Below are 72,089 nucleotides of genomic sequence, written 5' to 3'. Positions count from 1 at the left end.
ATTTGACAGAGGGCGAGAGAGCACAAGCAGGAGGAAGGACAGAGGGAAAGGGAGAGGAAGAAGCAGACTCCCCGCTGAGCAGGGAGCTCCATACAGGACTGGATCCCAGGACCCTGGGATCACGACCTGAGCTGAAGGCAGACACTTAACCGACTGAGCCACCAGTGACCCCTGCCTTTTCTCCTCTTCTTCTATTCCACTGTTCTACCCATCTCTCGAGGACAGTTATGTGCCCCTCCCTCCTGGAAAACCTCCATGCCCATATCTGCCCTCTGATTTTGCCCTCTCTACCATCTATAATCCATGTTCTAACACTGAACCTGGAGCGTCTTATACTGTTTCTTACTGGTGTATGTGTGACAGTGTTCTTTCTCCAAACAGATTATAAATCCTATTAGAGCTGAGAACTCTGACTAACTTCATCTAAATCACTTATATCAGGAAGCATCCCTTGATCTACCTCCCCAGCAGACATGGTCTCCCTGGTACTGACCTCAACAGCACCCCACTTACCATATTATGATGCTATCATAATTTCTTATAATTTCTGATTTCATTGTTGCCTCTTTTTATGAGCAACAAGCTCCAGGAAGACAGGGTCATGCCTCTCTTGCTCACTCTTTTTCTCTTGCTAACTCTTTTTTTTTTTTTTTTTTTTTTTTAAAGATTTTATTTATTTATTTGAGAGAGAGAGAATGAGAGACAGAGAGCACGAGAGGGAAGAGGGCAGAGGGAGAAGCAGACCCCCTGCTGAGCAGGGAGCCCGATGTGGGACTCGATCCCGGGACTCCAGGATCATGACCTGAGCCGTCTTGCTAACTCTTATATCCCAATATTGTATCCCTAGATACAATACCTGCAAAGGAGTAGATAATTAATAAATATTTTTTAAAGAAATAGGTTTTCTAGTAGTACAACTGGTGGAGCAAGGAAGCCTGTTAATTTAGACACTGAACATATTGAGCATCTACTCTGGGTACTTGGGATGCACAGACAAACAGGATTTCAGTCACCTGATCTCTGGACTGGGCAAGTTTGAGTGAACTTCTTTATTATCATTATCTGGGGTGTCCAGATATGTACAAAATAGCCATGCAGATATAATCAAAACTGGATCCCATCAGTGAAGCCTGATGAGTTAATGGGATGAAAGGAGAAAACCAAAGGCATATATTTCTGAAGGAGTATGAGTGGTTTCCGGAAGACTTCCTGCTTCTGCTGGCCCTTCTTCCTCCCCAAATGGCCTTTATATAAGATTTACTATTGACCCCTATTCATGTGAAAATCTTATAGCAATCCTTACCTGAGCTTTAATTAGTAGCTAGTAGATCTCTCTCCTGCCCTTCATCTCCCTGTTCCTTGTGAGCAGTACTACATTTGGGTAGGCATATGCTGGGACACCTTTCTGGAAACTTATTTTTAGAATGACAGTCTGAACAGCATTCCAACTTGTTCATAACAGATTTCGGCCACCAGCACAACAAATTCAAAGCTACGTGCTAATTCATTATAATGTTCAAACCATATCATAGTATGGTATTTAATTTTATCCATCTTAATATCACCCTGTATAATAAAAGACATCATAGTGTCATTGCTTTTCTTAAGTCAGCGCACTTCTCATGGGTTTAACGCAAGGTCAGTCCGTTCCCCAATCTTCTGAAAAACAAGGGAGACAATGATTTCGGTGTTGATTAGTTGTATCTTATAAATGTTAAAGAGGAACTCTGGTAGACCGATCTTTGAATGCCTTCTGGGAAGAGGGCTTGGAATTATGGAATAGAGGCAGCTGTTCATATATGATATTTTCTCAAACTGGTGATTTTCTTTCTTCCTTCCCTCCCCTCCTCCCCTCCCTCCCTCCCTCCCTCCCTTCCTTCCTTCCTTCCATGCTCCCTTTCTTGGCCAAATGATTATGTAGTACAGCTCAAGATGAGAAAGGTTCTTCCACTCAGGCATTCACCTACTGATGATGCTACCTTCCTAGTGCCCAACCTAAACTTGTCTGCAATCTACACCAACATTACCAGCTGCCTTCATCCATACATCAAAAAGATTGATTATCTCAAAAACAACCTGCTGACTGCTTCTTTTTTGTCATTACATCTTCCCTCCCACTAATGCTCCTCTCTTTTTTTTTTTTAAGATTTTATTTATTTATTTGACAGAGAGAGCAAGAGAGCACAAGCTGGGGGAACAGTAGGAGCGTGAGGGAGAAGCAGGCTCCCCGCCAAGCAGGGAGCCCGATGTGGGGCTCGATCCCAGGACCCTGGGATCAGGACCTGAGCCAAAGGCAGACACTTAACCATCTGAGCCACCCAGGCGCCCCAATGCTCCTCTCTTTTTCTTCCCTCCTGGAAGGTCACTCTGTATCCTTTGGTACTCTCTTCAAAGACTTTCTCTGTGCTCTGTCCTCCTCTGTGGTCATGTGTTAGGAATGAATTCTCTGCTCTCCCACTAAATGGGAGCTCTTTGAAGGCAGGATCTGTGTCTCATTTGCCTTAGCATTCCCACTGCCTTTAAAAGGGTCTGGAACCTGGTGAGTGTTGAATAAATGTTTGGATTTAATGAATACATTGAATTAACATTGAATCAAAGAACAACTGGGAGATACAAAAAGAAGTGAGTTTAATGATCCATATTTTAGCACTTCATTCATCTGGGACAGAGGAATAAATGGCAAGAAATCTTCTAGGCAATAACATCTTACCCTGTGAAGCCAGGTTGACAGAGAGGCAGTAACAGTAAAGGACAATAGAAGTTTCGACTGTGCCTTATGTAGTCTCTGAGGACAGTTGGACAACACTGATTTAAAGAGAAACTTGAGGAAAAAAACAGACAAAAGAACCCATCCCTTTAACTGCTTTCAATTAAGCCAATGTAACCCCCTTCCGATTTATCAGAAGTCACCTTTTTTCCCCCTCTTTCTACACCATTTAGAACTCTGACCAATGATTTCAGAGGGTTCTGCTTTCCCAAATAGATTTTAGTACCATCTCCAACACAATAATTTGGATTGAAAAGGAAAACAAAAAGAACTGCAATTGCTTGAGTGGCCTCTTCTTCCCCTGCCCCCATCTACTTCTAGGAGGTCTGAGGCCCAGAAGCCCGCCTGCAGGGGCCTGACAGAGGTATCCTGGAGGAATGCAAACAACAGTCAGAAAACAGAACCTCAGAGTTTTGGTGAAAGAATGGAGTTTCAGGAGGTCCCTCTCCCTGATGTGCCCATGAATCAGAGTTAGCTGGACTTTGAAAAAGCCATTATTAGTTAAGGCCTACTTGAAGTAAAATCTGTCTTGTACTGTAAACTCAACCCTGCAATTCTTAACACCGACCAGCCTGGCCTGTTTCCAGACAGCACAGCTTAAACTACAGAGAGGGTGGAACAGACACAATTATCTTATTTTATTAGTGCCCCTTGGCGCATGGTCCCGGCCTCAGATATTCCCTTAGCTCATCCTCAGGATGCAAACATTTGCCTGATGGATAAGTAGTTGGCATCAGCACATGAAGCTCCTCAGAGGAAAGATGCCGTCCTATTATTTGACACAAGTTATGTCTTTTACACAGAAACGGGATTGGAAAATTTCAGCGAGTGCTGTTTGCCTTCTTTCGGATGTCCTCGATTTCTCCTCAGAAGCTTAAAGTGGATTTTCAGACTGTTTGGTATCAGGATTTCCAGATTCTCTTTCTCTTCTAGTAAGGCAGGTATTCTTATTCGAGGTGATAATAATGACAAGAGCTGCTCTTCATGAATCTCCCCCTTGTGTCAGATCCTGCGGCAAAGCCCTTCAAGTGAGTTACCTCTGTATTAGTCTGCTAGGGTTTCCGTAACAAAAGCCACGGCCTAGGTGGCTTAAGCAACAGAAATCAATTTTCTGATAGTTTTGGCAGCTAGAAGTCTAAGACCAAGGTGCCAGAAAATCTGGTATCCTGTGAGGCTTTTCTTCCGGGGCTTGCTGTGTCCTCACAAGGCTTTTCCTCCGTGCACAGAAGGAGAGAGAAAGAGACCTCTGGTGTCTCTTCCTCTTTTTGTAAAGACACCAGTCCTATTGGATTAAGGCCTCATCATACAACCTCGTTTTAACTTGATTATCTCCTTATAGGCCCTGACTTCAGATACAGTCATATTGGGGGTTAGAGCTTCAGGATATGAATTTTGGGTGGAGGGGGGTACAAAATTCAGTTCGTAACCACCTCACTGAGTCCTTACTCCAAGCTCAGGAAGTCAGGGGAATTCTCTACTTTTTATTACTGAGTAAACTGAGAGTTAAGTAATTTGTCCAAAGTCTCACTGCCAATAAATATGTTGGTGATGGTGGTGTTTCTTTTCTTATAGAAGGAGAAGTGGTGATACGGAGAGCTCATTGGTATGAATGCAGGGTCGCTCATACAAAAGTCAGAAAGGAACTCGCAGGCGAAAAGGAGAGCAGAGGACTGGATTCATGGCAGTTCTACTCAGGCGGGTCCCTTGTGCTAAGCTCTGGGGACACAGACAAGAAGATGTGGTCACTGTCTTCCCGGAGCTCACTGTCTGAGCAACAGTGAACGGAGTCTTCCTTCCCAGGCCCTGATCTGCATAAAACTAGGAAACAAGAAAATGTCCCCTTGGACCCCTTCCTTCTCTGAGAGACCCTTCTGGGTCCCCCTTTGGTGCCACTCTCCCTAGAGGCTCCCCTTTGTGTCCATCTGCCACATGGTAGCTAGCACCATAGATTACCTAGGGTCTTCACTGGTGGTGACTCATTTCTTAATGGTTCTTCCTTTACTTTCACCCCTGTCCAGAACTTTTTTTTTCCTTCCATTAAAACATCTTTGTTCTGAGTCCCATTCCCTAGAGGCAAGTCTCTCAGCTAGGAAAGGAAAGAACGGTCATAGCTCATTTTTTCATCCCCCTGGGTAGTGTACTGACATTTTACTGGTGGTCTCTGGAGAACTGGGGACGTACAACACACATCTCAGGCTCCACAGTGGGGATTTTTTGAGGGTAGGCAGGTCTGTCTGTAGACATTAAACCCACAGGGTGTGGGATGTCATCCATGCATCTTGGGCTTTTCACAAATGAGGCTGTTCCTGCTACTGCACAGAACTCTGCTGAAGGGTGTGTCATAGACCCTGTCAATGCTTCACTCATATGGATTAGACCTCACATTTTAGAATGAGGAAGGCCATGCTGCTTCTGGGTGCCGGCCAGGGACATCCCTGGGAGTAACCCTCAATCAATGACTCTCCAGAGAGGGAGTATAAATACCTCAGCTCCCTCACCCCTGGGGTGGGATCATTCTGAGGCATGGGTTTTATACTGTGACCTCATATTTCCCTGTGGAGTTTCGGTCATTCACTGTGGGAAATAGCACAAGGACATACCTATTACTGGCTGTCTTCCCTTCTCCGGATTACTTCTCCACTACCAAATGGCAGATGGTGTTTCCTGTGTTTCACAGATCAGCTACTTGCACTAAAATCCTTTTTTTATTGTCGGCTTCTGGAGAGACCCAAATGGAGACAGGAGTACAGCTGGACAGTGTGCAGGACTGGCTCTCTTGTCATCCCATGCGGTTGGCCACCCTCCTCTCTTCCCCCCTCTGCATGGCTACAGAAAGAGGGCGGAAAGCCCACACCAGAGCTGGTCTGCCTGTTGAGATGTCTGCAGAGGGCAGTCCCAGATTACGGTGTTTCCTTAACCATACACCCTAATTCTCTGAGTGGAACCTTAACTAGGGTTGGTTTTGCCAGGGCATGTACAGGGCTCTGGGAATTAATCTGTTTCAACACAATGCATGGGATCTGTAGTCAGAAATGCCTTATTTGGATTCCAGCTCTACCATATATGAGCTATGTGGCTAAACTCTATACCTTAGTTTCCTCATCCATAAAATGGGATAATAATTACTCTCTCAAAGGACTGTTCCAAGGATGACAGTCATAGCTAATAAGGTTCCAAGAGGCTTACATGAAGTTAAGGTAACTCAAAATAACCTTAGGAGGGTGTATCACAGATCCCTTATCCAAAACCCTTGCAGCCTGATGAGTTTTGGAATTCAGAATTCAGGTTTAATAAAGATAACAGGGTGCATGTAACATATGTGGCAGAACCCCCATCAGGGGCTGAGGGAGTTCCCTAGACTCAATATTTCTGCACCAAAAATAGGAAGATCTATAGTGTGTGGTAACACTCATGGAAAGTATCTTTTTGGAATTGCAGATAAAAGTTATGTCCCAGAGAAGTTAAGCAACTTCTTAACTTCTTCAAGATCACACACTAGGATTCGAACCCCAAGGACTAGTGCCAGAATCCCTGCTCTAACCATTACACAGCACTGCCTGCAGCAATGAAACCCTCTCACCAGAATGAATGAAGGTAATAAGGGACTTGTATCTGATTCATAAGAAAGGTGAGAGCTGCTTTTTATTAAGATCATAAATAAATTTATATAGATTATTTCTCCCAGAAACAAAATTAAAGATGTGGTCACATTTGACACATTAATACTATAAAATATCAGCCTACAAAAAATAATAGTTACCATTTCTTGAAAATGTACTGAATAATTTATATATATTCATTTCCTTTAACTCTCATAAGAACCGTAGAGACAGGTTTTTTTAGTATCACCCATTTTCTAGATGAGGTTGAGTAGCTTACCCAAGGTCACCCTGAAATAAGTGTGGGGCAGGAGATCCAATCTGGGTCTGCTGATGTCTTTCAAACTCATTTTCATCTTTTTGAAATATGAGGGTTCATATTTGGTCTGTGGGGTAGGACACTGCCCTGCCTCCAGTGGGCAGGTATATGCTGCTGACCATCACTGGGTAGTCTGCTGAAGGTCACAGGAGAGCTAGCATCCAAAGCATCGACTACCTTGGACTTGCTACCTTGAAGGTCTTGCAGTGATTGACTTCTGCTTTGGAAAGTGCCACAGCTCAATATAATTTCTTTCTGCTGCCCACTCTCGCCACTCTGACAAAAGAACAGTACCTAGTGTTCACTAGAAGATGCAAGGGAATTGATTGGAAAGAAAATTTTATCTTATTCCAGTCCTGTCCATAGTGTTGTACCATTCTATATTTAGATAAATGCTCTGCCAAAGAGACAATAAAAACAAGCTGAAAGGTACTAGGCTCATGCCGGGAAACAGTAAGAAGCTGAAAGTTCTCATTGTTTGCCCAGAGAATGACTATTTAAAAAACAACCGATAATAAAAACAAGCCATCTCTGAAAACACTGTGCTTTAAGGTCTGGGCCGTATCATACTCTTGAGTCAGCTGAAGAAGGAGGAGGATAGCAGGGTCGTCTTACGCCTTTATAAAAATGAGGCTCTAAGAGGGGAACCTATTCAAGTCTCAGCCCGGACTACTTGTAAAGTTAGGGAAGAAAGTCAGTAGAGAAAGTCACAGGCTGGCTGGAGGGACACCCTCTATGCTATTACCCCACAGACCAAATATGAACCCTCATATTTCAAAAAGATGAAAATGAGTTTGAAAGACAACTGAGGTTCATTCATTCATGGGTCTGAGGGCTTGATAGGTAACCAAGGTCCAAGCCCCCCTTTCCCCTTGAGAACCCTACTCTGGGTTCTCCTAGAAGGTTGTAATTCTTCCATTATTTAAAGGAATATGTTTCAATCATTAACTGTCTTCCACCACAGTTATTTGTACACATCTTCTACTTCTTCTTCTTCCTTTTTTTAAAGTAAGTTACAAACTCTCTGAGGGTAGAGAACAATCCCTAGTTATTTTATAACCTCTATGGAAGCTAACGTAGCATCTACTAAACAGATTTTTAAGTGGAACTCTGTTGCTCAAAGCCTTTTTCAGGCGTATCTTCTACTAGTTGGGGTCAATAAGTAGTTTTCTTTTCTGGTCCCATGAAGCATCACATTTCTGGACTCTACCTAGTCTCTTTCATTTCTATTCTCAAACAAACCAAATCTTGCCTGAGCAGGTCTCTGTCTTGTTATACTTTGCTAAACACAGTAAGTGACAACCAGCCTCTGGGGACAAAAAGCTTCTCTGGCACTTGGCCTACTTTTAAATTATCACCAGCAACAGATTTACCAAATGCTTTGCCATCATTTCCATGGGTCTCCACCTTCCCAGCCTTCCAGATCAGTGTCTGAGCCACGCCCCATCCAACTGCAGGCAATGCAACATATTTTAGGTTTCTCTTCCATTAACCCCTTACCTCAAAGTGCCAATTTCTAAATTTCTAAATTCACTAGATATAATAAACAAACCCTGGGATTTCAGGGACCTAACATAAAATAAGCTTGTTTCTTCCAACACAGGTGTTGCTGGTGACAGAGATGGTGGAGAAGGCACACCCTCTTCTAAAATTCTTACCCCAGGAGTGACACGCGGCAGTCACGTTCCATGGTTTCCATGTCACAAGTCCACACTTAGATGCAAGAACAGGCTGGTGGCTGTTATTGCCACCAGAGTCTAATAATCATCATGGCTAGAATATATTCTGCATCTTCATTTTGTAAATTGTATACTTTAATTATCTCATATAATATACACAACAACCCTAAAAAGTAGGAATTATCATCACTTTTTTAGAAATAAAAAAAGTACATAAATATATATATCAATCACTAAGCCTCAGTGACTATATATATATATATACATATATACTGGGGCTCAGAGAGGATGAATAACTTGCTCAAAGTCACATAGCAAATGGCAGGTCAAATGTGAATGCAGGCTTGTATGACTCTCAAGCTCCTTTCCCTTCTTTTGTATCATGTAGCAAGAAATACATAGATCTGCTCTGAGACTGGTCAGTGGAAAGGATTAGGGTCAATGACTCAAGTTGGACTTTGAAAGGTAAGCATTTGACCAGCCAGAGAGGAATTAAGACTGGAGAATGGCATTCCTGGTTGAAGCAATAATATGTGCAAAGGTACTGAGGCCTGAATGAACATGGTATGTCTATGGAAGACTTATCTTAGAAGTAATTACGATGTTTAGATGGCATTTACCCAAGGGTCCTAGAAATACCCAAATAATGTCCTAAACCTTAGTTACCCCTCTCCCAAATGCCACTGAGGGAGCTATCTACCTACAGAACAATGGTAAAGGAAAGCAAAGTAAGTGTCCTATTCTCAGCTGAAGTTGGGCTCCTATGCCATTTATCCATCCACCTATTGATGCAGAGCCTTTGTAAGCTGGGCTAGAGCACAAGGCTGAGAGCTCAGAGCAGGAACACTTTTTCTCCCCATAAGCCCAAACCCAGCTTCAAGATTTCACCACACCTCATCTGCCACAAATGGAGATAGAAATGTTTGATGATTTGAGGTGGGAGCCAAAACTTGGCTGGCTATATCCCAAGCAGGAAGGCCCTGCCTTTCTCCCCATTTATGCCACATAGAAGCAGAAAGGAGAGCTAGGTCTAGTAACTACTTCTGCAGCACAGGTGAAAAAGGTACAGGAGGGTAGCAGAGAGAACAATATCCTTTGTACATAACCCTTGTGTTTAAATGAACTATATTAAGGTATAATTTACATAAAATAATATACACTTGTTTTAAGTGTAAGTTTGGCGAATTTTGAAGCTATAACCGCACATGTAACCTCCACCACAATCAAGATAGAGATCACTTCTGTCACCCACCGCTGCCCCCAAATTCCTTCATGCTTTTTTTGTATTCCATGCGTACCATCCCAAGCTCTAAGCAATCGTGGATATATTTTGTCACCATAGATTAGATTTGCCTCTTCTAGGAGTTCACATAAATTGAATCATATAGTATGAACTCTTTGGGCTCTGACTTTTGTTCAACAGAATGTTTTGTGTGTCATTCATGTTCTTGTGTATATCATAATTTTTGTTCCTTCTTATTGCTGAGTACTATTCCATTGTATGGATACACTACTGTTCATTTATCTATTACCCTACTGATGAACATTCAAGTTGTTTCCAGGTTGTTATTAAGAATAAAACTTCTATGAATACTTGTGTATAAGTCTTTGTGCAGACAATGTGCACAATCTTTTAATGAACAGTCCATGATCTTTTAATGGACCTATGGGCAAAAATGGTCCAGTGTCCTAGAATCTTACCAATCTATAGCAACTCTGTCCATAGGTAGGAAAGAGGGAAGAGGAATAAGGAGGTGACGAGAGAGCATCGCTTCTCTTCTACAAACTTAAGGCACATAGCTCCATAATATCCATGGGTAATGCATTATAAATCCATTTATACCATGTATTTCTCTCCCATTTTCCCTCACTAGTTTTCTTCTTGTATTTTCTATTTTACTTCATTCTTCTTTCAATTTTTATAAAGAAATGTTTAGTTTTGAGCACTGGAAAAAGTAACATTTTTTCATCACAAGACCTAATACTCTCATAAATGACTTTAATGTTTCATTTTGTTATTAAATACAGATCTGCTTTAAATTATCTTCCAGTTTATTAGAAGAGTCATCACCAAAATATGGCCAATTGCATCTTTAACTACTCCTGTCTCATCCCAATTCTGAGGCCTGAATCTGCTGGGGGAATATGTCATTTTCCATATGGTCTGCCATTTTAGGTCCCAGAAGAATGAAGGTTCTCAATACCTCCCGTAGCTCTGTCCACCTTCCAAATATGAAATTAATCAACAAATAAGGTCTGACCCATTGTAGAAAGGGAATAAAAACAAACAAGCAAGCAAACAAACAGAAACAATCCACACAAACAATGGTGGTTACAGTAGGAAACATAAACAGAAAAATATAAGAAAGCATGACATATAATGATATAAAGCATTCAGACCAATGTCAAAAATTGGTGGACTGTGGGCTGGGAGCCCACAGACATATTTTGTTTGGTTTGCAGTGTTTAAATAAAATTTATCCAATATTTAAAAGTCAGAAAACGTCACAAAAAAATTAACATGCACAAAAAGATCAGAATATCTGGCAACTAGACTCTTGTTGCCACTTCACAAAAATCTCCTAGCGCTGAGTGGCAGCAACTCCCTTTGGCTGAGCCCACTGTGCACGCTCTGCATTCACTTCACTCCTCTAGATGATCTGCGTGGCCCCTGCAGGCATTTCAGTTTGCAACCCCTGCACTAAGGCATCATTTCTAGTAATGAAGAGGAAGTGGTTGGACACACTTCACTCACAGGATAGGTTCTATCAGAGGTGGAGACAACCACATTCCAGGACAGGAATTCTTAACTTCTAATGCCTACTCTGGATACTTTCTTTTTCTCGATTCCCCCTCAGGACACAACACAATGTTCAGGCAGAGGGGGCCCTTTCCCTCCTCTAAGATGACTCCTCGGTGTGGCTCCCATAGCATCTCCCCTGCTCCCAAGCAACCGGGTCATCAGGCTAGGAAAGCAGACCTCCCAGACTGGTGCCCACTGCTCAGAGGCCTATACCTGTGGTGCTTCTGCTCCTTCCTCCTCAGCTAATTCTGCCTCCACAATGAGCAACTGAGAGACTGGAACTCTCCAAAGTGCTCTGTAGTTTCATAGTGATGTTACACAGAAGGAAGAAGCTCAGTGATGATTCTACTTGAAGGTGGGATTTTTCTGCTAAGCTCCGTATTTACCCATCTAGTTCTCTATGAGAGATCACTCTCTCTCTCCTGCACAATTACCTCAATCCAAATGTTTCCAAATCTACATATGTAATCTTCCCTTGCCATCTTCCCAGGGCAAAATATGTTGTGTCCTGTATTTCCTTTTTATATCCTGTCAATCACCCAAGCCTTGGAATCATTCTAGGCTTCTCTCTCTTCTGACCATCTACTTCCCCACATCCAAGTGATCACTGAACCAAGTACAAACCCACCTCCTTGCTTTCTATCTTACTTACATCTTCTCTTCTCCATCTTCATTGTAACGAGCCTCGTTCAAACTCTCACACAGAATATTCCAACAGTCTCTTAGGCCAGGCATGCCTGCTCATTCCTCCAGGTCCTAAACACAGGCAGCCAGAGTGATTTCTAAAATAGAAGTCTGATCATATTACTCTTCAGCTTAAGTCCTTTTATTGGGCCCACTATTTGCACATTGGGTTGTGCCCAAGGTTCTTTCTCAGTGACCTGTTTCTGGCCCAGCTCTCTAGACTTAAACTGTCCAAAATGCTGACCACTAGCCACATGTTGCTACTGAGCACTTGAAACAGTGCTAATCCAAAGTAAAGGGTGCTATAAGTTTAAAATGCACATCAGATTCCAAAGGGTTAGTAGAGAGAAAAAAGAATATAAAATATCTCATTAACAACTTTTATATTGAGTATATGTAAAATGAGAATATTTTGCCTATATTGGGCTAACATATTAAAATTAATTGTACCTGTTTCTTTTTACATCATCCAATATGGCTACTTGAAAACTTAAGATTATATTGTGATTCACATTACCTTCTAGATATTTTGCTCACCACATCCTCCTACCCTTCATCTTCTCCACCCTGTACTCTGCTAAACATCAGGCATGCTAGATGACTAACAAAGTCATCTTTGTTAGTCATAGATAACTATGATAGAATAGTTATCTATTCTAGGTAGATAGATAACTATTAGATTCTATCTATTCTTATACAGTTCACTTCAAATGAAAATTAGAAAGCCCTTGAACTATCACACCCCATTCTACCTGTGGTGGTTTAAAAATATATCCACAGTCTCCTTTCAGAAGGTAGACTCTAATTTTCCTCCCTTGCAGTATGCTCTGTACTTAGTGACATGTTTCTATGAATGAATAGAAGAAAGCTGAAGTGTCATGTACATCATAAAAGGCATTCTCTCTCCTCCATTCTCTCTCTCCCTCTCCTTCTTTCTCTGTCTCTGTCTCTGTCTCTCTCAGATCATTCACTCAGGAAGCCAGCTGCCACACTGTAGAGAAAATCAAATGGGCATATGGAGAGTTCCACACGACAAGATACTGAGGCCTCCTGCCAATCATCTTGGATGCCCCGGCCAGCCCTGGTCAAGCCTTCAGATGACCAAAGTTCCAGCCAGCATCTTTAAGATAACTTCATGAGAGATGCTGGGCCAGAGCCACCCAGCTAAGCAGGTCCCAAATTTCTAAATCACAGAAACTGTAAGATAATAAATGTTACATGTTTTAAGCAGATGAGTTGTGGAATAATTTGTTACACAGCAATAAATAGTATACGACGCGTGCCCCGTATCCCCTCCCCACTCCCACATTAGAACAGGAAAATAAGAGAGAAGTTGCTAAAAGCCCAAACTTATGCTTCACTTACTTAGATTTGGTTCAAAATCATCTCCTCTATGAAGCCTTCCCTAAAAAACCCCGGCCAATTCTCTATGTCTATGCTTTTTTTTTTTTTAATTTAGAAAATTTTGTGTACATTTTGAACTCAGGGTCTTAAAGACATATTTCAGTTTGTAAATTAACTTTTTAAAAATAATTTTTTTTTCTGAATATAAAAGTGATATATACACATGGTAGAAATTTTGCAATATTCTGAAGAGAATTTAAATTAGCTAAAATGTGATCTCACTGAGGAAGACACTATTAATATTTTTAATATCCATCTTTGTGTACATATTTTATATAGATAAGGTTATTTTGCATATGCAGTTTTTATCCTTTTTTTCTCATGCAGTGACTTCATCTCTCAGTTCCATGACCACCTCATTTTAGCTACTGACTCCGTGATCAAGCTCTAGTTTGAATCCTTGCTACTGAAAGTGTGGTTCATGGAACCAGCTACACTGGCAACACCAGAGAGCTTATTAGAAATGCAGAATCTACGGCGCCTGGATGGCTCAGATGGTTAAGCATCTGCCTTCGGCTCAGGTCATGATCCCAGGGTCCTGGGATTGAGCCCCGTGTCGGGCTCCCTGCTCCTCGGGGAGCCTGCTTCTCCCTCTGCCTGCCACTCCCCTGCTTATGCTCTCTTTCTCAAAAATAAATAAAATCTTAAAAAAAAAAAAGAAAGAAACACAGAATCTAAGATGCCACTCATCATGCTCTCACTTCAGGACACTTGCATGTGCTGTTCCCTTTGCCTATAAGGGGCTAATCCTCCAGTTATTTGCATGTCTCACTCCTTCACTGGATTCTGGTCTCTGCTCCAATGTCGTCTGCAGAAAAAAGCCATTCCTGACCAGCCTACCTGGAGTTGCATTCTCGTTGCACCCTGTTCCCTTACCTTGTTTCACTTTCTTCAAGTATTATCATCACTTGACATTATTTTATATGTATTCATTTTTTTTTATTTCCTTCCACAAATGTTTTTGGAACCCCACTATGTGTCAGGCAATGTTCTAAGCTCTGGGAATACAGAAGAGAACAAAATAAAACCCCATACATCCTCCACTCTAATGTAAGCATGCTATACAGATACAAGTTGTTACTATTTCGTGTTTCTTTACTTATTCATTCCTTCAAGAAGAGGCCCAATACTCACCATCAACAGAAGGCTCCATGCCAGGTCCCATGACTTAAACCCACCCTGAACAGTACAGCTTCTATTTAGAGGGAATTTTTCAATGTGCTTTTGTGCTGTGTTGAGCTAAATTTAACTTGGTTGTTTTTACTCCCCATGAATTGTCCCAATACAGCTCCCCTGCAGTGGAAATTTCCCCTACTTGATGTAAGCTTCCAACTACATAGCTAATCTTATTCTTGTGCAATTTATCTGAATTCAAAGGGTTTCCCAAAATGGGACCAAAAAATTTTATTGTCATTGTCATCATCATCATCATCATCATCACCACCAGCAGCTACAGCAGCAGCAAGGTTAGGCCTGATAACATTTTCAAAGGGCAGAGTTTATCTTTGGTGTCCTCCCACTTAATCTGGCACCTTCTCTCTACCCTCCTGTACATCTGGGTTCCATTTCTTGGAGGCCTGGCTCTCAGCTGGTTATCATATATTCCCTCCTAAGGTGGCAGTGTGCCCCTCAATAGGAAGGGCTTGGAGACTGCAAAGGGAAGGGAACACCAGGCTCCATTATCCCCCCCAAGCACTTCAATGTGTGAGGAAAACATGACCTAGAGGGACATACTCTGTCCATCATTTTCTGGAGGAGAAACTGAGGCTCAAGGAAATTATATAACTCTCTCACATCACCCTGGATGGTCTAAAGTCAAAGCTCTGCCTTCCAATCCTCCTGAGCCTCAAAAATTCAAAGGAGCACATTTCTGATGATGCATTATCAAAGCCCAGGATGCAAGGAGTTTTTTTAAAACCACGGGTAGGTGGGAGAGAGTGATGAAGGAGTTCATGAAAAGGGAGGCCCACCAAAGTGCAGAGACAGACTCTATCTCAGGGAGTGCCTGCACTAACTCCTTCATTTTGCAGAAGTGGAATGGCAAGGTCCCATGGGGGTGAATTACACTCATTTAAACCTGAAGGATTAAGATGAGAACCTGCAGTCCAGGAAAAGCATACCTACATGATTATATTTACAGGAACCACATTTTCTAATAGGGGATGAGAGAAGAGATGACCAATTTTTGCCCATTTATAAAATCACAGTATCCCTATCTGTAGTCATTAACAGAAGTATAATCACCATAATTTTATAGTTGAGTTGGGAATTACCATTTCTAAGCAGAATTTCTAAATTTAGCAGTGTTCACATGTCTTCGTTTCCCTCCAAAATTGTTAGATAAATAAAAATGAACAGCTTTAGCATAGAACAGAATGTGTTATAAAATATTAAGTAAGCTTTTCAGGCAGATATACTTTTGTTTAGAAATCCCTGTGTTCATTTCTCAAAATTACTAAGGCAAAGGATCAAAATATAATAGATCTCATAGCATAAGCATGTTTACAAGAGCATGCAGCATGGGATGAGGTCTCTCTGGTGGCCCAAGGAACTTAGGGCTCCTCTTTCTACGTGGTGTTGACAGGGCAGAGAGGTAGCCAATCTGTGTCCTGTCTTGCTAATGGCAGGAATACGACAGGGTGAGGAGTAGTTTGTCTCTGAGCATGTGAATGCTATCAAATAAAACATTTATTGAGCCCCTACTCTGTGCCAAGTACTGCAGTACTGATAGGTAGGATGTAGTTTGATGGGTAAAATAAGATGTACACTCAGAAAATTAAATAGTTCTTGTGAGTATAAATATGCATGTTAATGTTAATTAACACCTTCTGTTTGTAACTGTCACAGGATAATATTTTGATACATTAAATGGTATGTTTTCCCTTCTTGGTTATTCTTGTTACCTGTGAACCGTTTCCCATACAGGATTTCTTGGCATGCTGCCTCAGGGATGGGATTATACTCCAGAACAAAAGAGGCAAATTCTTGCCTTTTGAATTTCAAAACCTGAAATCTTGGCAAAAACAATATGTTTGGAAGAAAAATAGATCTGGAAATGGTTACAGTTTTTCTACCCCTAAGATAAGATGAAACTAGGGGGAAATTGCAGGAAGAGGGGAGAGCAAAAGCAGAAGAGCTAGACAACTGAATGGGTCACTAAGCAGAGACCTGTGTTCTGTTCCCTGCACCCTGTCCCGTCGGGCTGAGTTCCTGGGGGCAGAGGAGACACAATAGATACTCCAGGAAATTGTGCCAATCCCCTCATCCCTGTGAGGGGAATCTGTGGCCAGCACCCAGCCTCTCACCTCTGGCTGCTGCCTCCAGGCTCAGGTAAAGCCTCACAGACCCTAGGCCCTTAGGGTCACTTACCCCGCATTCAGGGAAGACAGCAGAGAAGAAAGCCTGGCTGAGAAAGCGTGTCTAGATGAAGAGGACCCAAGAAAGCCTGAAAGTTACCCCACTTGCCCAAGGAGTTCAGGGACAGAACCAAATATATTCCAAGTACCCGAGAGGAATATCTGAGAGAAACTCAGAGCCAGAAGATCTTGTGGCCAGGGACTGGGAAGACACATTGGTGACTTATATGGAACACAGTCACTGTGGCATGATGCTCCATTCAGCAGATGCCAGCAAGGACTGGTGAGAAACCCTAAGGACTGGTATCTACCCCCCAACTTTCTCTCCCCATCCCATGCTCATGCACCCTGACAGCCCCCTACAACTATACAAATAGTTCAGGTTCATGATCCCACTAGATAATTCTCCATCCCGGAAAAGAAGCCCCCTGGGTTCTTTCTCACAAACCCAGCCCCATCCATGTACCCATGTTTAGCTAGCTTCCTTCAGAAATAGTCTCACAGGGTTCAACTACACCCCCTACACTGTAGGCACAAGTGCTCTTTTTTTGTTTTTCATTCTTAGGAACTAAAGAAAAGACCAGGCAACATATTCGGCGTAACAACCCATGGAAGAGGAGAAGAGTAGGTCTACAGTGATCCTAGATTCCTGATACATACAGTATTTCCCTTCTTAGCTCAGATACTAAATCCAGAACCTGAGCAGAACAGTGGGGAAAAGTTTGTCTTCCAAGTTCTCCCCTCCTTGCCAGCCTCCTAAGTTGGCCCTTTTCCCACTTTGGTTGTGCCTAGCGCCCTGTCCTTCTTGTAATGTCCTCTATCTTCCCACTGTATCCTGAAACTCATTCACATTAAAGTCAGACTCAGAACAGCTTGAGGTTTAATGCCCCCTCCTCCCCCACCCCCCTGCCCTGTTTCCACAGCTAATCAGCTGTTAAACCTACCTCCTTGCTATCTCTCCTCTCCTTCCCGTTATCTGGAAATGCTGTTCTCTATTTCTTCTCCTCAGTCCAGGAACATGGCAGAATTTGCACTTCCTCTCCTTCTTAAAGTTGATCATGGCCAGCCATATGACTTGCTTTGGCTGAGACAAGGTGGGCAGGGGTGATATATGTTGCTTTTGGTGGAAGTATTTAGTTGCAGTATGTGACACTACCACACTTTTTTCTTCCTGCCACTGGACCCGACCACATTCCAGATGGCAGAGGCTCTGTTGACTTAATTCCCAGAGTAAGGACTCCAAGTCTACGTACAATGGATTTGTAATGTGAGCAAGAAATAAACATTTGTTAAACTAATTCACTGGTTATTACAACATGTCATCAAGAGGACATGACCACTGGTTGACCCAAGAGCTGGATCAGGTAATCAGAGGCTCCTCACCCTCTCCCCTATCCTTGGCATGTACACTCTGCCCACCATTCCCACAGTGGGAGCCATTTTCAAGGAGGCGACCTTGAGAGAGCAATGTGTTGTTGAAACTATCTGAACGGTAGCTGTGACTGAATCAAGTTCAGGCCTCTATAGAAATGTCTATGATTCTGGCAGGGTGGGTGGGGAGACCTACTCATCTTGCGGCCACCCAAGATAAGCCCTATATTTAAGTTCCCTTGCTTATTAAAACTGCCATCTACCAATCTGGAGTGGTCTGTCTCTCTTTTGTTTTCTCCCTGCCCCCGGTGGATGGGGCCAGTTTCAGATTTCTCCCAGGGAAATTCTTGGGTTGTGAACCAACAGCATCATAATCTAGCGCATCCTGACTAACATACCTGGGCTACTGGTGGCGTTCAGGCTCTCATCACTTCTCACCTGAGCTCTAATACACGCTACTCAAAGTGTGGTCTGCACAGGCTATCAATCCACAAAATATTGCTGACCTGCAATGAAGTAAGTACAGAAACTGAGAATAAACATTTAGAAATTCTTTTAACAATTTATCAGATTAATTTTATCTGTTGAGTCTAATAATAAAATATTTGGGCTTATAGTCTCTTCAAATCTTAGTATTGTGCCTTACCCCATGGGGTGCTGTAAAACTGTTTGTCAAATTAAATTGGATCAAAGTTTCATGTTTAAGAAGTAGAATTATGGTAGGATTTCAAGCAACAGCAAGCAGGACTGGGGGATATTTAGGGTGTAAGACCCTTTCTCATCGAGTGTGAAACCATCACTTAAAAGTTCCTAGAGTCTACTCTTTGTGCCAGCACAAAATTTAGCTCCAACAAGCAGGGAACCTTCCTGAGCTCTTTCTCTCTCTCACTTAACATTAAATGTAATTTTAAGTTTGCCGACATAAAAGCATGGACATGAATGTATTTGGTCTCTGGAATAAAACTTTGTAAAGTTTTCTTCCTATGAAAAAGGAAAAAAGCTGTTTGTAGATAATTTGGAAAACCATATTCATAGGCAATTTGGAAAACCATATTCATAGGCAATATGAATTTCCTAAAATTCATATTGCCTATGAATATGGTTTTCCAAATTATCTACAAACAGCTTGACATTTTGACACATTTGTTCAAGAGTACAAGAAGTTAATCTAACTGATCCCTAAATCACTTCCCAACTCCCTCCAGGACTAACTGGAGCTACCTTTTTCTTCCCAAAGGCTCTTTGACGTTAATATATTTCCCTGCACCATACGTGGTATGGTATCCTGAAAAGAACAGTGAGCCAGGTGTTGGGAGACCTGGTTCTAGCCTTCATTATCCACTCACCTGCTACTACTCAAAGTCATTGCTTAACGACTTGGTGTGCTAATTTCTCTATCTATTAAATGAGGATAATAAGTTAATAATAACAAGTACATGATATCAGCTCCACATAATGATAACTCAGTATTCATATATAACACTGCCTTGAAATGCTCTCAAATTATCTCATACACACAGATTTTCTCCTTTCTAGCCAGACAGTAAGTCCTGAGAGATGCATTGTATAATATCTCTTTGTATGCTTCCAGTGTTCAGTCCTTTGGGACAAATATACATACCATGATTGTTTGAAAACAGTTTAATTTACCAAAAGTTGTTGAACCCCTTCACCACCAAGTAAAATGCATGAACTTCATAAACATACACTGCATGACAGGTGTTCCTCACTCACATTGACACCCGTTTAGAGTTCTGGTTAAGGAGAGTTGTATTGCTTATCTGAGTTCCTTGAGGGCACAGGTCATATCTCATTAACCTTCGTATCCCACATTTATCTTAGTCATGCAAGCACACAGAAGGAGCCCAGCAATGTCTGCACATAATTAATAAATGCATGAAGTGAACTTTACTTAAATACTTCCCAATATTACCTCCATTCAGTCACCCAGAAACCTAAAAAGCCAATCTTTGTTTGATTTTGGTTAAGTTGGTTTTTAATTTTGCAGAATCATCTAAGCATTTTATGAGTACACCTCCCCAGTAAGTCACATGATTTTTCTCTCCTCTTTCCTTTGTGAGCACAAGCAGTTCTTATTCAAAGGTCATTAAAAGGATTAGGCTGCAGGAGTGAGAGTGGTAAGGACCGGAACAGCTATTGGTCTGAAAGAAAGGAAAATGGTACTAATTGTTCAGATACAACGTCATTCTGCACATTAAACATAAATACAGCGGCTGAATAAAGAGCTTCTATAGAGAGCTCTAGGCTCTGGCAGGAACACTGGGCTGTACCAGTAAAAGGCCTCCTGCTAGGGCCGCAGTGGAAAATGTGACCTCAGAGGAATTCAGAACGGAAAAGGCTCAGAACAAGATGACACATCATGAAGTTTTGGTTAAGTCATTTGGTTCCAGGCATGTAAAAGTTTTCAGTTAAAAAATAATGCAGACTACGTGAACTTTGTCAGAGATTGCTATTCTCAGTAGAGCTTAGAATTCCAAAGTGCCTCTGCCCTCCTGTTCTTCACAAGAGATCAATACCATTTAGGAACACATTCATCTAGAGAGGCCCGGAGGCCTGGGCCTGGAAAGCAAAATAGGTTAGTCGGGACTCCTCGGACCTAGATCATCCATTGTTCCACTGAGCCCTTCCAGTGCAGAGGGGACACTGACTAGGGACTCCAAAAATCAAAGGCAAAGACAGCACTAGAGAGAAGTCAGCAATGTCCTTCCCCACTTCCTGCTACCACCCAGAGAGGGCTCCCTGTTATGGGAAAAGTCTGTGTTCATGATGGCAGCAATCTATGTCTTTCACCACCGGTATGTAGCCAGTTCAGTGTTTCAGAGCTGGGGACTCTTGCTATGGAATAGGATCCTGAAGTTTAGTAAGTTAGGCTTTTGCAAGGAAAAAAAAATGGAATACATCATTTCATATGGTTATGAACAAAACCACAGTCTAGAAAAAACACCCATCCCATTGACCCTTATCCCAAACAAGCTTTTATTTTTAAATATAGATCTGTATTTTGAGCAAAGCATGAATCAAGCCACATATTTAATGTCAGTAGAGTATAATTTTAGAGGCATGCCAGAAAGGAGAAGGGGGGGGAATGTTAGCACATAAAACTTATTTATATTTTTATTTATGCCTATTTCCCACAGATTGAAAATAAATTTTCAAGAGCACCACTTCTCAAGCTAACCTACTCCTCGAGTCTGAAAATTTGGTGCTTATTTAGCACTGCCCTCTGGTGTCCAAATGGATCACTTTAGTTTGCCTTGAGGCAAAGAGTAAAAGCTACCATGCAATTAAACAAGTCTACGATCTACATTCATTCATTCACTAAATATTTATTGAGAGTCTAGTGTGTGTGAATTTGTGGAAAGTGGTGGGATACACAGATGTAAAAAAAAGACTTGGTTCCTTGCTGTGTTCTTAAGCAGCCCATAGTCTAACATGAGACAAAATTAACTGTAATTCCACAGTTACTTGATCATACAAGAGAAATCATTTTACCTAGTAAAATGAGACAGTCACAGCTGGGTTGTCTCCCTTTCCAAACTGTTCCGGACCATTATTCATATTAACAGGTATCTGGCTGGCTTTGGGCCGAATAGCTTTGGTGAAGTACACAAGGAACATTCTGAAACAGAGGAGATATCCCAGGACATACAATGAGATTGAGGCCTAATTTTAAGGATTTCTGTGGGAACGTTCTTTTTGAGTCAACTCCAGAAGATACTTCTGGTCTTGTAGTAACCTAGGGGCTCACTGGTCACCAGATCGGACATACAAATCTAAAGTTCATTAAGCCTTACATTTCTTTCTGAAAACACAGACTGTTTTTCTCGCACTGTGATGAAAAGGCTCAAAAGGAATCAAATGGCAGAGACCCCAAGAATTGATCATAAATTGTTTTAGGATCCTTAGGTCTGCAAAGTGCCAACCAGAGTCACAGAAACACACATTGTTCTGAATGGGTACATCTTCAGACCTTCTGGGAAAGCAGAGGGAGTCCAAAGGAATTGCCAAGATGTTCCATCAAGAATAAAAGTGAAATTCAAATATGAGCAAAGGAAAGGAGTCAAAAACTACTACAGACCATTAATGATGCTTTACACCATTTTATAATGTTCTTACTTTTTGCCCTTTTTCCATTCTTGTTCCTGCTGTTTTCTAGAGTAGTTAGTCTTGACTTGCTTCTAACCAATAGAACATGGCAAAAGTGACAGGATGTACCTGACTACATTGCATAAGATTATGAGATCCATCTTGCTGAAACTGTCTCCCTTGCTGGCTTTGAGGAAGCAACCAGTTGTGCTGGTAAGGCCCATGTGGCAAAGAGTGGAGGGTGGCCTCTTGACAACAGCCCCCTAGAAACTGAGACCATCAGTCCAACAGCCCACAGGGAATTGAAAGCTTCGAACAACCACATGAGGGAGGAAGCTGAACCTTGCCCAGACAAGTCTCAGTGGAGGCTGGCTTGACTGGACCCAACTTTGAGATATTAAATGTGTGTTGTTATAAGTTGCTGAGTTTGTGGTAATATTATACAATAACAGAAACTAATATAGATCTCAAGATATTTTTTTAATTTTAAAACATTATTATAAAAATAATACAAATAAAGAAAAAATATACTAAATACTAAAGAAAGATAAAGTCATCCATTTATTGCTCTGCCACCCTATTATAAGAACAGTTAGTAATTTATTTTGTCACCCTTTTATTATATGCTTGGTGTGTTATTTATAGCCATGATCTTACCCATTCACACACTTTCATATCTTGCTTTTTTAATTAAATATTTTCTGTTTTTCATTTATTCATTACTACTTTTTAATGAGTACATAATGTACCATTCATTGGCTATCTATATCTGTTTATTAACTATTTCCTTATTCCAGGGATTGGCAAACTATGGCCCTGCATTTGTAAATAAAGTTTTATTAGAACACAGCCATGCCCATTTATTTACATATTGTCTATGGTTATTTTTGTACTACAAACGGCACATTTGAGAAGTTTTAAGAGAGACCGTATGGTTTGTGAAGGCTAAAATATTTCTTTTCTGCCCTTTACAGAAAAAGTTTGATGACCCCTTCCTAAAACTTTTAAGTGATTATTATTTTGGCTATAACAATTAATGTCACTTGGAATCTTTGTGCATATAATTTTTTGTACTTTAGGCAACATAACTGAGAGGTATTAACAAAAGTGGAATAACTGGGTCTACTTAATAAAGATGTCTTTAAAGCTGACACCGTTTCTCACTATCTCACATAATATTCTAACTATGATATAATAAGGATGGTGGTAATAAGAATGGAAAGGAAGGCCCAGTACTTCCTTTACTTAGGTAGGAAGTAACTAATGGGTAGCACTTCTCTGGTCCCTATTAATCTAGACATGTATGTAATTTTATACTCTGGATGAGCGTATCTTTACTTTTGACTTAAAGTCAACAGTAAATGCCACATAAAAACCAATAGAAAGAAAACTGTTACTTTCTATTGGGGATTTAAAAGGAGACTGAGCAAACTCTCCAAGTGTCCAGGTGTCCATGAAATGCCACAGCAGGCTAGCTGTAGTGGCCAAAAGGCACTGAGAGGGTTGAATTAGAGAAAGGGGAGTCTCAACAATGTGTTAGCAGGGGCAGCGATGAACAACGAGGCAGCTATGAGTGGTGGACGACAGAAGAAACACACGTGTGCCACCCCTCTGAACACATCCTAAGCATCAACTTGTATTTAACTGTAATTAAACTATTTCCAGGTAAGAAAGTTCTTGAGCAACTACCCTATACTTATCAACAAAAAAAATTCTTCTATCTGGGAAAGTTTTATTCTTCAAAAAGAAAAACTTATGGAATAGGACCAGCTAAGTCAACCCTAACTATCTCTGATATAAAAGATGAACCAGGCTGACGGATCTCAAATCCACTCTCACGCATCAGGAAGTATAGGTGTCATCTTCTAAGGGAAATATTCTGCAACATAAAAAAAAAAAAAGATCAGGATGGACTTTTTCCCCAATATTAAATAAGGTAATTTAAAAGCAAAATCAGAAAGATATTTAATGTAATTATCCCAAATACACCAACAAAGTATATAAGGAAATCATGCATAACACATTTATTTTATTAAAAGGTTCCTGTCAAACTGTCAACCAATTTAACATTTTCTAAAGAAGTGTTCTTTTGGCTAAAGCTATTATAAGCCTTCACATTCCACCTCAGTTAATTATCAAATAAAACATGAATTTATGAAGTACTCCGGGAGACTATGAAATTCTCCAAAGAGTAAAAAAAAAAAAGTCTAATTATTTTTGTGGAAACTAGGAACATATTACTTTAAACAAAACAGCCAAGTTTCTGAGGTGTGAAAATCAGGTCATAATTTTCTTGAATTTTCATATTGCAAAGGAAGCTAAATGGCTTGATTCGCACTTAAAATCATGTTATCATTTTCCTCTTTTTTTCACTGTTTACTGATAGTTGCCTCAAAACTGACCTGAGGGTCTGGCAGCATAAATCCATCAGTAAGTTTATAATAGACTATTGTGGAATCGGACTCCACTATGGCCAAAGTAAAAGACATTGGCAAATCTGGATCACCTTGCAATTTTCGAGATGCCTTCAAGATCTCCCTTATCCTGAAAATAAAGCCACAATACATTTAGGATTCACAGTCACTCAATTAATAATAAGATCAAACGCTGTAAAATCTTGGGGAAGAGGCAGGTAATAACATTATATCCATAATACTGACTAAGGAAACGTCTGAAGGCTCAAATATAAACATCTAAAGTTGTCTCATATAGAAAATCCTGCAAATAAGAGCCATCTACTGACTTTCAGCCCTCTTTTGGATTTACCCATCTCTCCTGATCATCACACATGAAAGAATCAGACTGTATTCAGGAACCTACAGAATGGCGTACTAACAGTGTTCAGTGCACCTATGGCCTATGGATCCTGGGCATTCATTTTCCAACTTGGTATCATAGGGTGGAACAATGTGGTATTCAGGTTTGCTTTCAAAAAAAAATAGATAATAAACATTTCCATGTTTTACATGGTGTTCGTCATTACTATCTTTAAATGGCTATATATTACCTATTGACTCAAAATTTACCCAATCATTCCCCTATTCCTATGGAGTTCTCTCAGGCCTTTTGTGGGGAGAAGGGCACTAATAAAGATGTGATGATGATCCTTCTGTAGGTAATTGTTTCTGTTCGGTCTTTCCAAGGTCAGAATTATTAAATATGGGTATAGATAGTTTTATGGTTTTCAATATGTATTCTGATACTTAGTAGAAGCTAAGAGAAAAATGTAGAGAGAAAACTTTTTTCTTGTAAAGTTATATATCAAGCATCAATGTTATAAAGGGTTTCAGTTTGCTTGTTATGGAAAATAATCTACCAAATCTAGTATCTCCTAGATACTTCAAAGTGCTATTAGCTTTTGTTTACCAGAAACTAAAAATCCTTATTACCTACACAATAAAGCTTGTGTTCAATAATTTGGTAAAATGTAACCTCCAGAGGAGCATTCTTGAAAAGGCAAATAAAAAATGATCAGTTGCTTTTTTCATTAAGCTAACCAATTCTCCAGAAATTGGAAAAAGATTTACTGGCTTATTAACATGCTATAACTGAATACCTAAATAACTCAATACTTTTCTTTAGCAAACACGTAATTTATCCCCTTACATTCTACTTTTCACCTCTAAGTAAAAATTCTTATGGTCACTCTTCACCCCTCCTATTAACTATGAAATTTATAAAGAATCTAAAAAGGAAAATCTCTGCTTTGAAGTATTCTTACTACAATAATTATAATGCTTTTTAAAAAAAATCTGTAGTAGAGACTGGAGATTTCAGTGACTTAAAAGCAGCAATAAACTTCTGGACAAGCTGAAATTAAATTATTCTTGCTAAATTATCACTTAATCACTTTATAATATGTCACACAGTGATAACCGGTTTGTTAAAACAGTTACAAAAGGCTCCTTACCTACTACCTCTCATTTAAGTTTACACAGGCACGTAACGATATAAGGAGAGAATGCGTTTCTAAGTTTTTTTCCTCATACTCAAACCATTTCTAAAATGACCTTGAGTGAGTCAAGTCAACAATATGGTGATACTTCAATTGTTAAGCATAACTGTCAGGCAACATTTATTGGGTGTATAAAATCTGTCCACCTGGAAAAAGTCTTAATTCCTTTTCAAGAGTTAGCAAAGCATCATCATCTCTGAATTCTTCTGGGTCACCTTTCCCCAACCTCCAGGCAAAGTTATGTATCTTACCCTATGGAGGAAGCCTGTGCAAACCTACATTACGGTATGCGCTACCTTGCATTCATACTTTTAAGTGTCTGTTTTCCACTGGATTGACCCATTTTGAATGTCAGAGCTAAAAAAAAAAAATTGCCCAATACGCCCAATATTGTAGTAGAATACCTGGGCAGAATGAATGAGTGAGGCTTCCTAAATGAAGATTTCATATGGTTAAATATATTTCTGACAAATACTTTTCTGAAGTTTATTATGCAATTCTATTATACCAAATAAAAGTTCAACTTGTCCTGACAGATCAGGATTATCATTTTTGGTACTTACTACTGTAGATATCATGGTAGATGGTATACCAAAGAACTCCCTAGAATTTAATTTCTTAAAAGTATCTGATATTTGCTTGCTTTTTGTTCATCGAAATATTTTAATTATTTTATCACTTGTCTCTATACCAGAACTTGGTAAACCACATCATCTGTTTTTTCATGGCCCGTGAGCTAAGAATAGTCTCTAGATCTATAAATGGTACATTTGAAATGGTATTGTAAGTACCTACATAATAGCCTCGATTTTGCCACTTTGTCCACAAAGCCTAAATATTTCCTACTTAGCCCTTTCAGTTTGCTGACCCCTACTCTATACTATGAAAAAGGTTCAAAATAAGAATTGTAAGAAATGATCATCAGGGCAGTGTACTTTTTTTCAATATTATTTATTCAAAAGTCAGAACAGGAGGAGGTTCTACTTCTAATTAGAATATAGAAGAAATCAAAGACCACTATTCCTACCACAACAAAGAAAAAAACACCTGATTTTCTTAAAAAAATATGACATTTTTCTTTAAAGACATAAAAGAAATGTAGACACAAAGAAGGTTAAAGGAAATAAATTCTAATGAGAAATGAGCCCTTCCCAGGTAAGCAGAGATAGGCCACTTCTATCTCTGAGGGCAACTGCTAAGTGTGGGCCCAGTGGCTAGAAGAGTGAGACAGTCATGGGCAAGCAACTTCACTGTGACAAAGGGAAACCATCAATACTAGTAATAGCTACATATGAACTTGCATGGTGGACTGAAATCTGGAGGGACAGCAGTCCCTCCAGTTTACCAATTCTCCCCTATGGGACTTATTCTGCATTTAAGTGACACGACAGCATGAGAAGCTGGGGAAGGGACTGGAAAATAGCAAGCAAGCTCTAATTACAAAGCCCTGATGAAGAGAGAGGTCTAATCCTATTCTCAAGACATCTGAAACTAGAAGAAAACTGGGATAACTAAAGTTGCAACTCAGCCGTGACTTGTCTCGACTTCTGATTAGACTGATTAAATCAGGCCCTGACCCTACTTGCCAGAAAGAGGAAAGGATGAGCTCCTGGGGGGCATGGAGTAGCATCAACATCAGTCTCTTATTTATACACACTATCTGGATACAGTGAACAATTCTAAGCTATATGAAGAAGCAAGAAAAAGTATCTAATAATCAAGAGCAAAAAGTCAATACAAGAAGACCTTCAGAAAAACTAAAGTTGTTGAAAAACCCAAATAAATAAAATCACAAATGAAAGAGGAGAAATAACAACCAACACCACAGAAATACAAACAATCATAAGAGAATATTATGAAAAACTATAAGCCAACAAGTTGGACAACCTAGAAGAAATGGATAAATTCTTAGAAACATATGAACTACCAAAACTGAAACAGGAAGAAATAGAAAATTTGAATAGATTGAAAACCAGCAAAGAAATCGAGTCAATAATCAAAAAACTGAAGGGGGGGAAATCGGAGAGGGAGATGAACCATGAGAGACTATGGACTCTGAGAAACAAACTGAGGGTTCTAGAGGGAAGGGGGGTAGGGGGATGGATCAGCCTGGTGATGGGTATTAAAGAGGGCCAGTATTGAATGGAGCAAACTGAATTCAACAATACATTAAACAAATCATTCACCACAATCAAGTGGGATTTATTCCTGGGTTGCAAGGTGGTTCAATATGCAAATCAATCAGTGTGATGCATCACATCAATAAGAGAAAGGATAAGAACCATATGGTTATTTCAATAGACACAGAAAAAGCAACTGACAAAGTACAACATCTATTCATGATAAGAACTCTCAACAAAGTAGGTTTAGAGGGAACATACCTCAACATAATAAAGACCATCTATGAAATACCCACAGCTAACATCATCCTTAATGAGGAAAAACTGAGAGCTTTTCCCCTAAGGTCAGGAAGAAGACAAGGATGTCCACTCTCACCACTTTTATTCAACATAGAACTGGAAGTCCTAGCCACATTAATCAGACAACAAAAAGAAATAAAAGGCATCCAAATGGGTAAAGAAGTAGTAAAACTTTCACTATTTGCAGATGACATGATACTACACACAAAAAAACTGCTAGAATTGATAAACAAGTTCAGTAAAGTCACGGGATACAAAATCGATGTACAGAAATCTGTTGCATTCCTATACACCAATAATGAAGCAGCAGAAAGAGAAATTAAGAAAACAACCCCATTTATGATTGTACCAAAAATAAGATACCTAGGAATAAACCTAACCAAAGAGATGAAAGACTTGTACTCTGAAAACTATAAAACACTGATGAAAGAAATTGAAGATGACACAAAGAAATGGAAAGACATTCCATGCTCATGGACTGAAAGAACAAATATTGTTAAAATGTCTATAATATCCAAAGCAATCTACACATTTAATGCAAACCCTATCAAAGTATCAACAGCATTTTTCACAGAACTAGAACAAATAATCCTAAAATCTGTATGGAACACAGAAAAAACCCAAATAGCCAAAGCAATCTTGAAAAAGAAAAGCAAAGCTGGAGGCATCATAATTCTGGACTTCAAGTTATGTTACAAAGCTGTACTAATCAAAACAGAATGGCACCGGCACAAAAATAGACACATAGTTCAATAGAACAGAATAGAAAGTCCAGAAATAAACCCACAATTATATGGTCAATTAATCTTCAACAAAGCAGGAAGGAATATCCAATGGAAAATTTGTCTCTTCATTTGTCTCTTCAACAAATGATGTTGGGAAAACTGCACAGCAACATTCTTTTGAATGAAACTGGACCACTTTCTTACACCACACACAAAAATAAATTCAAAATGGATTAAAGACCTAAATATGAGACCTGAAACCATAAAAATCCTGGAAAAGAACAGGCAGTGACTTCTTTGACATCAGCTATAGCAACTTCTTTCTAGATATGTCTCCTGAGGCAAGGGAAACAAAAGCAAAAGTAAAATATTGGGACTACATCAAAATAAAAAGCTTCTGCACAGCGAAGGAAACAATCAACGAAACTAAAAGTCAACCTAAAGAATGGGAGAAGACATTCACAATGACATATCTGATAGAGGGTTCGTATCCAAAATATATAAAGAACTTATACAACTCAACAGTCAAGAAACAAATAATCCAATTTAAAAAAATGAGCAGAAAACATGACCAGACATTTCTCCAAAGATGACATAAGATGGCCAACAGACACATGAAAAGATGTTCATCATCACTTACCATCAGGGAAATGCAAATCAAAACTACAATGAGATATTACGTCACACCTGTCAGAATGGCTAACAACACAAGAAACAACAGGTGTTGGCAAGGATGTGGAGAAAAAGGAACACTCATGCACTGTTGTTAGGAATGCAAACTGGTGCAGCCACTGTGGAAAATAGTGTGGAGGTTCCTCAAAAAGTTAAAAATAGAACTACCTTATGATCCAGCAATCGCACTACTGGGCATTTACCCAAAGAATACAGGGACACGAACTCTAAAGGATACATGCACCCATATGTTTATCGCAACATTATTTACAATAGTCAAGATATGGAAGCAACCAACACATCCACTGACTGATGAATAAAGATGTGGTGTATGTATATACATAGAATGTATCTATAGATAGATAGATAGATAGATAGATAGATAGATAGATATAGATATATAGAATGGAATATTATTCAGCCATAAAAAAGAATGAAATCTTGCCATCTGCAACAACATGGATGGAGCTAGAGCATATAATGCTAAGCGAAATAAGTCAGAGAAGGGTGCCTGGGTGGCTCAGAGGGTTGTGTCTGCTTTCGGCTCAGGTCATGATCTCCAGGTCCTGGGATTGAGCCCCAAGTTGGGCTCCCAGCTCAGCAGGGAGTCTGCTTCTCTCTCTGCCTCTCCTCCTGCTTGTGCTCTCTCTGTTTCTCTCTCTTTCTCAAATGAGTAAGTAAAATCTTTATTAAAAAAAATAAGTCAGTCAGAGAAAGACAAATACCATATGATTTCACTCATATGTGGAATTTAAGAAACAAAACAAACAAGCAAAGGAAAAAAGAGAGAGACAGAGAGACAAACCAAGAAACAGACTCTTAATTATAGAGAACTATGGTTACCAGAGGGGAGGGGTTGGGGGTGGGTTAGATAGGTGATAGGGATTAAGGCATGCATTTGCTGTGATGAGCACTGGGTGTTGTATGGAAGTGTTGAATCACTATATTATACACCTAGAAACTAATATAACACTGTATGTTAACTAAGTGAAATTAAAATAAAACACTAAAAAAATAATTTTCTTTAAATATCCCTAGCTGGCAGAGTATGACAAGGATGGGACACAGATGGAAGGAAAAAAAACCTATTAAGGCAACTTTTACACAGTTTCCATTTCTTAAGATATGATATTGTTTAAATCAGAAACATACATGTGTGTGCGTGCACACGTGTGTAGTTTTTTCTAAGGTAAACTGTCTGGGAATTCTAGCCCATATACTCAACTTTAGGATAGAAATTTCCATCTCATTCATATTTGTTTCCAGAGTTCTTTAATATAAACAGCAAAACACTTTCAAATTTACTTAAAACACCCATGTGGGAAACTAATATTTGAAAATTAGCTCAGAGTTGTAAAAGGGGTTTTGTCTTCAGAGTTGAGGGAAATCACTGTCAAAAATGAAATGGAACTTCCCATCTCAGAGCTCCTATTTGGTTGTGTGTGGGGGGAAACTACCAGTGAATTTTCTCAGTAATTACATAATAAAAGTTTATCTGCTTCTGTTACTGAAAGCACACTAAGGAAGGCTTACAAAGATTCTTGTTCAGGATCTCTTCTGGTCTATTTTTAACATATGTTTAAAGTAATGCCATCAAGACTTTCTTGTTTGTTTCCTTTATGGGACACTGATAAACTCCTAAAAATGTTTACTTTGCCTTTAAGTCAACAGATTGCACTTTCTCAATCTAACAGCAAGAATACAACAAAAGGTTCCAAAGCTCTACTTTAAAAATCACACACAATTGTAAAGATGCTGAGAACAATGAGGTACCACCAAAATACTATAATCTCACTTAACTTCTAACAAGCTTACAGCTTAAAGTTTTAATTCAGAAACCTCATGTAAAATTTTTTAAAGCTCAGTTCTTTGGAAATATTTTGTAGAGATGCTTCATCACATAAATCTAAAATAACTTAGATAATAAAATTATTTATAGTTCATATTTGATAGAAATCCATATATGAAAAACATAACCTATGTATTCATAATAAGTTCAGGTTCTCAAGTTTATTACATTTCAAAGGAAAAACCTAAAGAAAGAAATCAGTAATAATCATAATTGTTGATCAGCAGTAATAGAAGTTAATGTTTATAACAGGTTTTCCTTCTCATAACTGTTCAGAGAGAACCTCAACATACCGAACACGGAGTAATTCCGAAGTTTAATAAAGCTCACTTGAAAAAGCCTGCGGCAAACACATAGGTAACATTATCTGGCTACTACCCTCCCTCCAAGCTATATAATGCCTTCCATAAATCTTAGCATTCATTTTTTTGTGATGATCCTATAACAGAGACTAAGTAATCTCTGAAGATTTGTACAGAGGACAAGCAAGTTGAAAACATTATTTTTAACTTAAATGTTGTTAAAATAAAATGCATCATGGGTTAAAATTCAACCCACAGAAAGCAGTATGTCCTGTCCTCTTCAATGTGGCCAAACTGGTACATACTGTAGAGTTAGCAATGAATGAAACACTTCTTGATCTGCCTCATTATGATATACTGGAACAGCACACCACAATGCAACTCTGAACACAATGCAAAGTGAAATTGGTGCCCAAGGTACCAAAGAAGAGTTCAAGGCTCAGGGAGGCAAGGGAAACAAAAGCAAAAGTAAAATATTCATCCACAGGCTCAATCCTAAAGAAGAGTTTCAAGGATAATAGACCACTTCCTTGGGAATCATGCCAATGCCTTCCTAGTTTAAAAAAAAAAAAAAATCAAGGCAGCTAAAGTTCCAGGGTTGGATTAGTGAATAATTAAGTGCCTGTGTGGCCATTCACCCCAGTGGGAAGCCATTCTGCTAAAATAAACTGTAAGCTTTTTTTTTTTTTTTTTTTTTTTTTTTTTGAGGCTAAGAGAAAAAATGCTGTGTCAGTTGCAAGACACTGCTGGAATTGGGGGTTTCACCAGCCTCAGATTTCCAACGGAGGTAGTATGAGGACACACATTTTGATATGCAGGGAGACCAAATGACAGAAATTATTTTACCAGTTATTAGACTTCAGGCCTCAAATAAAATAATGGTCATTAAATGCATTTGTAATAAAGAATATGCCTCTGGAGAAAAGAAATATTTTTTGATTACAGGAAAATAATGGAGTATCTTTCAAAAAAATATGTAGCACTTCAGGATCAAATCTTATAACTAAGAACATCTTTAAAAATGTCCTAAAAAGGGAACTCAATTAGTTCTGATAATCCTTTACTCCACCATTAATGTAAGTCCTTTCTCCAAGACACTAAGGAAAAAGAAGGGTTGAAAGGTGGCTGGAGGGAGAGGTGGGGAGGATATACACGAAAAAGAATTTAACTAAAAGGTAAGGAGGCTATTCATAGCCTTGGCGGAGTGCCTCTTCAGACCTGTGAGTGTTCTCTATCTGCAGATGCATATATAGTTACAGTGTAAAGAGTGGGAAACAGTGATAAATCTTGCAAGTGGATAGATTCTGCAGACATCCTATTTTCTTTTGAAACTCTTGGAAGGTTGCTTGTAGCATATCCTTATGTTCTTTAAAATGTTATTTAGCAAGTTTCTGCTGTAGGAACTGAGTAGTCTAAGAGAGTTCATTCATTCATTCATTCATTCATTCAAAAAGTACTTATTTAAGACCAAGTGCTAGGTACCGAGCTAGACACTGGGACAACAGCAATAAAAAGAGCAAAGTTCCTGCTTTCATGGAGGTTATTTTCTAGTGGAGGAAGGAAGATAGGAAACAATCAAAGACAACCAAATATATAATATACTGAGTAGCAATAAATGTGGTAAGTGTTATAAAGGAGGACTACTTCATAGGCTGTAATTGTACAGGGAGTGAGATGATAGTAGCTTACACCAGAGTAAGACAGTATAGCAGAAGTGGTGAGAAATGATAGATTTTGGATATACTTTTAAGAAAGAACGGCCAGAATTTGTTGATGTATTAATTGGGGTATGAGAACTGGGTGGACTAAAACTAATAAAGAGATTATATAGCAAGGTTACAGGATACAAACTTAATATACAAAAGTCAAGTGCTTTCTTATATAACAGCAATGAACAATTATAATTTGAAATAAAAAAGACAACACCATTTACATTTGCATAAAAAATGAAATACTTAGGCATAAACCTAGCAAAAATACGTACAGGATCTGTATAAGGAAAACTAAAAAGCTCTGATGAAAAAAATCAAAGGAGATCTCAATAAATAGAGAGATAGTCCATGATCCTGGATAGGAAGGGTCAATATTGTTACGATGCCAATTCTTCCCAATGAGATCTACAGATTAAGCACAATCTCAAACAAAGCTCTAACAAGTTATTTTGTGGATATGGACAAACTGATTCTAAAGTTTATATGGAAAGGCAAAAGACCCAGAATAACACAATAGGGGAGAAGAACTAAGTGAGAGGACTGACATTACCCGACTTCCAGACTTATAAAGCTATAGTATTAAGACCATGTGGTACTGGTGAAGGAAAAGACAAACAGGTTAATGGACTAGAATAGAGAGCCCAGAACTGACTCACACAAAAACAGTCAACTGATCTTTGACAAAGGAGCAAAAGCCAGTTAATAGAGAAAGAATAGTCTTTTCAACAAATGGTGCTGGAACAACCAAATATCAACATAGAAAAAAAAATGAATCTAGACATACTCCTTACACTTTTCACCAAAATTAACTCAAAGATGATCACAGATCTAAATGTAAAACACTAAACCATAAAACTTTTAGAAGACAACATGGGAGAGAATCTAAGTGACCTTGGGTTTGGTGATGAGTTTTTAGATACAACACCAAAACTGTGATCCACAAAAGAAAAAATTATTTAGTTGGACTCTATTCAAATTAAAAACTTTTGTTTTGCAAAAGACACTATTAAGAGAATAAAAAGATAAGCCACAGTGGGGGAGAAAATATTTGCAAAACACATATTTGATAAAAGGACTTGTATCCAAAATACGTAAACCCTTAAAACTCAACAAAAAGAAAAAAAAAAAGCTCAAATAAAAAATGGGCAAAAGATCTGAACAGTCACCTCACCAAAGAAGATATACAGATGGCACATAAACATACGAAAAGATGCTCAACATCATATGTCATTAGGAAACTGCAAATTAAAAAAATTAGATACTGCTTATGCACCTATTAGCATAGCTAAAACTCAAAAAACTAACAATACATGGTGATGAGGATGCACATTGCTAAGTGGAAGAAGCCAAGGTTACATAGTGTATGATGTCAACTATGTAACATTCTGGAAACGGCAAAACTATACAGAAAGTTAAAAGTTCAGGGGCTGCTGGGGGTTCAGGGTAGGGGAAAAGGGATGAATACATGGAGCACAGGGGATTTTTAGGGTGGTGAAACTATTCTGTATGTCATGGTGGATACATGACATTATGAATTTGTCAAAATCAATAGAATTGTACAATAAAGAATGAACCCTAATGTAAACTATGGGCTTTAGTTAAGATAATGTATCAATATTGGTTCATTAATTATAACAAATGTACCACACTAATGCAAGATGTTAATAATAACACTAATAAACACTAAAAAACAGTGTTGGGCTGGGGCTCATACGGGAAATCTTTGTACTATCTGCTCAATTGTTCCATAAATCTAAAATTATTTTCAAAAATAAAGTCTATCTATACAGAAAATGACTCCAAGGGTTTTGGCCTGAGTTTCAGAATGAATAGAGTTGCCATTGATTGACATGGGGAAAACTGCAGAAGGACCAGTTTAGGGTGCAAATCGAGAGTTCTTTTTAGATATATTAGTTTAAGATACCTTTTAGATTCCAGTGGAGAGGTCAAATAGGCAGTCAAATATGAGTCTTAGGTTCAAGGAGAGGCTGCGGTAGAGACATAAATTTGGGGGTCCTCAATATATCGATGATATTTAAAACCACGGAACCAGATGAGGCTATCTAGGGAGTACGAAGAACAGAAAAAAGCTCAGAGATCTGTGCCCTAGCGAACTTTAACATTTAGAGGCTAGAAACCTGAAAATGTTCAGCAAAGGAAGCAGAGAAATGGCAAGTGCTGGAGAGTGGCTTAACCTCCTCAAATCCCCAAGTTATGCTCTTGCACTAATAGCTGATCATTTTCTACATTCTCAGACTTGTGTATTTTAATGGGAGTCTTTAGAGAAACTGGACACAAGCATTACAATTCCTACTATTCTCATTCACATATTTCCCCACCTTTGTTTCAGGATATATCTGTGTCCCTCAAAGATATCCAAGCGGCAAAGCTCTTCCTCTTTCTCTATCTTTGAATTCCTTAATCCATTATGCCTCTCCTGATCTATTACTGCCTACCAGACAGTGGTTACTTTTCTCATATTCTCTGTCTGTCTCTCCTTCCCTCTCTTCTTCCTCATTCTCCTGGTCCCATCTCTCTCTCTCTCTCTCTCTCACACACACACACACACACACACGCACACACACACCTTGTTCTAGGGCTTTCTCACCAGTTGCACGTAGGTACTCCCTCTGCCATTACTAATACCCAGTCATAATGAACCATTTGCAATTTTCAGGCTCTCTCAGCCCTCAATATCTTGCTCATATTACTTCTGTCAGGAACATCCATTCCCATCCCCATTCTATATGGAATGCCTACAGATATTTCAAACAACTTGTCCTGCAGGAAGATTTTTCAGTCTCCCCCACCTCCCACACTACCAGCCAAGGTTGGATCTCCCACCTCTGCAGTTTTCCTCAGTGCCCTGTACCTATCCCTTGTTCCATTTATCACACTAGACATAAATGCCTGTCCGTCTCAGCTCTAGACTGTGAGCATCATGGGGGCAAAGACTGTGATACTTCGTACCCCTTAAGTCTGGTACACAACAGGCACCCAATAAATGAATGGGAAACCTAGAATATATTGAAGTAATCTGCAATTTGCCTTTTTATCTACCTCTAAAACCAAAACATACTTCTACTTTGCCTCTAGATAGTCTATAATTATATTTATATTCATTATATTTAATGTTTAAATAAAAAGCATAATTACATACATTTTTAACATTTTTACTGAAAGGCATATTATTTTGGTGTAAGAATAAATAAAATTTTAATTTTTCCTACACATCTCAGTGTTTTAAATATGGGTTCTCTTTATTCTCCCTATAAGAACACTGATAGAACATATTTAAAGATAAACAATTAGTCCATTTTTATTATCTGGGTTACTGCTGTGATAACACATGAACAGCTAATATTTTAAAAGTAATCATGTTCTTTAAAAAGGGAAAATTACTATTAATAGTTTTTAAACAGAATATTTAAAAGCTACATTAGTTCTGACAAAGAAAAAAGAACTGCAGTTTTTTTGATTCAATGTAGGAAGAAGGGAGAGTGTATTCTTTTGAAAACAATGGTGTAGGAAACAGGTTGATATGGCTTAATAAGCTGAGCATCAGATTTTAAAAATTAGACTCATGTGGAATTCAAGAAAGAAAACAGATGAACATATGGGAAGGGGGAAAAGAAAAAAAGGAAAGAGGGAAACAAGCCATAAGTGACTCTTTTTTTTTTTTTTAAGATTTTATTTATTTGTCAGAGAGACAGAGAGCACAAGCAGGGGGAGGCAGGCAGAGGGAGAATCAGGCTCCCTGCTAAGCAGGGAGCCCCATGTGGGACTCAATCCTAGGACCTAAGCCAAAGGCAGACACTTAACCGACTGAGCCACCCAGGCAACCTGCCATAAGTGACTGTTAAGGACAGAGAACAAAAGGGTTGCTGGAGGGGGGTGGCTGGGGGATGGGCTAGATGGGTGATGGGTATTAAGGAGGGAACTTGTGATGAGCACTGAGTGTTGTATGTGATTGTAAGTGATTGAATTCTACTCCTGAAACCAATATTGTACTGTATGTTCACTGATCTGTACCTCTGAAACAAATAATACAGTATATGTTTAAAAAAAAAAAAAAGAAGAAGAAGAAGAAGAAGAAAACAGGAGGGGAAGAATGAAGGGGGGGAAATCGGAGGGGGAGACAAACCATGAGAGACGATGGACTCTGAAAAACAAACTGAGGGTTCTGGAGGGGAGGGGGGTGGGAGGATGGGTTAGCCTGGTGATGGGTATTAAAGAGGGCACGTTCTGCATGGAGCACTGGGTGTTATACACAAACAATGAATCATGGAACACTACATCAAAAACTAATGATGTAATGTATGGTGATTAACATAACAATAAAAAATTTTTTAAAAAATTTAAATTAAAAAAAATCACAGACTAGGAATCCTAACATTGGTTCTGACACTCATTTATATGTGTAATGAACTGTTTTCACTTCTCTTACCACATAAATTAGCCTTAACTGTAGGATCATGAAACCAAATGACTGAAGTTCTTAGACTGTTGCCTTATGGCTGCTGAACTAGCAGATGACCAATTTGGTATACAGAATGTTGAAGCCTTTTTCTAAGTTTCTAAAGTAATATTCAGATTGGAAGGTGCAAAGAAAGAGAATATTCAGAAAAAATTTCTCTCAGATAAAATGGCTGAGGGCACCCGTTTTCAAGAGGTTCTCAATCACCATAAATCAAAATAAATGCTACTAATTTGTGGGAGTGGGAGGTAAAACAGCCACTGGAGAAGCTCCATCCTCACACAAGCCATCCACTATCCTCTAGCACCAAGAGAGTACTGTTTATAATTTAATCAGGTCTCAAAAGGATGAACGATTCATTCGTACTACTAAGCAAGGAATTATGATCCTTTGTAACATAGGAAATTTATAGATCGTTTCAAAAAACAGTATCTTAACTGTCCATGGATTTCATAATTGCACAAAACACTTCACTCAGCTTTTTTTCAAACTTGTAACATCTATAAACACAGACAAGCTTAAAATGTGGTAACTGTGGTTTTAGTTTTCAGCACATCTTTCATATATTGCTGAAGAAACTAAACTGACAATGAAACTGAGAGATGACATAGGCTCTATCAGAAAAAAACCTTCATAGTTAAAAAACAGAAAAACAGAGGTGCCTGGCTGGCTCAGTGAGTAGAGCATGTGACTCTTGATGTCAGGGTTGTGAGTTCAAACCCCATACTGGGCAGAGAGATTACTTAAAAAAAATTAAAATTAAAATTAAAAAAATTAAAAAAAATTTCCTCATAATTTGCTATGTGTCCTCGTGTGAGTTAGTTAAGATATTTTCCTATTTACAACTACCTATAATACTACTACAGAAACCTGTAATACTATTATCCTAACTTTGTTATAATATACTTCTCCCATTTAGGGACATTGAACAAATATCAATGGCCAAAAAGAAGCTAATCAAACTATCCGAACATAAATTTGACTTCATTTGCTACCTTAGCACTGAAAAAGGCCTCTGGCTTTCATTAGGATTCCTCTGGTTGTCTCATCTTTAAATTCATCAGATCTCTTTGACCTCAATGAATTTATTAATATGATTTTATATCATTGCTGTGTCTGGGGAAACTGTATTTATAACATTTACTGTCATTTACCAAACTTGCTACATGGATTCCTAGATTCACTTTAGTAAGAAATAATCTAGAGTACTTTCCATATGCATATCCCATCCAAATATATAACTTAATATAGTATTTTAAAATGTAAGCTAAAAATCATTTTACATTAGCTTTAAGAAGTATTTTTAGATGAGAGAAAAAGGAGGTGTGTCCTTCCCTTCAAGAAAAACAAACAACCTCCTACTCCATCAGCATAATTTTCCTACAAGATAGTCATATGTGGGCTCTTTACCAATTCTATCCTCCCACTGGAGATCAGCAATTAGTATTAAATCAATATTTTCACAAGGGACTATTATACACAAGACCTTCTGAGACTTGAAATATAAGTCAAGGTGTTTTAAATATGAACATATATCATGTATAACCGCTTTACAGATATCACCAGTCACAAAGTGTACTTTTGCTCAAAGTAGTGCATTCATTCACTTCCATCCAAATACACATTCACCCCACACTCTTGCCAGAAACTATGTAAATTAAACCAGGTCCAAAGCCTGGAAAAACAGGAGGGAAATGGATACAAAAATTGTTTAGTCATTCTTAGAAATTCACACAGATAAATCATTACATGCTGACTAGAACAGTTACCTCTGTAGGAGTCAGCAAATATATACACATCATAAAATAAATAATGGAAAAAATAAGCCATGTGAATATATATGCTACTCGGCTACTCAGTAGTCAAGCAGCAAGGCAGCTACTGAAGTGACTATAAGAGATACAGGGAGATTGTTTATTGTCATCACTGGGGAAATATTTTATAGCTAAGTTGTAGTTACGTACGTAAATGATAGAGTTTAGTCCAGTTTTACAAACAACAGACTCCAAAATTTAGGACTTAAACAAAGGAGACAGCTATTATGCCTTACATGCTGTATGTCTTTTGTAAACAACATGAGCTTTCACCCCCAGCAAATTACGAATTCCTCTGGCTCTCATGCTTTGTATACTACCCAGATTCCTTAGTAATAAAAATGTTATTTAATATTTTTGAGGGATACAAAGCATTAAAACACACACAAACACACACACACACCATATATCAAGTAACTAAGCGGCATACAACAGGATAGTGATTTACTACTGGTGTGTTCAGGTAGATTGTGCAGTGTGTGACAAGTAATTTGTTTCTAACAATAAAGTACCAAAGTTGGCAAGTTATGTTTTAATATAAAATTAATATTCCCTATATCATCATTCTCATCCACTCACATTCCACCATGCTTTCCTGAGTGAGAGTCAAAGGGGAAAGTCAGCACCAAGAGGTTCTGGGAACAATATATGACCAAAGCCTATAATACTAATACTATGAATCTATGCTGCAGTCCAAGGGAAGTGAACTGGAATCATGAGTCAGAACAATAGTGATAACAAAGGTTAAAACCACCAGTAAATGCTAGGCATTAAGTATCAATAGTTACCAAGATCACACAGAGAGAGGTAATCAGACATTATATGCCTACTGATCAAAGAACAGACCACCAGCTACTTTATGGTCTTACTAATGTGATCAAATTAAATCTATCAACGCTCTGGTTCCAGCTGCCAATGTGCAGAAAAGGCAGAGGACAGAGAAACATGTTGCAATGCACCGTGAATGAGCAGTTGGCAAACACAGACTACGGGAGAGGATGCAGGTCAAATGGCCCAGGTTCTTTAACAGGAAAACTGTAAAGAAAAGAAAGGGATAGAGGCAGAACCCATACATCAGGGGTTAGTAAACTACTGGTCTGTGAGCCAAATCTGAACTGCCCTCTATTTTTTATAAATGAAGTTATAAGAACACAGCCACACCCATGTGTTTACATATTGTCTATGGCTGCTTTCACACTAACATGGCAGAGCTGAGTTATGACAGAGACAAAATAGCCTGCAAAATCAAAAATATTTGCTATCCAGAGCTTTATGGAAAAGGTTTGCCAATCTCTACTGCAGATCAATGGAGATTTATAAGATATAACCAAAAAAAAATTTAATGGGCAAAATTTGTGAGACACAAATAACTCTACAAATTATTTGTAGAGATAAAGCTGATTTTAAATTTTATATGGAAAATAAAAGGACCTAGTATAGCCCCCCCAAAAAAACTTTGAAAAAGTTGGAGGACTTACATTACCTGATTTCAAGTCTTCCTAACAGAGTTATAGTCAAGATAGTATGACACTGACAAAAGGATAGACACACAGATCAAGAGTATAGACTAGAGTCCAGAAATAGACGTATACACATGGTCAAGTGATTTTCAACAGAGGTGTTGCAGCAATTAAATCATGCTGGAACTACTGAACATGCATTTGCAAAAAGAAAAAAAAGGAAAAAGAATCTTGACCCTCTTAGCTCATACCATATATAAAATTCAACTCAAATTAATCACAGACCTAAAAGTAAAAACTAGAACTGTAAAACTTTGAAGGAGAAAATTTTATGACTGTGGGTTAAGCACACATTTCTTACATAGAACACAAAAACTACAAACTGTAAAAGAAAAAATGATAAATTGAACATCAATCAAAATTAAAACCTTCTGTTCTTCCAAAGAAATTAAGACAAGTCATAGACTGGAAGATAATATTTTCAAAAGAATACTTGATAAAGGAATTGTATCTAGAACACATAAAGAACTCTTACAATTTATTAAGAATACAAATAACACAATCTTTAAAATATAAGCAATAGATCTGAACTGATACTTGACCAAAGAAGAGGTACAGGTGGCAAATATGTACATCAAAAGTTGCTCAACATCATTAGTCATTAGGGAAATACAAATTTAAAGCCACAATGCGATATCTCTACATACTTAACTGAATGACTGAAATTAAATAAACTGATAATCCAAATGTTGCCAAGTTGTGGAGCAACTAGAACTTCTATACTTTGCTGGTAGGTACAGAAAATAGCACAGTAGCTTTGGAAAATATCTGGCAGTTTCTTATAAAGTTAAAAATACATTTATCATATGAACTAGTTAGTAATTCAGTGCCTAAATATTCACTCAGGAGAACTGCAGGCATATGTCTACACAAAGACCTAAAGAGAATGTTTATAGCTTTCATCCATGAAAGCCAAAAACCAGAAACAATCCAAATATCCAACAACTGGTGATTGGTTAAACAAACTGTGGCACATCCACACAATGGAATACTACTCAGCAAGAAAAAGGGGCACACTACTGATACATGCAACAACATGGAATAATCTCCAAAGCATCATGCTAAGGGATAGAAGCATGACACAAAGGCTATGATTCTATTGATACGACACTCTGGAAAAGACAAAACTATAGGAATTGATGACAGAGGAGCATGAGGGAAGTTTTGGGGGAATTGTGTATTGGTTACATGACTATATACATTTATTAAAAACTCACATGTCTGTATCCCTAAAATGAGTGATTTTTACTGTGTATAAATTTTACCTCAATAAGCCTGACTTAACAAAAAAAGGCACAACTGGGGTGCCTGGGTGGCTCAGTTGGTTAAGTGTCTGACTCTGGCTCAGGTCATAATCTTGGGGTCCTGGGATCGAGCCCCACATCGGGCTCCCTGCTCAGCAGGGAGTCTGCTTCTCCCTCTCCCTCTGCCCCTCCCCCCTGCTCATGCTTTTTCTCTCTCTCTTTCAAATAAATAAAATCTTTTTTTCTTAAGATTTTATTTGTTTATTTGAGAGAAAGCGTGAGAGAGAGAGAGAGTACATGAGCAGGGGGGAGCGGTAGAGGGTAGAGGGAGAAGCAGGCTCCCTGCCCTGTGGAGCAGGGAGCCCAATGCGGGACTCAATCTCAGAACCCTGGGATCATGACCCCGAGCGGAAGGCAGACACTTAATCAACTGAGCCACCCAGGCAACCCCAAATAAATAAAATCCTAAAAAAAAAAAAAGGACATAACTAAACTACAGAGAAACACAAGGAAATTATTACTATAAAAGTATGAATAACAGCTACTTTTGTGGGAAAGAGAGGGTTATGCTTGGAACAAAGCACATGGAAGGGGCCTGGGGATGACTGGAAAACTTCTATTTCTTGACTTGATGGTAGTTACTAGGATTCAAGATGTTTATCATATAACTCAATCTATACATTTCTGTTGTGTGGTTTTCTGTATCTGGTTTTACAATAAAAGATTTAAGACAAGAAACATGTTGGCAAGGATGTGGAGAAAAGGGAACCCTTGTGCACTGCTGGTGGGAAGGTAAATTGGTGCAGCTATTATGGAAGATAGTATGGAGGTTCCTCAAAAAATTAAAAATAGAATAACCCTATGATTCAGTAATTCCACTACTGGGTATTTACCCAAAGAAAACGAAAATACTAATTCAAAAAGATATATGTACCCCTATGTTTAATGCAGCATTATTTATAATAGCCAAGATATGGAGGCAACCCAAGCGCCAATAGATGGATCCAACAGATGATGGATAAAGATGTGGGGGGGGTGTGTGTGTATGTGTGTGCATATATAATATATATGATGGAACATTACTCAGCTATAAAAAAGAACGAAATCTTGGTATTCATAACAATATGGGTGAACCTAGAAGATATTAAGCTAAATGAAATAAGTCAGAAAAAGATAAACACCATGATTTCACTTAAATGTGGAATCTAAAAAACAAAAAACAAACAAAGAAACATAAACCCAGAAATAGACTTATAAATAGAGAACAAACTGGTGGTTGCCAGAGAGAGGGGGGTGGGGAGATGGGTAAAATAGGTGAAGGGGATTAAGAGGTACAAACTTCCAGTAATAAAATAAATAAATCATCGGGGATGAAAATATAGTCAACATAGAGAATATAGTCAACAATATTATAATTACTTTGTATGGTGACACATGCTAACTACACTTATTGTGGTGAACATTTTGTAATGTCTATAACTCTTGAATCAGAATGTTATACCCCTGAAACTTAAATAATACCATATATTAACTATACTTCAATAAAAAAAGATTTTAAAAACACCAATAGAAATAGAAAGAAAGAAACAGAACTCTAATAGCAATGAGACTTTGTTATCTACTATGATTCTGATGCAACTCACTTAATCCCGCATAATCTTCTGGAAACAGCAGAGTATAAATAAAGATACATTTTTAACCTCAGCTTTTTACATGTGAAATTAGATAAAAGAAATACCCTATAAACCATTCAGAATTTTAGTGCTGATGAGAGTACACTTAGGAATGTACTTTGAAATACTGTAACATTGTCTACAAATGCAAAATACTCTTACAACCCCATGGAATCATCTACAGTATCACTCCGCTGCCTAAAGCCTTCCAGTGACACCATCCACATAGCAGCAATTTTCAGTGTTCTTTGTGGAAAGCCGGGACTCAGTAAACATGCTGCAGGGACAGGGAATTGTGTATACTGCACAGACTGTGCCTTGCACAAGAGTGCCTGGTACAAGTGGGTCTGAAATCCGGCTTATGCTGCGTGCCACGCTTTCAACCCTGGAGACTTTTTTTGTCTCTTTCTAATTCACTCAAAGGTACTCTCTGAGCTGGCTGTAGCCCTATTCAAAGATTCCCCCATAAGCTAATACCTTCTTTTTGTCACACAATAACAATGTAAACTGTCTGAAAAGCTTCTGCATAGTTAAGACAAACCACAAATGAGCACATTTTATATTTCTATTTCCCTGATTATAAACGGATTTGAGCCATTTGAGTTCCTTTTCTGCGAACTGCCTGTTTCTGTCCATGTTTTTTGTTGGGTTGTTTTTCCTTGAGTCACAAAAGTTGTTTATATACTATGAATTAATCTTTGTCAGTTATAGGTCAGTAAATCTCTTCTCCTACTCTATGAAAACTTACATATTGTGGACTATAAACTGATAACTATTCATTGAGCAATTTAGTAATAACCAGTAAAGAGGAAGGTGTAAATGCTTGAAGTCCCAGCCATTCCACCTCTAGACTTCCACCCTAGAGAAGCTGTCATACATGAGAACAAAGATATACTTACAAGGTTATTCATTACAGTATAATTTTTAATAGCAAACACTGAAATCAGTGATGGCCTTCATGATCTAGGTAACCTTTCCCACCTCACTTCCCATCCTTCCCTATTTTCCCTTGAGTTCTATATACTCATTTATTCATTAGCTGCCTTACCCAACATTATAAAGCACCTGCTCTGAACTAGACACCATGCTTATAGGCAGGCAACCATGTTTAACTACTTGCAGTTGTCCTGCTAAAACACAGTCTCCTACCACCTACAGGAGATTTTTCCTGTCCTTCCTCTGAGTCTTGCTACAACCTTCTATAAAGTACTTATCAGTATTCCATTGTCCTTTTTATTCAATTACCTAACAATAAAATAAGTGGAGGCAGTCCCAAATTACACAGTTAATTAAGTCTCAGAACAAAGGAGAATTCTGTTTTTATTAGATCCCATCCAACAATTACCAAAAAATAAAATAAAATTTATTTTCCAAGCCAACATTTAGTACCAGAACACTATTTTCAAGAGGCTCTCTTAAATACCATATGATCTCATTTATATCTGGAATCCTAAAAAAAAAAAGTTCATAGATACAGAGAACAGATTGGTGGCTGTCAAAGGTGGGGGTGGGGAGTGGACAAAATGGGTTGAAGGAGGCAAAAGGCACAAACTTCCAGTTACAAAATAAATTAATTATGGGAATATAATGTATAGCATGGAAACTACAGTTAATAACACTGTATTGCATATATGAAAGTGACTAAGAAAGTAGATCTTAAAAGCTCTCATCACAAGAAAACAAATTCTGTAACTACGTATGGTGACAGATCTTAACTAGGCTTCTTGTGATGATCATTTCACAATATATACAAATACCAAATCATTTTATTGTACACCTGAAACCTAATATAATGTCATATGTCTATGTCACTGATACCAAAAAAGGGAGTTGTCTTGATCAACATGGTATCCCCACACTTAGATCACTGCCTGACACATGATAGTCACTCAATAAATACTTGGTAAGTAAAGACTAAAAAGCCTCAACAACATTATCTGAGAAAAAAATGCTGTTTAAAAGTGAACACAGTAATTTATTTTTGTAGATGATTTATTATTGAATAAAGTAAGCTGTTAGTTTTCTTATATAAAACATTCTTTTTATTCATTTAGTTATTTATTTGGTGAACTAGCCTCACAAAGTCCTACCCAAATACTTTTAGGACATGAATTTCTTCCCTATGCAAGGCTGCCAAAGATTCAAAGTCAACCATTTTCTTCTCTGTGTTACTAATGAAGGAAAATTCCTACATTAACAAACAAATGTCTGAAATCATGTATCTGTTAGATATATAACATTTTATATACAAAATATGCATGGAGGCAAAAATAGATAAAAGTATGCCTACTACCTAAAAATACCACTCCTGTTAAAGACTGAGGAATGAAATTAAATACACACTTTCTCATTCACACACACACACACAATAGCTATTTGTTAAAAAGTTATTTGCATACTTTGAGTTGAGAAAATTTCATGCCATAAACAGCATAATAAATCTACTGGGTATTGGGCCTCATTTGTGCTATTTTCTATATTATTATTCCACTGCATAATATAATTATGAATATTTATATAAAAACCAAGATACATTAAGCCCTCTGAGTTATTAAATGCAAGAGGGTAAAAATCGCTTACTAATTTATCCTCCCAACTAATTCTATTTAAAGAGGAAAACAAGCTTTATGTAATAAAGCTGGAAAATCAATAATCACCAATTGGAAAAAACTAGAAAGTAATAGGACTTAAATTTCCACCTCTAGACTTATGAATCATTTTGATTCAAATAGACTACCGATTTTATTTTTTAGGATTAAATTCAGGTTAATTCCAAATGGTAGTTCCTTTTCCAAACAAATAGTATAACAATAATAGTAAACTGGTATGATATTTGTTACAGTAACTAAAAGACACAAAGGGTGAGTTTTAATGAATGAATTATTAAGTCTTTGAGACATAGAGAGGCTTAGAACTCATGCTAGTAAAAAACAGAAAGTATCAGTGATCAAATTTGATGTCAACCCTATCAACTATTTGTGATTCTGAAACACACAGAAAAATCTCACAGTAAAGAGCCTCTCAGAGCATGACTAGCCTGATATATTGAAAAAAAATTCTTATAATGAATTATACAAAACTGTACCAAAAATATTAATAGAAATCTAAAAATTAGTTTAATATAGTTTTATGGAATACACTATTGAAAATAATGAATTATGGGGCACCTGGGTGGCTCAGTCATTAAGCATCTGCCTTCGGCTCAGGTCATGATCCCAGGGTCCTGGGATCGAGCCCCACATTGGGCTCCCTGCTCAGCGGGAAGCCTGACTTCTCCCTCTCTCACTCCCCCTGCTTGTGTTCCCTCTCTCGCTGTGTCTCTGTCAAATAAATAAATTTAAAAAAAAAAATCTTAAAAAAAAAAAAGAAAAGAACGAATTATGGTGGCTTTGATTTGGCAAGGATCTTACATATTATCCACTGACAATCTAAATCCCTCAATGAAGGACAAAAAAACTAAAACCCAGAGAAATTAGGTATGTCACCAATCATCAAACAAAATGTTAAGTGTCAGTGCCAAGATCAGAACCCAGGTCTTAAGGCTTCAGTCCAGTGCTCTTTTTCTTCAATCACAGTAAATGAGAAAAACAAAGGTATTCATTAAAGCCCTTCATGTTGGAATTTAAGGTACTCTGCTCTCTTCTATATGCATTTACCCATCCAAATATAGCTCTGTTTTCATCTGTCCTTTCTAACTGCCTCACAGTCTTAGAAGTTGAGATCCTCCTCCTTTAGCTCAATATTAATCTTTTCAACTATTTTCTGGAATCCACCCCTCCCTGTCTCTCAAGAATCTTGCTCCATCAATAGTTACTTTTACTCCTCTATTTTCAGCCATTCTAAATGACAGTTCACAGGGCAGCTGGCTTTCCTCAGAACAAGCAAGTGAGAGACAATACCCAAGACAGAAGCCATAGTCTTTTGTAATGTCATCTTAGAAGGAACATCCCAACATTTTTGCCTCATTTTATTTGTTAAAAGCAAGGCAGCAAGTACAGACTACACTCAAGGAAAGGGAATTACACAAGGGTGGGACTACCAGAAGGCGGGAGTCCAAGAAGCCATCTTAGAGGCTGCCTGCTACAGCTTCAAAGAAGAAAAGCAGAAAAGAAGACTTGATAGCCAGATACCAGGGATATCAGGACTTCTTCTGAAGCAGGAATTAAGAAAATGTGATAGTGGCACAAGGATAGATATATTGACTAATGGAATATAAAGAGAGCTCAGAAACAAGTCAATGCATAAATGGAGCTTTGGAAAATGACAGAGGTGATACGTCAGATAATGAGGAAAGAGGAGACTATTCAGCAAAGGGAAGTAGAAAAAATGATTATCCACATGAAAACAAGGTCCCTCACCTTCTTCTCACACCATGAAAAAAAAAATAACTTTAAAACTCTTAGTGAAAATATAGGTGAGTTTTTCTTAGACGTTTAGATAGGAAGTATTTCTTAACCTAGACACAAAGACATTGATTATAAAAATGTATAAATATGATTATATTCAAATTAAGAACTGTTATTCATCAAAAAATACTTGAAAACAGATTTAAGAACTGGGAAACACAACCAAAAGGATTATTGTCAAGAATATATAAAGAACTCCTACAAGTCAATGAGAAAACTGCAAACAATCCAATAGGCAAAGGATATGAACAGGAACTTCTCAAGAGAGGAAACGATAAATATATAAAGAAATGTTCAAAATATCAGAGATCAGAAAAATACAAATTAAGACCACCATGAGATAACCCATTCAACTGACAAAAATTTTAAAGTCTTACAGTACTAAATGTCAGAAACAATACAACTTCAAGAGATCTTGTTTACACTGCAAGTGGAAAGTAAAGTGAGGCAACCACTTTGGAAAATAGTTTGAAATTATCCCCTAAAGTCAAACATTAGCAACTCTCCATCAACAGGAAAGCAGATGTGTAAACTAGGGTACAATCACACAATGGAATACGATATGGCAGCCAAAACCAAATACACAACAATGGATTAATCTCAGCAATATAATACTGAGTGTATAAAGTCAGTGTCAAAAGATTATATGCTCTTATAAAGTTAAAAAGATTTAAAATTAAACAATTCCCAATGAATATGGGATTCAGGATGAGTTACCTCAGGACAGTGGAAGCAAAGAAGGAGGGGACCCATATAGTTAGATATAAGTTACTGCCAAGAATCTAGTTTTATTTCGTGAGGTTGATTTGTAGAATGTGTCATGAATTAAGATATGTTTAATCCAATTCTGTGTAGCTAAGATTTTTTAAAAAAGATCCCATGAACTGCATGACACTTTCTTTGATTTCAACTTGGATGTTAAGCACACTCTTCACCAACATCTATAGCAAATATAATTTGTATCAATTATTATGGTACATCTTAAAATACCTGTGTTTCAAGTATAATGGTCTTGCCTCCTTATAAGAATGAAAACATCTTCTGTTCTCTTAATATAGTATTTCTATCATATATATTCCTTCTCTGAAAAAGTACTGACAATACAGTAAGTGCTAAATACTTGTTAAATGCTCATATTTAACTTATTCCTCAAATAACCAAAAGTAAAGCTATGATCCCTGTACCCTATGTTCCTTTAAAAATATATTACTACCCCGAATTTAATGATTCCTAGTGGAAAGGAACTAACATGTTAAAAGACCGAAATCACCTGCCCACCTGTTATGGCTGAGGGAAGCACTGATGGGTGTAGGCACCACAGTCTGTAATCCTTCTCCTTCTATCTCAGTACCGACAAGGCAGATGAGCTGGAGATCTGGTAATCCAACACAATTTACTTCATGCCAACTTTTACCTAAAGGTGCATCATTGAATGGACAATAATGTTTATCAAAATAAAAGATAAAATTCTAAATTTCTACCTAATACTCCGCTGAGCAAACGTCACCCAGAATATTATCTTCTCTTCACTTTTCTAGTATTTTCTGTTACCCAGTAATTCCCAATGTAAATGAAGAAATTACAAAACTGACAAAATTAACAGAAAATGCTTAAATACCATATCCCAACCCAACTCCCCATCCCCCTGCCATAGCCCCAACAACAGAACAATAAAACAAATAACTTACTCTCCATGAGGTCCAGGTAAACCAAGAATGCTATGTAAACTTGGCTGGCATCTCCTATATCTAATTCCATCATTTCTAAATACTGGAAATCAAAACGTAATTGTCAGAGAAGGAAGAAATCTCTTAATATTTTCTTTCACTCAATCAACAACTACTCATTAAATATGTATATATAAAAGTAGAAGACTCTCTTCTAGGTACTGTGGGAGTTAGAAAGCAATTAATACCTGATCCCCATCTCTAAAAAGCTTGCAATTGTTAAGGTAAACACATGCACACTTGCAATTGTTAGGCAAATAAGAACCCATGACAGTGATTAAAAACCAGTGTGTGAAATAAAAAAACATGAGACAACAAGTCAGAGGAGCTCTACTTGGATGGCTTGGTTGGTGAATGTTTCATGGCAGAGGTGGATATAGATTGGGCCCTGAACGGCAGACATGCTTTGAGTAAATACAGAAGGCAGGGTAACAGCGTGAGTAATCACACATAGGTGGGAATACACACATATTCAAGGGCCTATAAAGAAATCTATCTGCCAGGAGTAGAGACATCTTTTAATAGGATTTCTACTGCAGCACGTTACTGAGAGCCACTGTTTCCAAGGTCTCTGTTTGCCTGTGAAGAAAGTCTGCTAAAAAACCACTCCTGACTTCTTTCAGACTTGCTGGTCAGCACTGGAGAACATTCTTGAGTGGACTACCTCTGCAAGGGAAGCCTGAGGTTTGCCTGCTATCCTAGTGACTCAGTGGGTAAGCAGGCCTAATGCAGAGGTGAGGCATTAGCAGACCTGCATGGGTACAGACCTGCCATCATATTCTCCCACTAGCTTCATCGTAAGTATGGACAGGTGCAGGAGAACAGGGGTATTATTAGTTGTCCTCTTCACACCACAAATGTGTTTGAAAATGACACTGAAATTAATTGGTAACTGGAGACCAGGTTGCAAGGTCTTGATAGTCAAGCTAAAAGTCTGAATTTTACCCATAAAGAAACACTGAGGATTTCTAAGCATGAGAATAATGAAATTAATGTTGCATACTATATATATTATATATATATTATATAGTGCTTACTATATGTCAAATGTTTTACAAATATTAACTGATTTAATCCTGTAACAACCCTCTAAGGTAAGTACTATTATTATCCCTATTTTACAGATGAGGAAACTGAGGAACAATGAGATTTTTAAAACTTCCAAAAAAAAAAGAACAACCCACAAAGCTAGTGACCTAACAGGGTTTTCAAACTCAAGCAGTCTACTTAAAGTCTCACATAGAACTATTGGGTTCATGCTACTTAATGGTATTACAGTTCTTTTTTATGGCACCGAATAACATATCCATGTTTGTTTTTCTCACCTTGACGGGGAATGAGGGGATAGAGGAGGAGAATAAAATCAAGAAAGAGAACATGAAAAGGGATTATCTCTTGTCAGACTTACATCTTCGAAATTTTTCTTTTCTTGACTGTTTTTAGATAATGATCTATGAAATACTGCTTCGCAGCAGAAGACTGCAATCGTACTAAAACAACTAGACCAGTCTCTGAGATTCCTACAAAACCCCCATCTCCATTCACTGTCCATTCATTGCTCGGGACATTACTGGTCCAAGGCAGCAATTTGCCAAGCAGAAGCAAGCAAAGGAACTATACCTCTTTGCTGCTGTACAAAACCCCCCAAAAAACAAACAAACAAACAAATAAACAAAAAACACCCAAATGTCTGCTTTGGAGAAGAACCTATTCAAACTTTACAAGAAATGAGAAAAGTCAGGAAATTGCACTTCAGCAAAATCACAACGCACACTCTGGGCTCAAGGCTAAGTGCAAACGTGGCTGTGCTTTTAAGCCTTGATCTTTTTTATCTAACCAAGGCCCGCAAGCTGTTTTTTGCTGTGGGTACTGTGGTTACTTGGTTACTGCGAGGATTAAAGGAGACCATCCCCAGGAGGAGCCCTAGACAGCAAAACTAAGAAACTGGTGCAATGGTTATTATTGGGCTCTGCCTGGAGAGGCGCTGGGTTTAATGTCCTGCTCTGGAAAGGCGTGGATGGGTGTGTGTGTCCGGGACTGGGGTGGGGTGGGGTGGTGTCAGAACAATAGTTCACCTTATCTAAACAAACAAAACCAAGACTGCCCGCCACGGGCGGTGTGCACGCGGGTCCCCTTCCGTGAGGTTCGCGCGCAAACTCTGCGACCCGGCCCCGCAAGGAGGCGAGGGCCGAGGGGACGGCGGCGGCCTTCCACCTGGGGAAGGGCCCCGGATCGGCGCCCTGCTCCTCTCGCGCCTTCTGACCTTTGGGTGGGTGCCCATCCAGGCGTCCTCCGGGGCCCATGAGTGGGCGGCGCCGCCGCCGCCGAGAACGCCGCCCGGGCCCAGACCGCTGCAGCCCGGGGTGGGCTCGGAATCGCCGCGCTCCGCCATGCCGGGCAGGGCGGCGAGCGGGTGGTGCACGGCGAGCCGGTGGTGCACCGCGGTCCGCGCCCGGCCAGAAGCAAGGGGCGCACGCGTCCGGGTTCCGCTTCCCCGGCGCGCGCCGCCTGCGTGCGGAGGGCCGCACACACCGGGAGGAAAGCGAGAGGAGCTCCTCCCTCTGGCAGACGTAGCTCGAACCTGAGCCCACACGCTCCAGTTTCGCTCGGCATTTATTCACATCTGGGCAGACACCAGGGGGAAGAAAGTTCAAGAGTACCCTTAGCCCCGAAGCCCTCAATGCTCCTCCCATCGGTGCTGTTTGCAGCCCCGTTGAGAAAGTGGGAAATACTGAAGGGCTCTGGGCCGGCAGCCTTGACTCCGGGTCTCCAATTCCTGGTAACAAGAAAAGCCTCGTTCCCTTCCCTGTCAGGTGAGTTTTAAAGTGTGGAAGTCGATGAGATCTCTGTTGAAGAAAGTGGAAAGAAGAAAGACCAGACTGCCAAGAACCATGTTTTTAGGCCGGACCCACGTTTCAGGATAGGAGGAGCAAGAGTAAATACGACTTATTGAATGAGCGGTTAGAAAAGATGCAAACCCTCGTGAGCATGTGACCTGGAAACCAAGGATGAGGAGTTTCAGAGAGGCAGAGTAGGACATTTGAAGCATTTATGCAATAGAATCCAGAACCTCTACAACTTATTCATAAAATCCAAGATATGATTCAAAATGTCAAGAAAATGGGTCACATTTTTTTTTTTAGTCTGACCCTGAGATGAAGCACATGTTGAAACCGACCGATAAGGATTTTGAACTATTATAACTCTCCTCAATAAAGTAAAACAAAACATGTTTTGAGTAGTTGAAAATCTCAGGAGACAAAAATCTCTAAGAGAAAAAGAAAAAAGAGCAAATGGAAATTCTGAAAGTTTAAAATTTTAGAAATAAAAAAACAAACTTCACTGGGTGGATTTAACAGCCAAATGGAAATTACAGAGGAAAAATTAAGTGAATTTGAATCATCCAAGAAATCAGCCAAGATAAACAACAAACAAAAATCATTTTAAAAAATGGACAGAACCTCAGAGACCTGCTGCATGACTTCAAACAATCCAACATACATGTAAATGGAATACCAGAAGAAGAAAAGAAAGACAATGGGGTAGGAAAAAAAAAATTGAAGAAATAAAAAATTGCCCCAAATTTGATGAAAGAGAAACTTGCAGGTACAAAATGCTACATGAATAACAAGCAAAAGAAACATGGCGAAGTCCCCACTGAGGTCAACTTCTTAAAAGCCACATGAAAAGTTTGAACGCATGGGTGGGTGGGAGGAAGCATGGGAGGGAAAAAGAAAAAAGAAAAGAAAAAGAAAAAAGAAAGCAGTGCCTTCCATACAGGGAAAGGAAGTGCATCTATTCTTGATGTGAGGGAAAACCACACATGAAGATTCGTAAATTGCCCCAGAATGTATTTCATTTGAATGAAGCCATTAAACTTTATTTCCACAAAGCAGCTGCTAACCCCCAAAGAAGCAAAGGACACTGAAATTAGTAGACTCCCTGAAGCACTGAACAGTGACACTAATTCAAGTAATTAGAAGTAAATAAATCTCTCTGACTCCTAAAGTTCCCAATCAGTTCCAATGATGGTATTTATAGAAGCATTAACAACATTTTGTTCCTAATATGAGTAGAGGGGAAATTTTATAAATCAGTAAGGAGATCCAGTGGAATTAGGTACATGTGAACAAGGCTCAAACATCTTCAGGGGAAGATTTTCAGCTTAAGCTTAAGGGAAAAGGGGAGTTAAGGAATCCAGAAGGATGCAGAAAGAACCATAGACTAAAAAAGCAACAGGCTAATGCTACCCTTTGGCAAATAAATCAAGTTCTATACCTTAGAAAAAGCATGATACATTTAAGCATGATTCTGACTTTTAATGTCATTGTCCAGTACAAAGAGTTGAAGACTGGAAGTGGACAGTATCTTAGCTTCCATTTTAAACAATGAAAGCATAAATAATTCTTGGTGATTGGGAATGCCTAAGACAGAAACCAAAGGATTTGGGGAAACTTAAACTTAGTGTTTAAATTATAGACTCAAAATGAATATTGTGGCCATCTAGAGTGAAATCCACCAGAGAACTGGTTAGAGTTTCGGCTTCTCACAGACTGAAGAATTTCTCCTTTTATAAATGCTTCAATAGTTCACTATTTTGGAGAAATTAAGTGGTTAGGAAGAAGGTAGGTAAGTAACAACAAATAAAATTCTCCTTGAGTATACTGAATGTAATCAAAATTCAATGTAATCTGGCACTTGCTCTACTGATTTCCCATTTTGATATCTGAGCCAGACCATTTTATTCCTATTAAAAAAAAAAAAAACCTTTAATGTCTAGGCAGAGACATTTTAATTCAACTAGAGTCTCAAGGGAAAAAAATGAACTTTGAATTGTGATGTGAATTTTTAGTGTTTTAAAAAGAAAAAGCTTCTTACACAGCATCGTATAAGACAATGATCTCAAGCTGAAAAATGGAGGCTAGCATTCTGGATCAGCTTTTAATACACTGGTTGTAAGAATGCTCATACATATTTTGTTCCTTCTTTTGCACATAAAGCATACAATTTTCCCATTCTCTGTATTTTGAGGAGAATACGTGAGATGTTTATACCTTTAGTAAAATATTTAGAATGTTATATTTTACCATTCATGTGTATGAGCATATATGAGGAACTGCTATTATATAGAAAAGAATTTAGAATGATCCAAAATATTATCCCTAGTTTCTCATAAATTTAAGAGTACAATCTAAACCCCTCACTTACAAAATCAGGATATAGTATATTTATTTTTAAAATACTGCTTCCATTTGGAACAAAAACAACAATAAAAATAAGGTACCAAGGATAAAGAGGAGTAACAGTTTATAGATTATACATGTTATTGAAGATCATTAGAGAAGACCTAAATAAATGCACAGACATATTATACTTCTGGAAAGAAAGATTCAGTATTGTAAAGGTGGTAAATCCCCCCAAATTTTATAGCAACTCTAATCACAATCCCAACAGGAATTTCCCTAATATCTGATAAGCTGATTCTGAAATATGGGCATAAAAGAGCCAATAATAATGAAGACCCTTCTGATGAACAAGTAGAGGGAACTTATTATAAAGGCCTATAATTAAGAGTATGTGATATTGGTACAGATATGTGATAGATAAACAAACCAATGGAACCAAATACAGAGTCATACAAATATGGACAGAGATGATGTTGTAGATGTGGGGAGGAGTTGAAGAAATATATATATATATTTGGATTCCTAATTGCACTATAAACAAAATCAATTCCGGATATCTTAAAGGCTTAAAGTGAAATCCAAATCAGTAAAGATTTTAGGAGGAGATGTAAAAGAATTTTTATGACCCCCCAAGATAGAAAAGGATTTCCTAAGTAAAACACAAAAAATACCAACTATATGAAAAAAGTTTGCTACATTTGACTATATTTCAATTAAGAATTTCTGACACAAAGATAGTGTGGGGAAAAAAAGCCATCGACTTGGAGAAGGCATCTGTGATACATAAGTGAAAGAAAGGATTCACATCCAGAATATATAAAGAACTCCTAAAAATCAATTAAGAAATGAAACAAAACACTCTATAGAAAAAAAATGAGAATAAATTTAAAAAGGATATAAATGACTAGCAAACATGAATTGGTACTCAACCACATTGGTGGAAGGAGAAAATGTAAATTGAGACAGGAGGATACCATAAAATACTCATGAGATTGGTAACAAAAGCCAAGAGTTGGCCAAAATGTAGAGCAAAGGAAAGATGCACAAATCCTATGATTTGGTGATCCTAAGCCCTCGTACATAGCCTAGAGTGGTATTTTTCAAATGGAGGGCCAGGATCCTTAGAGGTTGTGAAATAAATTGAGTGACTTGGGCCCAGTTTTTAAAAATGAATTATTTGAAATAGAAGAGAAAGTATCAGTGTGCATTGCATGTGGTTAGAATAACTGTTACTAAATATTGCTTTAGGAACACTTTGTCTCAGTTATATATTTGTACTATACCATGATATCCAGTGGATTTCTCCCTGGAGGTTATGGTAAAAAAAAAAAATTATCTTCTGTGGACGAGGAGACATGTAGAAGAATATTTATGGAAGTATTCGTTGGAATAGAAAAAACTAAGACAACCCAAATATCTATCGAAGTAGAATAGATACATCTATTATTGTATAATCATATAACATAATACTGTGTGAAAATAATGAACCCTAGCTTCAGTCAACAACTTGGAAAAAACCCTAATGTACAGTCAAAAATATGAGTCACAGAATAATATATAAAATATGATTTGATTTACATAAAATTCAAATACAACTTGTACATGGATGTTCACAGCAGCATTATTCATGATAACCCAAAAGGAGAAACAACCCAAAGGTCCATTATTTGATGAATATATAAATAAAATGTAGTTTGTCCATACAATGGAATATCATTCAGCATGGAAAAGGAATGAAGTACTGATATGTGTGTTACAACATGGATGGACCTTGAAAACATTATGCTAAGAATAATGTTTTCATTAATAGAAGACAGTCACAAAGGACCGCATGTTATATAATTCCATTTATATGAAATGTCTAGAATAGGCAAATCTATAGGGACAGAGTAGAGTAGCTGTTCCCTAGGGCTAGGGTTAGCTGTTCCTAGGGCTAGGAAATGGGGATTGACTGCTAATAAATATGAGATTTCTTTTGGGGGTGATGAAAATGTTCTAAAATTAATGGTGATGATGTTGCATAACTGTAAATACACTAAAAGCCATTGGATTGCATACTTTAAGTAGGCAAATTGTATAGTAATTGGAAAAAAAAATTCAAAGGTAGGCAACACTAATACATATTTAGGAGGTGTTTTAGCCAGGGTTATCCAGAGGAACAGAATCAATAGGATGTGTGTGTGTATGTACACACACCACACACACACACACACACACAAGAGACTCAGAGACAGAGAGAGAGAGAGCTTGATATTAAGGAGCTGGCTCATGCAATTGTGGGGACTGGCAAATCCAAATTTCATAGGGCAGGCTGGCAGCCATGATAACTAGAGAAGAGTCGATGCTGCAGTCTTGAGTTCAAAGGCAGCCTGGAAGTTGAGTTCTTTCCTTCTTAGGAGACCTCAGTCTTTTCTCTTAAGGCCTTCAACTGATTGAATGAGGGCTACCACACTATGAAAGGTAATCTGTTTTACTCAAAGTTTACTGATTTAATTATTAGTCGCATCCAAAAAAACATCTCACAGCAACATCTAGATTGGTTTGACCTAAGTACTGGGTACCTTAGCCTAGCCAAATTGACACATAAAATTTACCATCACTGGAGGTAAAGTTCTAAATAAAATTAAGAGACTGATTAATACAAAATTCAGTCTAGTGCTTGTCTCTGGGGAGTAGAGCAGAGTATTGTGACAGGAAGGGACACCCAGAGGGTGTCAAAGTTGATGGTTCATGTTCTGTTTCTCAAGATGGGTGCTGGGTATATGGACTTTGATTTTATTTGTAGTATTTAAATATATAATATATTAAATAGATAAGGTATATATTCCATGTTTATTAAATATTTTATTTTAGCCTTTGTCTAAGAATTAGATTAAAAGGGATAATAAATTGGTAATTTCTGTATATAAAATATGTAAACAGCTGCGGATATGCAGTCTTAAGTAATATTTGGCTTTGTAAATGTGAAAAGGCACCAAAAGTAATTCTCCATCCAAAAAACATCCCATCTCTGTCTCTAAATATGTATTCACATTTGATATCAACATGAGTGTTGAATTTCCCTAGCAGGATTGAGAACAAACCCAAAATTAAAACACCCAAATTGAAAAGGCCATATTAAAATTATCCCAAAACGTTTAACAGTGGTTGTGGTGGGTAGTGGATTTGTGATAGTTTTTCTTTTTTTTTTTCTTTTCCACTTTCAACATATTTTTTTTTCCTGTTAGTAAAATAGATTTCAATAAATCATTGAATTTGGAGCCATTGGCATAGAAGGACTAAATCCACCCTACACGTTCATGTTAAAACATGCCTGCCAACATACTTAGCTTGTTTTAAATGTCCCTTCCTGTTTCCTTCCGTCTCTCCCTCTATTCCTGCCTTCTCTCTCCCCCTTCCCTTCTCCTTCCTTCCCTCCCTCCTTCCCTTCTTTCCTCTCCCCTTCCTCCCTCCCTCCCTTCCTTCCTTCTTTATTGCCCTATCTAAAACATCCACTACAATATTGAATGGAAGTGCTGAGTTAGGACATTCTTGTTCTTGATCTTAGGAGGAAAACTTTCATTCTTTCACCATTAAGTATGATGTTAGGTGTAGGGTTTTTGCATATGGCCTTTATCAGGTTGAGTGTGTTCCCTTTTATTCCTACATGACTGAGACTGCATATTGGATTTTGTAAAATTCTTTTGATTGATTTTTAAAATGTTAAACCAACCTTGCATTAAGATCTATTCTATTGGCAACTTTCAAGTGTATAATATGGTATTCTTAACTATAGTCACCATGTTGTACATTACATCCCCAGAACTTATTCACCTTATAAACAGAAGGTTGTACCCTTTGACCACCTTCACCCATTCCCCCCCTCAATCCCCCAATCCTGGCAACCACCATTCTACTCTCTGTTTCTGTGAGTTTGGCGTTTTTAGATTCCCCATATAACTACATAACAGATTTCTCTGTTTGATTTATTTCTCTTAGCATAATGCCCTCAAAGTTCACCCATGTTGTCACAAATGAAGGGATTTCCTTCTCTTTATATATGTATATTTCATGCATATATATATATACATACATATATATGCCGCATTTTCTTTATCCATTCATCCACCAACAGACACTTAGGTTTTCGTGTCTTGGCTCCTATAGATAATGCTGCAATGAACATGTGGATGCAGGTATGTTTTTGAGACTGCCATTTCATTTCCTTCACATCTAAAACCAGAAGTGGAAGCACTGGATCATATGATCTACTTTTAATTTTTTGAGAAATCTCCATACTGTTTTCCATAATGGCTATCTCAATTTACATTCCCACGAACAGTGTACAAAGTGTTTCCTTTTCTCCATATCCTTGACAGCATTTGTTACCTATTATTTTTTTGATCATAGTCCTTTGAATAGGTGTGAGGTGATATGTCATTGTGGTTTTGATTTGCATTTCCCTGATGATTTCCCTGATGATGCTGAGCACATTTTCATGTACCTGTCAGCCATTTGTATATCTTCTTTGGGAAAATGTCTATTCAGGTCTTTGCCCATTTAAAAATAGGATTATTTGTGTACTATTGAGTTGCATGAGTTCCTTGTGTATTTTGGATATTAACCCCCTTATCAGATATATGGTTTGGAAACATTTTCTCCATTCCACAGGTTGTCTTTCATCTTGTTGATCATTTCTTTTGCAGTATAGAGGCATTTTAATTTAAGGTAGTCCCACTCATTTATTTTTCCTTTTGTTGCTTGTGCCTTTGGTATTACATTGAAAAAAATCATTACTAAGACCAATGTCAAGGAGCTTTCTCCTGTATTTTCTTGTAGGAATTATACAGTTCCAGATCTTACATTTAAGTCTTTAACTTGTTTCAAGTTAATTTTTCAAGTGGTGTAAGGGTCCAGTTTCATTCTTTTGTGTGCAAATATCTAGTTTTCCCAATACCATTTATTGAAGAGGTGATCTTTTTCCATTGAGCATTCATGGCTCCCTTGTCAAATACTAGTTGAATATACATGGATTTATTTCTGGGCTCTCAATTCTGTTCTATTGGTCTCTGTGTCTTTTATGCCAGTACTTTACTCTTTTAACTATTATAGCTTTGTAATATAGTTTGAAACTAGGAAGTGTGATGCCTCCATCTTTGTTCTTTCTCAAGATTATTTTGGTTATTCAGGGTCTTTTGTTGTTCCATATGAATTTTAGGATTTTTTTTTCTTTTTCTCTAAAATTGCCACTGGAATCTTGATAGGAATAGCGTAGAATCTATAGATGGTTTTGATTAGTATGGACATTTTAACAATATTAAAGTCTTCCAATCCATGAACATGGGATATATTTCCATTTATTTTTGTCATCTTCAATTTCTTTCATCAATAGTTTTCAATGTACAGATCTTTCACTTCCTTCATTAAATTTATTCCCAAATATTTTGTTGTTTTTGATGCCACTGAAAATTGGATTATTTTATTTTTTTCAGGTAGTTTGTTGTTAGTGTGTGCAAAGGCGACTTATTTTTGCATATTGATTTTGTATCTTGTAATTTTACTGAATTCATTAGTTAGCCCAATGGGTAATAGAGTTTTGCCAAGTTTGTGTAATCTGTTGTGGAATCTACTTCTGAACCAAGCTTTGTCTGCAGACTAATTAAATCTACACTACATTTCACACATATAAACTACTGTTTCCATATTTTATATCTGTTCTTATGATTAATAAAATACACATTCTATGAATGTGTATTTTACAAATCTGCCACAATCAGGGAAAATCTCATTTTCTTTGCCACGCCATAACTAATTAACAGGTTCTTTTTGTAATCAGCAAGGTTTCAGAAAACTTTGTAATCAGCAAGTTCAGAAAACTGAATACACCCAGCAATACTAAGCTCCAGGAATGCCAGTAACTGTCCATCAATCCCATCTCACTCCGGGGAAGGGGCACTGTCCAACAGTCCCTGTGGCCTATATGCAGGATAGCAATGGCAGTTTCCAAAGGAGGATGGAGGAGAAGGAAATGTGTGTAGGCCACTGGATATGAAAGTTTAAATGTCAGAGAAGAGGTTAGAGCAGGAGACGTAGATTTGGAAGATACAGTTATGCTGGGAGACCATATGGTGCTAGAAGAGTAACACATTGTGAAGGGGCACCCGGTGAAGGAGCGCAAACGCAAGTAGAAACAGGTTCAGGAAGGTGAGAACTGAAGAGAGGTCACTGAATCTTCCAACGCTGAGGTCATCTGTGGCTTTGCCCGAACAGCCTCTGTGAAGAAGTAGGAGAGGTGGGAGATGAAGAAGTAGATAAAGCTTTTTGAAGGAGCTTGGCCAAGGCAGAGGGGATTGTTAGAAGGAGATACAGGATTAAAACAACAATTTTTTTTTATTCAAGGATAGGAGAGGACTAAGTTTTTAGCTTGAGGGGGAGGAGCTGGTGGAGAGGGACCAGTTGTAGATTTGGTAGAGAGTAAAGATAAATGATGGAGCAAAGCAAAGTCACGGACAAGAATGGAGAGGATTGGGTCAAAAGCTCTGTTAGGAATAAGCGCCTGCAAGTAAGGAGGGCACTGGTAGGGATATTAGAGACAAGGCTGTTGAGGGAGTTAAGTAAAGGAGGTGATATTCTTCTGAGGAGGTGAGGGGGTGGGAGGAGAGTGATGAAGACTTCTAATAGTTGCAGAGAAGGAGGGACACAAGAAGTAAAAATCTGTGGGACAGGGCTGAGGGCGAGTTGGGGTTGGAGGTCATGAATGTGCAGTGGTACCAACCCATCCTGTACATAGATAGATCAAAGGCTACACAACCCCACAAAGAAGGAACTCCAGATTTCATTCCTAGCTTTCCTATGTTATGTTAAAGAGTAAATATCCTGTGGCAGTGTATCCTAGCAATTTCATTTTATGTGCTAATTGTGTTCTTCCTTCAGCCCTTCTTCTCTTCTTCCTTCTCTCTCTCTCTCTCCTACTCCAACACCTATGAGTTTTCCCTGTATTTGTTACTCTTTGTTAGTTTGGGTCATTAAGGAAAAATAAAACCATTTAGATGAAACTTGTCTTTTATGCCATCCTGTCAGGAAGCTCAGGACCTTAGGGGGGAAAGGGAGAGGAGTAGGGCTTCAGAACAATGTCCCATCAGGGGCTTCCCTTTAATTGCAAGGGTTCAGTCTATCTTTCAAATTCTCCAAGTCTCCAAGCTTGGTGTAATGGGTTCTACTCAGTCAAGGATGAACTTCAAGAGAAACTGAGTGTATAGGGAAATGCAAACACTCTGCCATTGTGGAAGTTTTTAAAAAAATGCTTACCGTGGTAATGGATAGCTGGGTGACTTTCCATTTTAGAACTCTACCCGTCTAGTCAATAGGTGCATTATGCAAAACTGGATACATTGCATCACTGTGAAGGACTTTAGACTGCGGTTTGCAAAAGCAGAATAAATTTTCTCGGAGTTGCACCGTTATGTACACAACACACACACACACACACTCACACGCCCATTGGCAGCGGCGGCCACACCTCACGGCTCCGGGGGAAGCCACAGACCTCAGCTGTACGAGCTGAGCCTGGACTAGAGGAACTTTCCGCGGGACTCGGGACGGACAGCCCCCCCCCCCCCCCCAACACACACACACACACACACACGCGCGCGCGCGGCTGTCCGCGAGCCGGAGCCCCAGGCGAGCTCGGCGGCGGCAGGTCCTCGGTGCGCCCCCGCGTCAGGGCCTGGGCAGTGCGGCGGCGGCGGCGGCGGGAGGCTCCCGGGCTGCAGGGCCCAGTGCCAGTGTGCGCGCGCCTGCCGGCCGGGGCAGCCGCGTCCCCCGTGCGGCCCTCGCAGCCCGCCTCTGCGCCCTCGGGCCCCCAGTCTCCCGCCGCGCGCCGCGGCCCCGAACATGGCTGCGCGCCGCGCCGCCACCCTCGCCTGCTCGCTGCTGCTCCTGTCCGCCGCTCTGCTCCGCCGCGGCTGCCGGGCGCGCTTTGCAGCGGAGCCCGACTTGGAGCACGACGAAGAGGAGCCGGAGGTCTTCCCCGAGTCGCCGGTGCAGAGACCCACGGTGCTAGTGGCCATCCTCGCCCGCAACGCTGCGCACGCGCTGCCTCACTTCCTCGGCTGCCTGGAGCGGCTGGACTACCCCAAGAGCAGGATGGCCATCTGGTGAGCGCGCGAAGCTGCGGCCGCCGGGCCCCCGAGCGTGGGGCACGCGCCGAGCGCGGTGCGCACACCTCCCGCCGCCCGCGCCGCTCCGGGGCGGATGAGATCCGGAGGTCGTGTTGGGGAAGGACGCGTGGGGCTGGGTGCGCCTGGGGTGCCAATGGGGATGGCCAGCCCGCCCCGAGCTCCGGGGTGTGCGTGGGGGTGTGGATCGGGGTGGCCTCGTCCCTTTCCCCGACAGAGGCTTGTGGGCACCCCGCAAGAGGGCTAGCGGCGCCCCCTTCCAACTCGCGAGGTTTCCTTTTTCCCGCCTCGTACCCTAGCCCTGGGGAGAGGGAATAGGGGTGCCCATCGCCGCCTAGTCGTCCAGACGCGGCGGGAAGACTCATTGTGGCTGGCAGGGGGGCTCCGGAGTAGCTAGGTGGAGGACAGTGATCCGCCCTGGCTTCCCAGCGTCCGGCTCCTGCTCTCTCACCTCAGAGGCTAGAACAGTGGCTCCTGGTTCTCCCGGGGACGGTGGGGTGGGGGCCTGGGGGTGGAGAGGGGATATGGACTCAGAGTTTGAGGTTAGGTCGGGCCCACGGTGTCTTCCCAACCGCGCCGCCACGCTGGGCCCTGTCGTCTCCGCCTGCTCCGGGCTGTCCGCGCCTGTGCATCCTCCTGGGGCTCATTCCTCGCCGCAGCTGCAAACCACGCGGGGTGCCCTGGGGGTACTGTGTCCTGGGCACGGAGCTGCCTTGGAGAAGGCAGACAGTTTTGTGGCCCCGGGATAGAGCCCTGCGCCTGGTACTGTGTTTGTTGCGGGGAGGGCTAGGACATCAGTGCGAATGGCTGCCCGCACCAACTTTTAGAACTCGGTCTAGTCTCGCACCTTTTAGAAACGCGGTCATCAGAGGGCGAGACGTTGGTAGTCAGGGGAGCCCGGCTAAAAGGCCTGCGGAGGAGGAGGAGGTGGACGCTGGCCTCGGGAGACAGGCAGCCGGGAACGTGCACAAGAGGACTCTGGTCCTCCGAGGAAGACGGAGCCCAGTTCAGTCCGGAGCAGTTTCTATCTTGCGTTGGTAAGGGGAGCCATCCTCAGACAAGACACATCCTTAAAGCTGCGGCTGGGCAGAAAGAGAGAAGGGAGGATAAAGCAGTAGCTGGAATTGGCAGCCTGACGGTACCTGGTGGGAGAGGTGCGGAGGTGAGAAAGCAAACATGAGATACAGTGCAGTGCTGTGCTATACACTGCTTTACTATTACCCTGTTATACGTGACGGCTGCCACGGAGAAGGGCACGGTGTGTGGAAAGGGAGAACGGGTGCAGCCAGGTTTTAAACCAGAAGGAAGAAGGATTTTTTTAACCACTTCAATACCAAAGAAAATTTCACAAATGTCAGTTCTTAGATGCTTTCTTCAAGAGAGATGTTTTACAATATGGTCTTGGTCTTTATGCACCGTTTGGTTTTAAAGAACATTGTTTGGTTTTAAGTTACTATAGGAAGTTAGTGAAGGCTGAAGCAGGTAGGAGGGGCACAGTTTTTGCTACCTGATGTACAGACATTCCTCTCTTCTAGCATGGGGTGAATTTTTAAAAGGGATACGAGGATCCCTATTTTACAAATGAAGCAACTGCGACTTCCATCAGTTCAATAACTCCCTTAAAGTCACAGAATTAATAAATGGTAAAACTGGAATTGGAACTCAAGTTTGTCCCTAAAGTCTATCCTACAAAAATAGTGGTGGCAACATGATATAAACAAAATTTATATAACCCTATAGGCTACAAATTAGGAGGAAAGTGGTTTGTCACTAGCTTGATATGTGGCTTTGGGCCAGTTGCTTGGGGTCCAGAGACATCAGTTTCCTCATCAGTAAAATGAAGGAATTGGAAGAAATGATTTCCAAAATTCTTTCCAGGTCTTAAATTCCATGGATTCTGTGATATCAGAATCAAGCAGCAATGATAGTGCATCCTAAGTCCTCTGGATGTTCCATATTTTGTGGATGTTGATGTTCTTTTCAGATGGCTAGTATTCTAATGCTTCATTGAGTTTTGGGATCTATTTTCCCTTAACCTTGTTAATAGTCCATGTAACTGTACCTTGTCCCTTATGGCCAGTGTTGCAAAGTTAAGGAAAAAACCCAAGGTTTGAATAGGCCTTGGGCAACCACTGCATTAGCCACTAAAGACTCTTCTTTGAATTCTGGTTTAGAAACCTTATATCATTTATTAGGTAATAATAAACAAAAGGGCAGTTTAAAAATGGTCCTCTGCAGCTCTCAAAGTACTTTCATTAACTATGTCATCTCATTTGATCCTTACTACCATTCTGTAAAGAAATAAACTTATCTCCATTTTATAGAAGAAGACATTGTATCTAAAGTAACTGACTTAAGGGTGCCTGGGTGGCTCAGTTGTTAAGTGTCTGCCTTTGGCTCAGGTCATGATCCCAGGGTCCTGGGATCGAGCCCTGCATTGGGCTCCCTGCTCAGCAGGAAGCCTGCTTCTCCTGCTCCCATTCCCCCTGCTTGCATTCCCTCTCCCGCTGTCTCTCTCTGTCAAATAAATAAATACAATCTTTAAAAAAAATAAAGTAACTGACTTAAGATTACACTTATTTATCAATTTCACAAATAATAATAAGAGCCCACAGTTATTCTAAGCACTTTACATTCACTATCAGGTATGTATTGTGATCATACCCTTTTACAGATGAGAAAACTGAGGCACAGCGAGGTTCTGCAAGCACACACTCCTAATGACCAGCTTTTGTGAGATCGAGGCACTATGCCAGGTTCCAGCTGAAAAAAAGTTGAGTAAGGTGTGGTTTTCACAGACAAATATGGCTCCTTTTACTGGGCAGTGTAAGGTGATCTGAATGGCATGTATAGGGTTTAGGGGAGTGACAAAGGACTTCTAGATCAGATTGTGTGGTCTTGGAAGCCTTCTTGAGGAGAGTTGACACTTAGTTGGAACCCAGTTTTGCAAGACAAATAGGAATCCACTAAAACCTTGGAAGTAAGGAGGGTTCCAGGAAGAGGGAACAGTGAGGGGGGAAAAAGACACTGGGACATTAACCAGTTTCCTGTCAGGGCAATAAAGCAGGTGGCAGGTTTATTGAGTGCAAATCTCCAAACTCATTGCATTGTACCACCGAAGCTGCTAACTTTGAGACTGGCACTAGGCGAGTATTTGGCTGTGAAGGTTATGGGATATTACCCTCCAGGAGGAAGCGGTAACTCAATTAGAATGCTACAGCTTTGAGGAGCTTCTGCCAGTTACTTCCTTTTAGTGTTGCAGTTTAAAGCTCTATTCAACATTCTGAGATGCCAAACTGACTCGTATCCACTCTGCAAACCCGGCATACACTAATGTCAAAGATGGTCAATGTCAAAAATAGCGTTAGCTACCCAGAACTTTACACAAAGAACCAGGTGGCATATAGAGTCTGGGCTGCTAGCTTCCATTTAATCTTATCTCCCGAGCTCTGTGCACACTCAACTTTCTCATTCATCTCCTTACCTCTATCACTAGCTAGAGGAACATCTGATAAGACTTCTTTCCTGTATGAGTGAGAGGTGTGGTTCATTGAACACATTCAGACTTCCTGTTGCTGTCATTTTTTTTGCACATTGAAAGTTCTGGACCATAGTTGCAGTCAGTACCAATAAATTGTCCCGAAAACTTTGACTGTCAGAGACTGAGTACAGTTATCTCAGTTAGCATTAAGTTTATTTGGATTGGATTGAATTAAGGAAAGTTTATGTTTTAGAGATACTTTGTACCAGGCAAAGAGAAAATCTGTCACATTTACCTGTCTGATCTCAAAACCCCCATCAAGCAAATTGTTTTCCTTCAAATATAATAACGGTGATAAGGAACTAATGTTCCTTGTGTTCTAATTAAAACCTGCACTGAGTTGATGGGAATTACTGCTGTGCCGAGATGAAGAGAACCGTTTGGCATGTGGTGTGTGGCATATGCACTGCAGTGGGTGCACTTTACTTCAATGGAGCCATGAACGGTGGCCTTAGCGACGGAGGGAAGGCTGACCTCACCCCCCTTCCGAAACCTATGATTAAGGGGAGGAGTGCCAAGTTGCCATGATAATGAAAAATGGAGCAGGACACAAGGAAAAACATTTGACCCAAAAGACGCATTCAGTTTGTCTCGTGGAGCCTGTGGGAAGACAGTGGGGACTCAGAGTCTGTGCCATCATAAGGCAGTAACTGCCATGTAATTATACAACGATTTGGGCATTACATTTGGTAGAGGTTTGAAAAGTACTACACTGGGAACCACTGTATGGCTTTCTAAATCAGGAGATGGTTTTCTGTTGACATCGACATTAACATTGGTGGGCTTCTGCTTGTTCTGGGGTGTCGATCCCCACATTTTGCACACTACTTCATTGCTGCAGTGTTTGGGGGATTACCTTGGATTATTCTCCACTTCTTGATGCTCAACCAGTCGCATTTTGGTAATGTTTAACTAGACACACTAATGTAAGTGTGTTTATAAAATGTTTCAAACTACTACTGGTGATAGCACCAGCAAGAACAATGTTACATTTTATCATTACAGTCTTGACATTCAATGCTTATGTTATCCCTATGGGTAGAAGTTTCAGCTCCTTGGTGAAAAACTAGATGATACTTTGGTCCCTTTCTCCCCATTAGTCTGTTTTCCTCACTTTTCCACCTTCTTTTTCTTATTTTTTTCCCCAGCCTGGTGGTTTAGGAGTACTGAGGAGGGGCGTATCCAAGCTTATAGTCAGGTGTGCTAGGGTTTGAATCTTCTGTGTGATTGTGGGCACATCAGCGAACCTCTCACCAAGCCTAGCTTCTTCATCTGGAAATAACCAATAATAACACCTTCCTCCAAGATTTTTTTTAACAAGTTTTTTTTTTAAATATATTTTTTAAAGATTTTATTTATTTATTTGACAGAGAGATAGAGAGAGAGCACAAGTAGGCAGAGCTGCAGGCAGAAGGAGAAGAAGAAGCAGGCTCTCCGCTGAGCAGGGAGCCCGATGTGGGGCTCGATCCCAGGACCCCGGGATCATGACCCGAGCCAAAGGCAGCTGCTTAACCGACTGAGCCACCCAGGCGCCCCTTTAACAAGTTTTTAAACAAGTGAAATAGTGTATGGACTATGTCTTTCATGTAAATGTTAACAAATAGACAATAGTTGCTATTTCCTATCCATCTTTTCCTTTTGGCCCCATCTCCTTCACCTTTCTCTTTCCAAATGAAGATTTTCAAAACAATATATTCACAAGGCGCTCTCTCTTCTTTCCAACAAAACAAATTATTAGCAGAATGAAAACTAACATTCATTTACTAGTGAAAACTAAACACTTTGATAAGATAACTAATTTAACCCTGACAACAACCCTGGGCAAGAGATGCTACGACTCTCCTCACTTTACACAGAAGGCAAGTGAGGCACAAGGAATTTCAATAACTTGCCTGAGGTCACAAGGCTAGTGCATGGTGGAGCAAGGATGTGACCCAAGCAGTTAATGTCCCATACTGAGTACAGATGGCCTGTTTAAGATCAAGAAAGGACCAATTAGTTCTAGTTTTTGCTTCTGTCAGTTGACCCAACTTAGGAAGATAAGAGTGCCAGTGTTTCTTCCAAACAAGAATGGCCCCTTCTGCTTGAATGACACAAGGGACTCAGTGGTTCCCTTCCGCTGTCTTGATAATTTCATCACTTAGCTTAGCCACTTTCTAGTTACCGAACTCGGCTTTATGTTGGTGGATTTCATAGGTACAGAGTGAGACTAAATATGCGAATTGTACATAAATATGCAGATCACTTGCTATGATCACAGCTACATAGCAAAAGAAAGAAATTTATCAAGTGTTGTTGGTAGCAAATGAATAAGGCAGCACTATTCATAGGCACGGTGGCTGCAGCATCTTGGGTTCGTACTGGTAAAACAGTTTCAGTTTTTCAGCCTTTTTAATTAGTGGTCTTAGACTTAGTTGACCTTTAAACTCAACCTTCTTCCAAATGGTTGGAGAAAACTATCAGTCATCTCCCCACCCTCCAATTTCAAAACATGATTGGGCCTCAGAATTATGTATTTCCTTTGGGTAAAAACTGAAATGACTGATAAAAGGATGCCTAAATTCCCCTGGTTCTATTTTATTAATTGATGTCCACGGATGGGGAAACCAAAACATAGGGCAATTAAAGGATTTTCCCCTAGCATATTATACAGTGAATAAGTCATGGGATGAGATAACAGATTTCTAGATTTTAAACCCAGTGTGGCTGTTTAATGTTGATTATTTTTTTTTTTAGATTTTATTTATTTATTTATTTATTTATTTATTTATTTAGCACAAGTTGGGGGAGTGGCAGAGGGAGAGGAAAGAGAATTTCAAGGAGACTCCACGTTGAGCATGGAGCCCGACGCGGGACTCAATCTCACAACCCTGAGATCATGACCTGAGCCGAAATCAAGAGTTGGGTGCTTAACCGACTGAGCCACACAGGGTCCCTTTGATTACTTTATAACAAATAAAACTCATGGTTTAAAGGCACATGCCAGTTATTCTAAGCAGGATTTGGTTTTTACAGATTTGTCTTCAGCGACTTTCTCCAGGTGATTCTACCACTGAGCTTCTTTGTGGCTCCAGGTACATAAGCAGGCTTCTTGTGGCCCTCTCCCTTGACTGTCTCTGGTGGTCGTAGGAATGAACAATGGAAGCTTTGTAACCAGGGAGGCTGCTGGTTGTGCCCGGGCCCCTTTTCCAACACGTAAGTGTACACATGGATCGTATCACTATGTGGCACTGTCTTCGAGTCTTCAGCACAGTATAGTAGAACCATTATAAGGCTTACATAGGGACAATAATAGGACTATTCTAAGGCTTGTTTCTGCACATTTCTTTAAATAATGTAACAATAGAGTATACAGTTGAGATAATGTCTGAAAAAAATTGATTAGGGGCGCCTGGGTGGTGCAGTCAGTTAAGTATCTGACTCTTGGATTTGGCTCAGGTCATGATCTCAGGGTCATGGGATCGAGCCCTGAGTGGGGTTCTGTGATCAACGCGGAGTCTGCTTAAGACTCTCTTTCTCCCTCTCCTTCAGGCCCTCCCTCCTCAAATAAATAATTAATCTTTAAAAAAATTGATTAGCCTATAATATGGTTGTTTGTCCTATTCCCCAGTTACCATATTCTGAAGACGGTTCACTATATGTGTTTAAATCATAGCTATTATTCATCAGGAATTACGACATGTGTCTATTGTATATGTCTTGACTTCTTATTCTCAAAGGAGTGACTTGTTCATTTAACTACACTTACATTGTGAACATATCAAAAATTGCTGATTTAAAAAATTCTGAAATCCCTTAGGGGCCTTGTAGATTTATTTAATAGTGATTTAATTATTTTAAGAACTTTCCCGATTTTTTTCTCTTTTCAACTGAAATAATAATATCCTCCTATAATAAAGATTCAAACAGGATGACTAGAAACATGATAAAAAGTAAATTTCCCGTCTACTCTATGCCACCTGCCAGAGACAACCAATGTTAACAGTTTCTTGTACATTCTTCTAGAAACTTTCTGTGCATGTACATATATTCTTTTAATGTCAACCCAAATAGGAGTGTTTTGTATATCCTGTTCTGCATAAGTTTTAAAATCTCTGTTTCTAATCCCAGCTTTTTAAAACTCTGCCAGCCCACCTATACTCATGCCCTGGGTGGCTCAGTAAAAGCCAGTTTAACACAACACCCGTTTCAGGTAGTTACTCTGAACACTTCCTTAATTACACTCATCCTGTTCTCTTGTCCTTGTGTCTCTGGCCTCTAGAAAATCTGGCCCTAAGCCCATTTAAAAACAAAACAACACTTTTTAAATGAAGTATAATATGCATCCCAAAAGTGCTTATATCATAAATGTATAACTGGATAACTTTTTACAAACTGAACAAAACTGTGTAACCAGCAGCTGCCTCGCCAGGCCTGAATTTGTACACAACAGTGATTGTTGGGGCCGCCTCGCCACTGTCCCTTGGCCTTTGTCCAGCAGTCATATCCCCATCAGGCCCATCCTCTGTGCAGTTGTGATTACCCCCCACTGTCTGGCTCTTTGACGTGGCTTGCCTGGCCCTTGTAGAAATTTGGGTGGTGACCCTTGCTCAGATGCTTCAGGAGCCCTAAGACTTGAGCT

At 39.3% G+C, this 72,089-nt stretch overlaps 2 protein-coding genes across 4 annotated transcripts in view; one reads left to right on the top strand and one right to left on the bottom strand.

Moving 5' to 3' along the window:
- Nucleotides 1–17,535: 17,535 nt before the first annotated feature.
- On the bottom strand, nucleotides 17,536–53,014 carry TSEN15 (tRNA splicing endonuclease subunit 15). Of its 3 annotated transcripts, none has more exons than XM_032393132.1 (5): nucleotides 52,849–53,014; nucleotides 50,547–50,628; nucleotides 50,137–50,272; nucleotides 21,496–21,622; nucleotides 17,536–18,488 (listed from the first exon to the last, which is right to left on the bottom strand). In XM_032393132.1, the coding sequence occupies exons 1-4, from the start codon at nucleotides 52,975–52,977 to the stop codon at nucleotides 21,496–21,498; spliced, it is 474 nt and encodes a 157-aa protein (XP_032249023.1). In that variant the 5' UTR covers nucleotides 52,978–53,014; the 3' UTR covers nucleotides 17,536–18,488. The 3 variants fall into 3 exon arrangements, with proteins under 3 accessions (XP_032249023.1, XP_032249024.1, XP_032249022.1); XM_032393133.1 differs by lacking the exon at nucleotides 17,536–18,488 and adding an exon at nucleotides 19,121–20,144; XM_032393131.1 differs by lacking the exons at nucleotides 17,536–18,488; nucleotides 21,496–21,622 and adding exons at nucleotides 22,628–23,968; nucleotides 24,492–24,633.
- Nucleotides 53,015–63,631: 10,617 nt separating this feature from the next.
- The window catches only part of COLGALT2 (collagen beta(1-O)galactosyltransferase 2), a 106,347-nt gene continuing 97,889 nt past the window's right edge, over nucleotides 63,632–72,089 (top strand). The window contains exon 1 of the mRNA XM_032393020.1: nucleotides 63,632–63,906. Within this exon, the coding sequence (XP_032248911.1) occupies nucleotides 63,644–63,906 (263 nt within the window). The 5' untranslated portion in view covers nucleotides 63,632–63,643. The remainder of the gene's footprint in view (nucleotides 63,907–72,089) is intronic.

This window comes from Phoca vitulina, unplaced genomic scaffold, assembly GCF_004348235.1.
Source record: "Phoca vitulina isolate PV1807 unplaced genomic scaffold, GSC_HSeal_1.0 scaffold71, whole genome shotgun sequence".
NCBI lineage: Eukaryota > Metazoa > Chordata > Mammalia > Carnivora > Phocidae > Phoca > Phoca vitulina.
This window is presented reverse-complemented; position numbering and strand designations above follow the sequence as displayed.

What these genes read in the sequence shown, in the direction of transcription:
- TSEN15 (XM_032393131.1), bottom strand. Translation starts at nt 52,977, where the DNA reads ATGGCGGAGCGCGGCGATTCCGAGCCCACCCCGGGCTGCAGCGGTCTG. An exon ending in TTACCTGGACCTCATGGAGA is followed by an intron (nt 50,273 to 50,546) that starts GTAAGTTATTTG and finishes ATGCACCTTTAG; the next exon opens with GTAAAAGTTGGCATGAAGTA. An exon ending in GCTTCCCTCAGCCATAACAG is followed by an intron (nt 24,634 to 50,136) that starts GTGGGCAGGTGA and finishes CTTTATTTTCAG; the next exon opens with GATAAGGGAGATCTTGAAGG.